Source organism: Peromyscus maniculatus, chromosome X, assembly GCF_049852395.1.
Source record: "Peromyscus maniculatus bairdii isolate BWxNUB_F1_BW_parent chromosome X, HU_Pman_BW_mat_3.1, whole genome shotgun sequence".
Taxonomy (NCBI): domain Eukaryota; kingdom Metazoa; phylum Chordata; class Mammalia; order Rodentia; family Cricetidae; genus Peromyscus; species Peromyscus maniculatus.
The window spans coordinates 28,048,926-28,121,014 of NC_134875.1; positions in this window are offsets into that span (position 1 = coordinate 28,048,926).

Genomic DNA, 72,089 nt, shown 5'->3' on the forward strand with positions numbered 1-72,089 from the left:
ATCATTATTTTTTAATCTTTCCTCAGCCTTCTCCTTCCTCCGATAACCAGGATCTCCGTGTAATAGTGTTGGAGTATTGGGCCCGGTGGTTCCAACCTAACCTTGAACTCACCTCACTTTTTGTCAGTTTCATGTGGTTTTTCCTGTTGGCACTAGTTTCTCACATCATAGCCTATGCATGTCTCTGTCTTGAACAGAAGCTTGCCCCTAGTTTTATAGAACCGGTGTCCAGAATTTCCCATTGTAGCCTCATAAACACTGTTCATATGGTTGTTTCTTCCTTTTACTAGTGGTGAGTAAGTCATCTAGTTTTTATCAGACTTATAGTGATCCTGCCTGTGAATAATGTAATATGAGAAATGAAAATAGACAAGCAACACAACAGTTGGGCCACTGGTATGACCTGAAGGAGAGAGCATAAAACAGACACTACTTTATATACTTGTACATTCTATGCATGCATACCCAAGTTTATTTATCGTTCTCATTCTAACTTCATTTTTTTTCATCCAACCACTAGTTGTAGTAGTGTCTGGACTCAGTTACAAAGCATTTTGGATTTAAGGCTCCCTGTTTTCTTTTCCAACTACTTTGATTGCCTTTCTCCACAAACATTTTAGTTCAGTATGTTTGCTTCAACTTTGGACTTCAGATCCCTGTCTTATCTTTATTTTCTGTCTTTTGTACCTACCTAGCTCATTTATTGTTATGAATTTTTTAAGGTAGTAGGTGTCATACTTACCTTTATATTGCTGTGAAGAGAATGCCATTACAAAGGCAACTTATAAAAGGGAGAGTTTGTTGGAACTTTCAGTTCCAGAGGGTGAGTTTATGACCATCATGATGGGGAACATGGCAGCAGATAAACAGGCATGGTGCTGGAGCAATAGCTGAGAACTTAGCTCTGTTCTACAACCACAAGGCAGAGGGGGGGGCAGGGAGGGCTGTGAGCTTTTGAAACCACAAATCCCACCTCCAATGTATACTCCTTCCAAGAAGGCCACACCTCTTAATCCTTCCCAAACAATTCCTCCAACTAGGGACCAGCATTCAAATATATGAGCTTATAGGGGTCCATTTTAATGAAAATCACCACAGTAGGTATTGAATACATACTTTTAAAATACTGACTATATTCTATAATTCTTATTTTATGGCTGTTAGTAGCCAACCTCTTGACACCTGACTGTGATCTTCGTTCTAATTTTAAGCTTCTCTAATGTCACTGGACTGGTAAACCCTTCTCTCTGCTTGGGATTCTTCAACCTGCTTTGATTTCTTGGGATTCTCATTCCTTATTTTGCACTGTGACTTACACGCGCTAATGCTGACAGACTGATGCAGATGACACAATCAGTATGCTCGTAGTAAGGGATCAAGTTAACAAAAATGAGATTCACCAATCCTGTTTACATTTTTATTTTGAAGGATCATTATGTCTTTGCTTAAGTAAGACCCTATGTATCGAATTGAGTGCAGATGTCAGAGCAAGAAAGTGTTGACTAAGACTGGGTTCCTGCTGTGAAGTGCAAGATGCGTGAAATTCTAGCATATGTGCAGAAATCCAAACCCATCATTTACTGACAGGCAATAATTACTTTAATGAAGTCAGGAGACTATTTCAAACAAGCTATTAGACTTAACAATAAAATGGTAAACAGAATCCTAATTAATGAATTTTCAAACTGTACTTTCTACCTTCATGGAATAATATTAGTTGAGTCCTTATGCTGTCAGTAGTCCTGTCCAACTATTTTATATATTGTCTTCATTTAGTTTCTAAAACTCTGAGGGAAGGTACTATTATCAGTCCCATTTTCCAGATAAGAACACTGAGGTGCACAGGTCAAGATATTTTCCAAAGTCACACAGGTTAGTAAATGGCAGATCTGTATTTCAAACACAGTCTAGTTGGACTCTAGAACCCCATGTCTTAACCAGGATACAATAACACCCTATGGCTTGTATAGGACATACATAAAATAAAAGCACTTCAAATGAACATTTGCTAGAATGTACCAATAAGAAATATGGTAGCCTCAGATTAGAAGAATTTAATTTGGGCCTACTCATAAGGAAATTACAGAGATATGAGTCAGTATAAGGGAACCACAAGGAACCACATTGTAATACCAAAGGAAAATATCATTTCCAAGCTGAAGGTACAAGACAAAGGAGCATTTTCTGGGATTCAGGAAGGAGTCACATAGAAGAATCAGAATGGCTTAGGGAAGAAACTTGATGAATAACTACCTGACTTTATTTTCTCCTTCTGATCTTCTACTAAGATTCCCACTGGTCAAATCCACCCAGAAGTCAGTGAGAAAGAACTGTCAAGCTTGAATGGCAGTCACTACTAGTAAGGTCAACCTCGGTTGGTTGTACAAAGCATAGTGCAAGAGGAAGGCTGCTGTCTCTAGAGAGACAAATGGAGGCTATCTGTCAGATCATGTATCAACAGCATGTTTTCATCTGCCACTGGACTCTGGAAAGTCAAGGTAATTTCCACAATTTTCAGATGAGCAGAAAAGATATACCCTTCATCAAATGGGGCATTTTTGCCTTTTTCAGTGATTTTAAGTGATTATAGCAACATTATCCTCTAACATCTCATGAGCACCTGATAATGCAGTCATTATATTTTATGCTGATGAATTTAAGTCAGAATTACCTTAAAATTTAAATTTCTAGAAGTATAGGTTTTCTGAAATTGATAGTTCTGTTATTTATGTTTCTAACATTTTTCCAAACTTCATTTCATTTACCACACAACACATTCCCATTTCTGTCAACAATATTCCTAATTGGAAAACAGGACTCATCTTTGTAATACTCATCTTGGCCTTGTCATCTGAAAGCCAACCTAGTCACTAATTAATGCTATTTCATTCTCTGATTTATGTTTTTCTTGTATCACTCCATTTCAAAGTTATCATGTAGTGACAGAATCCATTCAAGAACTCAGAAATGAGCTTAACAAAACTTTGTTGATCACCGACTTTGTGCCAAGTACTGTGCTGAGTGTGTGCATGGTGGACACTTGTGTATGACCAACACAATGTCTTTGTTTTCATGCTGTTCACTTTTTAATGGGGGAAGAGATAAATAAGATCATAAGCAAACTGAAACCTACAGTGACACTTGCTATAAAGTGCGATAAAAGAGGCTAAGGAAAAGAAGAGATTGGCAACTTAAGTGTTTTGGAGCTAAAGCTAAGTCCTATATCACAACGAAACAATCAAAGAAATATCTAAGGAAAGGAAAGATACTTGAAAACACCCCTGAGCTGGAAAAGAGTGCACTGTTTCAGCATAAGTGTAGAAATGTCAAGGAGAGCCAATATAGCAAGATGGTACATAGGTGCGGCAGTTGTAGGGTTCAAGATCACAGTCCTGTACAGTATAATAAGGCAGTTTGTATTCTAGCTTTGTGTCCCTGTTTGTGCTTTAAAATTATCTTTTGGTTTACTGGGTGGGATATTATTCTGTACAGGAAAAGTAGGATGTATCAAAATAATTTTAAATAAAATTCAGAAGATGCCAAAAGAGATTATCTAGCTTTCTCTTGTTATATTACTGGCCTTGACTTTCTGTTGTTCAGTCTATTTTACAGCTTTGTTGATGAAGGTTAATTTGTAGGTTGGAGATTACACACACACACACATACACACACACACACACGTATATATATATATATATTATATATATACATATATGTTATAATCATTGGAGAATATATATATATATATTCTCCAATGATTATAATTGTGGCCTTCTTAGATATTAACCCTGAGATTTACATTTAATTTAAAACTCATATTCTAAAATTACTTATACATAATTAGTCTCTCAAAGGTTAAAAATCTTCCCTGATTCTTCTCTAATTAGTGAATGACTAAGATCCTTAACATATGTCCATTTATATTTGTTTATGAGAGTCATGAGTATCCCTATTTGAATATTCAACTTTAACAGGAGGTAGAACAATTAGACTGTGATTGCAATAGCCAGGTGAGCTGTGCCAATATTTTAGACTAGCATAGTATTATTAGATGTTAATGGAAAAGGTTGATTCCTTAGAATTTGGAGGCTAAATGGATTCTTCCTGTTAGTTCTGATTGATAGGAGATTAGGGGAGGAATAAGCAAAAAACATTTTTAGGTTGTTGGCCCAAGTTACTAGTAGTGAGTGCCATTCAAACTCGAAGGTTCAATGGGAAAGCTGTAGAGTGAAAGAGTTTGCCAGAACAGGGAGAGAGTAGGGAATTCAAAGTCCAGTTTTAGATATGTTAAACCAAAAGTATCAGTTAGTCATGTATGTAGAAATGTTAAATAGGGTGTGGGATATCTGAGACTGAAAATCCAGTGGAAATTATTAATTATAGATAAAGATTTAAATGTCAATAAAATTTAGTAGGCATTCATTTTTGATGGGGATATAAGTTAGTGTAGTCATAATGGAAGTCATTATGAAAACAGAACTGCCATAGGATCCAGTTATCCCACTCATGACTCTAATGATTCTAAATCAACAAAGCACAAAGACAACTTATACCTGTCCATCAATATTGATTATAGCACTGTCTTCAACAGCCACAGTACAGATTCATTTTGGGTGTTAACTGATGAATGAACAAAAAAAAGTGGTACAGATACACAATGGCTTTTTATTTTATTAAAAAAAAATGCAATAATGTCATATTCAGCAAAATTGGTGGAACTAGAAATCATTATATTAAGTGAAATAAGCCAGATTCAGAAAGACAAATATCACATATTTTCTCTTACATGAATAATCTAGAAAAAAATCAGGACATGGAAGTAGAAGAGAGTCTACTCCTTTTAGGGAGGTAGACCAGGGAAAGAGGAGATGGAGATACAATATGGGATTAAGAAGGCTGGATGTGGTCTAAGTCATTCAAAACATTTGTGACAAGATCATGAGAAAGCCCACTATTTTGCACAGATAATGCACACTGATAATAAACAATACTATGTGGGGGAAGCATTTAAATGGTGTATTTAAATCAGAGTCCTAGAGTCTTTAAGGGAATTTAGATAAATGGAGATTATTATTATTATATGCATTCAGTGGATTTGCCTAGTAAATTGACTTTTCTACCACAGGATTTACATGATGATTTTGATACAAAAAAATAGTGACTTAGATGAAGGGTTGGAAAACTTTTGTTTCATAAAGTACCAGATAGTAAATATTTTAGGCTTTCTGGGCCATGTAGTCTCTCTCAGCGTTGTTGCTATAGAAGAAAAGCAGCCACAGACAGAAATGGCTGAGTATGGCTGTGCTCCAATAACATTTTATTTATAGACCTGAAATTTGAATTTCATGTAATTATCACATGTCAAAAATATTTTTCTTGTGACTGTTTCCCAAAGATTTTAAAATGTGAAGATCATTTTTAACTCATAGGCTGTACAAAACAGGCTGTGGGACAGATTTGGCCCATGGGGTATAGTTTGCTTACATGTGCCCTCTATCTGTAGTCTTTCAAGAGATGTATAGGAATATTATATGAAAGATTTTCTTAATTTAAAATTTTTCTTTATTCATACAATCTTATCCCATTAAAATGCTCAACTTTTGTAACTTCTGAAATATATTCTCATGATGACACAAGTATAGGACTTACCATGTGCCAGGCACAGTTATGTGGCCTCTGTACATGTTGCAAAATTCATTATACTAATATTAGTTTAATAATGCTCTAGTGTCACTGTGTTATAGATGGTAGAACTGAGATATGGAAAAGTTCAGTAACTCACACAGTTGGTAATTAATTAAAACAAAATCAGTCAGTGTGATGTCAAAATCTGTCTCTTCTGCTTTCACATAGACTAGACTGGTTTTCCCCATGCACCTCCCATCACACACACACACACACACACACACACACACACACACGGACATACAAATACACATGAAACCACACAAACGCACATACACACGTAAAAACACACAAACACACACAGACACCTCAGACACCCCCCTGCAACATACACACATATGAACACATACAGACACACAAACATACACACACTAAACCACAAACATACATATTCACACAAAGCACAATTGCACATAAAAAATACACACATATATATAAACACACACATAAGCACACACACAGTTGGCTCATATGATTGTGGAGGCTAAGAAGTGCAAAGATCCTCAGTTGGAATGCTGGAGACCCAGAGAACTGGTTGTATAAGATAAGTCTGAAAGTGGAAGCCTGAGATCTCGTGTTTCAATTTATAATCTACTAGATCTAGAGATGCCCATATAGATATACCCACAATAACATTTAACCAAATATCTGGGTATGGCCCAAAACAGCTTGACCATACAGCTGCCATAACAGACTTAGAGGCCCAGACACAGCTTCTGGCAGGCAACACCTTAACCCAGGAAAAGCCATAAGCTGACCCCACCCAGGGAGGGCCTATATCTAAGAGGAAGTACCTGACATTCCAAACATTCCCTATACTAGACAAATGTCAGCCAATCAGGATCCTGAACCCTGGAAATCCCCTCACCCCAACCTCTGCTATGATAAAATCCCCACTATGCCTGGGCTCAGGGCTCTCTGTTCTCCCTGTTGTATCAGACAGAGAGTCCAAGCTTTTGCATATGGGATTTGGTCTCTGTGGTGGTCTTTTTTGGGGGTCCCTGTGATCAGGATATAACACAAGCTAAGAAAAAATCATCATCATGAGCACCATATTTTATCAAGTAAACCTCTTATTTATTCTCTGTGCTATTGGGAAATATTACTGCTTTGAAACTGAAGTGTAGTTAAGGCATTGAGATGGTGGTAGACTTCTAATTGTTGAAACTTTCTATGTCTTTTGAATCTTTAGCTTTAGAAATTTATTATTTATTTGTTCTAACTAAAAAAATTCTTTTCATACAATGTATTCTGATCACATTTCCCCTCTCCCAGCCCCTCCCAGCTCTTCACCACCTCCATACCCACCCAAATGCATGCCTTTCTTTCTCCTTCTCGCTTTCAAAAACAAAAACACAAAACAAAACAAAAGGCCAAACCAAGAAACACCTTCCCAACACACACAAACACAAAAATGGATACCAAAATCTACAAACAAAAGACCAATAAGACAAAAAATGTTCAAAAAGTCCCATTAAGTTTGTTTAGTGTTGGCCAGCGATTCCTGGGCATGGGGCCTATCCTGATGTGTGGTTAATAAACCCAGCAAAACTCCTTTGGAGTAAACTTATTTTTCCTTTGCAAGTAGGTAGTAGGTATCAATTGCTGTTGGCTTTTTGGTTAAGGGTAGGAGACTGCATATTATTTTATACCAATCAACTCTGCTAGTTAAACTCATCCTGGTCTTAGGAAACAGGAGCATGGTTGACAAATATAAACATGTTGAACCAGTTTTGCAACAGAGCCAACTGGATTTAAGGAAAAAGTATTTTAGAAATCTGTATTTCCTCATTATTTTGCCTAAGGGGAGACATACCTTAAGCCGCTTGCTTGTTTGCCTTGATCAGTCAGGATTTCTGCTTGTTAAATAAGTGCAAATTCTAATTGTATTTATTTTCTTATGTGCTGTGTTATGAAAGCAGGGTGAATTGGGGAGTTAAACTATTTTGAGGTATATGTTTATTTAATTGTTTTCTATAAATCCTTTTATTGTTTCTGATTCTAATCTGTTGTGTTGTCTAAAAGCTATGTTGGTAGGAGGGAAGAGAATGGTTAGTAGGCAAAGGTCAGTGTGGGAGGGTGGGGGCTGGGTTCCTGCTCAGCATTGCTCTACTCCTTTGCCACTGCCTTATGGCAGATGGGGAGAGGTGCTTTGTTGCCAGGGTGTAGTCAGAACCCCAGAACTGTAAAGTCAGCAGGAGGAGGCAGGACCAATACTAGAGAAGATAATTAGTCTCAGCCTGAGATCTTACAGCTTTACAAGCCTGATCTCTCCGTGTACTGGATACTGGTGTGTATGAATGGCTGAGGATACAGGCAGAGGTGCCTCTCCAATGCAGTGTGTTTGACATAGGCTGGACTGAAAGAGACGTGAGTGGAGGTTTCACTAAAGAAGGAGAAGGGCCAAAGATGATGTTTGCAGAATGGCAAGCAGTGGAACCCTGTCAGGGAACCTGACATCAGAAGAAAGTGACACATCCTCAACTCTGAAATGCTGTTTGCATTGCATTTGACACACAAATACACACACTGTCCTTTGCAAGGGCGTGTGCCTACCCCTTGTTCCTATATCCCAAAGGCATCTGGGTTATAAAGCACTCACTGAAGGCCTTGACACTAGAGGAGCTGAGGATAAAGCTCAAAGGTCTGCACCACAGATCCCACAGAGTGTTGTTTGAATAACAACAAGAGAACCAGGAAACAATAGAAGCCCAACAATAGGGAATGGGGCAGAAAGGAAGCACCTGGCACTCCGGAAGGGAAATGCAGGAACTGCCATATAAGCAGCTGTGGTTTCTCTAAAAGGGAGCTATTGCTTTAGTTTTTATCTCTCATAAGGTGTCAGCTTAAGAAAACCTCACAGCTCCTGTGGGCTGCTTGTTCTCAAAGGGAAATGAATTATTTAAGAATGTGATGAATAGTTCATCAAACCTCCCTCCAACAGAGTTGCTGCTTAGGCCCAGAGTAATTGGCCAGGAGCAGAAGAGGGGGATGGCCCTAGCCTCAGTGATTCTTTCTTCTCTCTCCGGAGGGGGCCGTGAGTAGGAGGGTGAGGATGACAGCCTTGGGTGAATCTTTTATCTCCAGTGGGAAGGACAGCAGCAGAAAGAAAAACAGGGGCCATTTCCAGGACAGACCGGCAGGAGGAGCCAGCGTCCTTCAGTGGAGGAATCAGTGTTACAAAGGGAGGGCTCTTCTCTGGGAATGCTCCAAGGAGACTGAGAATCCCAATCTCCTGTCCTGTAGAGAAGGCAGCAGGTGCTCCCAGGCCATTTCAGCCTCCGCTTTCCTTATTGCAGGCCCTGGGGGCTTTGGTGTCTGTACAATAAAAGGTTATCTAACAGAAGAGACATTTGGTGCAGCATCCAGCCACATAGCTGTGCTTCCAAGCCTGAACTCTCTAAAGTCTTAACATTGTTGCTCTACACCCCACCTTCTCCTTCTCCAACTCAACCTCTTATAGCTGCCCATTCCTGCACACTTAATGGAAATGGTCAAAGGGATAGGCCTATATTTTATTTGTGCTGAAATGTGATTTTATTTGTGTGTTAATAAATAAAGTTCCCTGGGGATCAGAGCTGAAAGCAAGCCATTTAGCAGAAGTCTGGCAGTGGTGGCACATGCCCTTAATCTGATCACATAGCAGGCAGAGTCTCTGCATAGTCAAGGACACAGCCAAGCAGTGACCCTAACCTTTAATCCCAGTATGAACCATAGAGACCTGGAGGTCTGTATAGACAGACAGTGACAAGGAAATCATGTGGTTGGGTTTAGAGCCAATGAGAAGGTAGAACAGAAAGGCAATAAAAAGACAGGTCACACAGGAGAAGGTCTCGCTCTCTCAGGGGAAGGATGGCAGTGACTGGTAAGCTAAAGGCTAGTGCTCTGACCTTTTGGGCTTTTAACTCTGTATTTGGCTTTGTGTTTCATATTTAATAAGACCGTTTAGAATTTCGTCTACATAGGCCCAAACTTACGAAGTCAGATTTCCATATGAAAAGGCTACAGTTTTTTATTTTTTGTTTTTGATATGCATTTAATTCTTTTTTATTTTGTTTTATTTAATTAACATTTTTTTTCATTTATTTTACATAGTGACCACAGTTTCCCCTCCCTCCTCTCCTTCAAGTCCCCCCTATTTCCCATCTACCTCCCTCCCCATCCTCTCCTCCTCCTTCTCCATTCAGAAAGGGACAGGCCTCCCTTGGGCTTGAACAAACCATATCACATCAAGTTGAGGCAGGACCAAGTTCTTCCCCTTGAGTCAAGGCTGAGCAAGGTAATCCAGCATGGGGAATAGGTTCCCAAAAGCCAGCTAAGCACCAAGTCCAGGTCCTGATTTTACTGCTAGGAGGCTTACAAACAGATCAAGCTGTATAACTGTCACACACATGCAGAGGACCTAGGTCAATCCCATGCAGGCTCCCTAAGTGTTGGTCCAGAGTCTATGTGCACGAGCTCAGGTCAGCTGTCTCTGTGGGTTCCTCTGTGATGACCTTGAACCCCTGGCTCCTATAGTCCTTCCTCCCTTTCTTCAACTGGACTCCAGGAGCTTGGCCTAGTGTTTGGCTGTTGATCTCTGAATCTGCTTCCATCAGTTAATGGATAAAGGCTCTCTGATGACAATTAGGGTAGTCACCAATCTGATTATAGTAGCTGGCCAGTTCAGGCACCCTTTCCACTATTACTAGGAGTCTTAGCTGAGGTCATCCTTGGGTAGCTGTTCCAGCTTTGATCTGGAAGTATTACCCCGATTGAGGCTTTGGTAACTCTCACACCTACAAGGTGGAGCCGAGAAAGGACCCCTGAAGACCTGAGATCCAGATGGGCCATCTCTCTTGGTTCCTGGATCCTGGGCGCTGGAAGTAGACAGAGCAGAGTTCTCCAGAGAACACCGCTGGACTGCGCCAGGCCTTTCCCAGACCCTGTTACTTATCCTTTCACTTGTAAGTTACCCCACAAAATAAACCTCCCTTTTAACTATGTGGAGTGGCCTTAATATTTAAACCAATACATCCTTGTGGATTTTTGGGAGTTTCCCTGGTATCAGGCTTATCTCTTACCCCCAAATGCTGCCCCCTATCAAGATGTCTCTTTCATAACTCTCCCTCTCCATCCAGCCCACAACCACGTCCCTCACCCAGCCCACCCAGCCTACTCCCTCAAATTCCCATCCCCCACCCCTGCTCCCAGTTTACCTAGGAGATCTTCTATTTCACCTTCCAAAGGAAATCCATGCATCCCTCTTTGGGCCCTCTTTGTTATCTAGCCTCTCTGGGGATGTGAATTGTAGGCTGGTTATCCTGTACTTTACTCCTAATATCCGCTTATGAGTAAGTACTTGACATGTTTGTCTTTCTGGGTCTGTGTTACCTCACTCAGGATGATTTTTTTCTAGTTCCATCCATTTGCTTGCAAATTTCATGATGTCATTGCTTTTTAAAGCTAAGTAATACTCCATTGTCTATATGTGCCATATTTTCTTTATCCATTCTTCGGTTGAGTGGTATCTAGGTTGTTTCCAGGTTCTGGCTATTATGAATAATGCTGCTATGAACATAATTGAGTAAGTGTCCTTGTGGTATGATTGAGCATCCTTTGGATATATACCCAAGAGTGTTATAGCTGGATCATGAGGTAGTTTGATTGCTATTTTTCTGAGACACCACCAAATTGATTTCCAAAGTGGCTGTACAAGTTTGCATTCCTATCAGCAGTGGAAGAGTGTTCCCTTTGCTCCACATCTTCTCCAACATAAGCTGCCATTCTGACAGGTATAAGATGACATCTGAGAGTCATGTTGATTAAGGCTGCATCTTTTCAAAGGAAAAAAATCCTTAGCTATGATCACAGTTTAGAGCTCATAAAAATATTGTCACAATTGGCAGAAGGTGGACAAGAACTACTCTTAACCTTAATCTAATCAGTTTTGATGAGATGGGTGGCAATATAATGAAATGTTTCTTAAATATAAGTTCAATTCAGGGTTCTGATTCTAAGCTGTTTGATGACAACTTCTTTGTATAACCTCCAGAGCCTCAGTTTCCTTAACTGTAGATTGGAAATGATAGTATATAGTAATAGATTTTCTGCTACCTCCCCCCATAATAGGTTTTTCCACCAACACAGTAAGCCAGATCAAGCCAAATTGAAAAAGCATAACAGGTTTATTTGAGCAAATCAACTCCCAGGTGGGTTTTCCAGGCTCAGAGATTGAGACTGAAAAAGCCGTGCCCACAAATGAAAGCAGGGAGACTTTATAGGTTGTAGGTGAGGCATGATGACGTGTCTGTGACAAGCTGGGTTTGTGCCCAAGCATGATGAAAGCTGAGCACTTTAGGTGGGGACTTGGGCTGCTGGGGGGTTGTGGGGGGAAGCTGCCTTAGCCTCCAAGAATGCGGAACTGGGCTTTTTGGTGCCTTCCCTTTGGAGATTCTCTGAGTGGGTGGGATTTGGAGAGACAGGAATGGAACATCTCAGACAATGCAGGAGTGAGCTGAAGGTTCCAACTGAACATATATCATAAAGATATTGTGAAAATTAAATATGCTACTTCAGTAAGGTATTTGGTTAATAGTAAACACTAAAGGAATGCTAGCTTTTACTGCTATTATTAGTATGATTATACACCTGTCATAGATTACACAAGGAAATGAGAAAAAAAATGGCTATGGGGATTCAAGAGAAATATCCACATGTCCATGTCAAACATCCAAGTTTTCTTCTAGCAATGGGCAGCTTTTCCCTAAAAGTGCTGTTGCTAATGCTAGTGGCCACAACTCTCTTCTTTCTTCTGTTGATTCTGATTCTGTTCTCACTCTCTTGTTCTTGGTCCATCATGTTCCTTCTGCTTCATTCTCTGCCTCTTGACCATTCTTCCTCCCCCTTCCCTTTTTGCTTCCCTCTACCTCTTCTAGGAGATTGTTTTTGAAGTATGAACTATCAGCTTGCTAACAATATGTTCTGCTTTTGACAGAGTTGCACGATATAATCAAACCCCCTTGACTGCAACTTCATTAACTCCCATGCATACTGAACCTGACTTCATACAAAGAAGAGTAATTTAGCTATACATATGCTCAAATAGCAGTAACTGGCCAGGTTGACTTCTGTCCTTCCAAAAGATTTAGAAAATCATTTAGGAAATTATTTCTAATATGCTGCTCACCAGCTCTGTGCAAAACAGCTTCAGTTATTTCACTCAGAGTAATAGATGAAGATGAGAAGTCTGACAAGCCTTGGTACAAAGTTAGTACTGAATTAACTTGGTCCCTTCTGTGATTTGACATTGCCTTTTGTGTAGGAAATGTTCTGAGCTGGAACACGTTCTGCTTCCAAATAAGTAACCCAAGTTGCAATTTGGGGGCCACCATGAATCAGAAGCTCAGAAGCTCAGGGAAATTCTTTTGACAGGCATGGTTGATTGTTTTCTTCTCAATGCCACAGTGTGTTCAGTGGCTGAGGAGCAACAGGCTTGCTGTTAGCTAAAGAGTTCAGCAGAAGTGCAAGATGCTGCATGGGAGAAAAGAAGCAAGGTATCTGTGGCCAGGAGGCTTTCAAATGCCCACTAACAGGTTATAGTAGTATGATCAACCACTCATTTGCTTGATGTTTATACCTCACATCCATGTAACTAGGCAATGAAACTACAGGAAGAATTAAACCATGCTCTCTGCTCCCAGGGAGCTTACTGTGTAGTTGGGAAATAGGCATATGAAATGATTCTAAATTAAGAGGCAAATACTGGATATGTCTGGCAAAGTGCTGTAGTGGGTCCTCTATGCCATCTGTCTTTAATTATCTGACCAACTTCATGTGGAAAAATGATTTGATTTGCTTACTTTAGTTGTTCTAAGAACTAAGAATAAAAATAATTATGCTTTGAATGCTGGACTCATGCCTGACACTTTATACATAATGTCTTGTTTAATCCTTACAGTACCTATATTAGTCTCTGGAGGCTGGTTCAAGATTAAATGCAGCAGGAAATTCAGTTTCTAGTGAGAGATCTCTTCCCAGCTTGCAGAAGATTGCCTTATAGCTGTGTGTCCACAAGGCCTTTCCTAAACACCTATTGTAGGGGAGGGAGAGAAATGGAGCTACCTTCCCATAGTTTTGTAGGTTGGGTCCCACCCTTATGAGCTGACCTAATTTTATTTTCTCCCTAAAGATTGTCTCCAGGTATTACTCAGCTATAAAAAACAAACAAACAAACAAAAACAAAAAAACAAAACAAAACAAAACAAAAAACGATATCAGGATTTGCAGGCAAATGGATGGAACTAGAAAAAATCATCCTGAGTGAGGTAACCCAGACATAGAAAGACAACCATGGTATGTACTCACTCATAAGTGGATATTAGATGTAAAGCAAAGGATAACCAGGCTATAATCCACAATCCCAGAAAAGGTAGGTAGCAAGGAGGACCCTGAGAAAGGCATGCATGGATGCCCCTAGGAAGGGGAAATAGATAAGATCTCCTGAGTAAACTGGGAGCATGGGTTGGGGGAGATAAGAGGAGGTGGCAAGAAAACATGAGGGAATAGGATGGTTGAGTTGGGGGAGGGGGACAGAGTGGGAGAGCAAAAAAAGAGATATCGTGATAGAGGGAGACATCATAGGGATAGGGAAAACCTGAGTGCTAGTAAAATTCCCAGGAACCCACAAGGATGATCCCAGATAAGATTCCAAGCAATAGTGGAGGAGGTCACTGAGCTGGCCTTCACCTGGAATCAGATCGATGACTACCCGAATTGTCATCATAGAAACCTTCATCAAATAACTGATGGAAGCAGATACAGAGATGAGATCCACAGCTAACCACTGGGTGGAGCTCTGGGAGTCCAGTCCAAGAGGGAGGAGGGATTATACGAACAAAGAGATCAAGATTGTGATGGGGAAACCCACAGAGACAGCTGACCCGAGCTAGTTGGAGCGCACTGACTCTGGATTGACAGCTGGGGAACCTGCATGGGACCGAACTAGGCCCTCTGAATGTGGGCTACAGTTGTGTGGCTTGGGCAATATGTGGGGCCACTGGCAAAGGGACCAGGATTTATCCCTAGTGTATGTACTGCCTTTTGGAGCCCGTTCCCTATGGAGGGATACCTTGCTCAGCCTCAATTCGGGGGGCTGGATGGGGGGCTTGATATGCCAGACTTTGTTGACTCCCCATGGGAGAACTTACTCTCTATGAGAAGTGGATGGGGGTTGGGATGAGGGGAAGGTAGGGGGTGAGCAGGAGGAGTGGAAGGAGGGGGAACTGTGGTTGGTATATAAAAAAAAAACCTTTTAAATAAAATAATAAAAAGAAAAGACTATCTCCAGGTGTAGATGCATTATGGTATAGTGCTCCAGTATATGCAGTTCTGTTCTGGGCAAGAATCCTGTTATGGTTTAATCTTCGGTGTACTCTATCTTTTTGACTCAATTCTGTAGCACCTCCCACTCTCCTGGGTGGTAAATTTTGAATCAGTATAAGAGAAAGCTTTGATGCCTGGAATAGAGTTAGTATCATTTAAAATTTCACTTTGTCTCTCTGTGTTTGTATGAATGTGATACATGTGTGTATAAGGGCTTATACCCATGTACCAGAGAAGGATGATAAATGTCTAACTCTAACACTGTCCACCTTATTCGCCTGAGACAGTCTCTCACTTAACCTTGAGCTTGTGTTTTGTTTGGGCTAGTAGCCAGTAAGCCCCCACAGTCTTCCTGTGTCTGTTCATTCCAGTGCTGAGGTGCAGGCACACATGATCATACCTGGCTTTTTAGATAGGTGTTGGAGCTCCAAACTGAGAACCTCATGTTTGAGCAGCAAACACTCTTTCCAGGAACTGAACTATCACTGAGGCCTGACATCTTAAAGTAGCAAAGTTTTAAGATAATGCAGTTCCCCTCAATAACTGTGGTAAGTGATGATCAGATTCTACAGAGTTATATATATTCTTGGACAAGGTGGAAAGTTGAACTGGAGCAATGATTTCCAAAGTATGCCACATAAGGGGAGTGGGCGTTAGGATACCAATAGCCATGACTTCTTTTAACAACAGCCACTCATAGCTCATCTACTGTAACATAAGAGAACATTTATTGAATATTTATCTAGTAATTTTAGAAACTTCCTATGAAGCATATTTTTTCAACTATCACAGGAGCAGCATGAGGCAGGTACTGCTATTACCACCATTTTACAGTTGGCAAAGAAACAGAGGCATGGAGAAGTAATAAAATTTGTCCAAACTTATATACCTGCAGGGTAAGTAGAGGAGCTGGTATTTTAACTCAGTTGCTTGGTGTGACAATCTATTTCCAACAAGCAATATGCTTACTGCCTTCTCAATTTTATTAGAAATACAGAGTTTATTGTTGTGAAACAGTTTCCTCCCAGACTGAAACATTCAATCCTTCGAGGAAGCTCCTTAAGCCAGAAGGTGAACAACTCAAAATAGCTTCAGGAAGTCCATGAAACTGACAAGATTCACTAGGCTCCCCACCTCTCAGAGTAAGCAATAAAGAAAGTTTAGAGTCAATCTCAGAGGAGCCAAGCTGCTAAGAAGACTCAGACCAGGCTAGAAGCAGAAACTAGCAGAGAGCTGCTTGGAAGAGATTTAGATTGACTGAGTCGCTTGGAAGGGGCACTCTTCAGCCTGTTGAACTGCCTAAAGGCTGTGCAGTATGCTTCAGGTTCCCAGCTTTTGTAAGTTGTCACCCATTATCAGTTGGATTTTGGTGACACAGTTGTCTGAGTCATTTCTATTCCTGTAACTAACCCCTTACATAAGTACCTCCAACAAAACTAATAGGTTCACCAAATTGAACTTTGGGGGTATTCATATGTTGTCCAGTCATGGGCACCCTATCTGGTGTGAGTAGCTGTGTGTGTGCGCGCATGTATGTGTGCATGTGCATGTGCATGTGTGTGTGTGAGTGTGTGTGTGTGTGTGTGTTAGGTCTCTCCAGAAAAAGTCTTGTCATGCAATGTTAATGAATGAGAGCAATACAGATAAAAATTTTGACAAATTATTATTTGTTCTGGAGTTTTTGCTGATTCAATAATTGGTCTCTAGTTTGAGTTGGTCAGTGTGGCAGGGTCCTCTGCTGTTGTTCTCTTTGGGGGAGGGGGCCAAGTAGGCACAGAGTCAATGCCACAGACTCTGGGAGAAGGTCAAAACAACAAGCTCTGTTTAATCAGGAAGAGGTAAGCCTTATATACCCTCTACCCTGTCCCAGGGGAAGGTCTGATGAATATGCATCTGCTGGTGTGACACAGCTGTCTCTCATTGGTCCAGATCATCTCCAGATCATGTCTCAGCTGCTGTTGTTAAGGCCCTTAGGTAGATCCAGGTTGGCTCTCAGAAAGTATCTTATTACTGGTTTGGGCTGGCTGGCCCCACAGGTCAGGAATGCCTTGTGATAATTTCTATTCAGCTAAGATACAACAAGCACTTTATGAATAATTTGTTTGACCCAGGTGATTCATATATCAGATCAAACTTAGTCTTAATGACAAATGTGTATGGGACATTTGTCAGTCTATTTTCTGTCTTTTTAAAGAATATAGATGGCATCTATATACTTATACAAGGTCACATAACTAAGAGGTGGCAAAGGTAGGATCTCAGGCCTATTTGGATATAGGATACTGCTTCTGGTGTAACATCTTATTGCATTATACATTAATGGCGCTTCTAACTTCAATTGGTCAATTAGTTTGTGTGTTTGGTATTTGGGATCCTTAGAACTACCTAGTAACTCTTAAGAATGATTATCTTGTTGTTGAACATGGTAAATGGAAGTCATACTCATATTTTATATGAATAGTGTAGAGGGTAGAGAAGATTCTTGGGCTGGATGGACTTGTATGGAAACATTTTCTATTTCTTAATGATTTTAAATATAATATAAATACATCATTTTACCAATTTCATTCCCATTCTCCATGCCTCTACTCATTACCTCATTACTTTCTTTCAAATTTGTGGTCTTTGTTCTTTGATTTTTATTGTTGCATATATAAATACCTAAATATATAAATACAACCTGATGAGTCTGTTTAGTGTTGCTTGTATGTACATGATTTCACTACAGACCACTCCAATCACTAATTTTAAAAATTTGTTCTGAAAAATCGTAAGAATCCAGTGAATGTCCTTGGAAATGGTCATACCACAAATTGATAAGCATCTCATAAATACTAGACAATTTTGGAAGTTTTAGTGCTGCTATTTCATTTAATCTTTATAGCACCACATTGAAGCACTACTGTTGCTTTCTTCCTCTTACAGATGACAAGAAGAAAAACTGCAATAAAACACCAGACGCTGAGAGCAATGAAAAACTTCGTACATTGTCACATAGGTGAGTAGAAGGTTGAACTAGAAAATTCGAATTCAGTTTCATTGTTCTTTTTGTTTTGGGCATGAGAGTCTGTACTCCTTGAGAACGGCCAACAAGCCTGTCTCCATTTCAGTGTAAGCAATGAGGTTACCTTTTTTAGATGAATTCATATGAATATATTTTATTTATATGTTTTGGGCTAGTAGTCATTGTATAAAATGATAACTTCATATGACATCACCAAGTATATATTATGTTCTTTGATCTTATTCAGATTCTTTAACTCTTTTTATGTCTCTTCTTTCACTTTTCATTGGTTTCCTTCTATTTTCTAAATAGACACCTCTCTGGTTCAATTCTGTAAAACACTGTACTTGTTTTCACCATCTATGTGAGTGTTTTGCCTGCATGTTTGTCGTGCACCACATGAATGCAGTTCCTGCAGAGGCAGATGAGTGCATCAGACCCCTTAAGAACTGGAGTTACTGATGATTGGGAGCCAACATGTGAGTGCTGAGAACCAAACCAGGGTCCTCTGGAGGTGCTGTTAACTACCGATCCATCTCTCCAGCCCCAGGTCTAAGGTTTTTTAAGCCTGGATTCCCACATATGAGAGAATGCATGTGAAATTTTCTTTCTGAATCTGGTCTTCTGGTTCTGAGTTTTGTCCTGTAGCTCATAATGCTTAGCTGGAGTTCACAACACTTGTACATACTAAGTGTATGTGATTCATTGGTCCCACTTAGCTTGGATATAACTGGAATTAAGGTTAATTTAACACAGTTGGTAAAATGGTTGACTATATAAACCTGAGGAAGGAGCAGCTACGGAAAGGCTCTTCCCTAAACAAAGAGGAAGCAAGAGTAATGTGGCCTGACCTTGTAAGAAAGCCTCAGTATCAGAGTGGAGGTGATAATCACCATGCAGTGCATTTGACTATGTGTCAGATTTGTCTTCTGGCCAAGCCTACTATGGACATAGAGACAAAAAGGTATGAACATTAAGACAACTAAGAACACTGGCTCTTATCTAATTCTGTAAGGCACTAGAGCACCAACAGTGCTGCTTATGTATGTCTCTGACAGCCAATACCGAATGACAAAGTCACTTAGTTAATAATATGGATTGAACACCCAAAGCATTCAGAGGCCAGGAGTTGGTTTCCTGCTGAGTAAGGAACATGAATTTTTATCAGAAAGGGGATAAAGAATAAGGCAAGAACATGTGCTTTATCAAGAAATGTCAAAAAAGGAAGGGGATGTGAAAAATATTAAATAGAGGTACTCATATCCAGAAAACACTGAAGTGTGTATTGACCTCATATAACTTTGTTATAATCAATTCAGTTTCCTTATCTTCCAAACAGGACCAATAGCACTTACCATGCAGCAATGTGGGGTAGATTATATACGAAAAGGTATATAAATGGATATAAAATGCTTAGTTCAATCCCTATCTGTGTTGATTTAAATGAGAATGGCCTCCATCCTCCATAGGCTTATATATATATGAATGTTTGATCCTAAGTTGGTAGACTATTCAGGAAGGATTAGGAGATATGGCCTTGTAGGAGGAGGTTCTCCCCCTCTCTATCTCTCTCTGTCTCTGTCTCTGTCTCTCTCTCTCTCTCTGCCTCCATCTTGCTAATAAGATGTACTCTCTTAACTACTGCTTCAGTGCCATGCCTATTACCATGCTTCTCACCTTGATGATCCTAGACTAATTCTCTAAAACTGTAAGCAAGCCCCCAATTAAATTGTTTCTTTTGTTAGTTGCCTTGGTTGTGGTGTCTCTATAGCAACAGAATAGTAACTAATAGTAGCACTGTCACTCCAGGGAATTGGTAAACAGAAGATTCTCTTGGTTGTTAGTGGCTGTAGTAGTGGACATATAATATCACATAGTAATATAATCATTACTATCAGCAACTATAAATACATTATTTTGCAGAGCATGGTGGTACACACCTTTAATCTCAGCAGTTAGGAGGCAGAAACTGGTGGATTTCTGTGAGTTCATGACCAACCTAGTTTACAGAGAGAGTTTTAGCACAGCCAGGATGGTTACAGAGAGAAACTCTGTCACTAAATAAATAAATAGTAAGTAAATAATATTATTTCATGTAGTAGTGCATATGACTAGGCACAGTCTGTTTGTGGTTATGTTTTGTTTGCCAATACCAGTTTCAGGAACTTATTTGATAGGGAGTTCTTTAGAGAAGGGATTTCTATCTCATCAAATTAGATATCTGATATAGAAGAGAATTACAGCTGGCTAGTTTGACCAGAGAGCCTACCGGCCATCAGAAAGCCTGGTGCAAGTCTCCATCTCTGGACTTCAGTTTTTCTGTCTGTGGTCTGGAACACAGAAGGGAGTCATTTGTAAACAGTATTCCTGAGTGCAATAAGATCATTGTTTTTCTTCCTAAAGATAGTTAGTGGCTTAGTGCTATAGTTTGCTTAAGTTGACGTCAAAAGATAGTGGAGGCACTAGAGTAGAGAAGGGTCCGGAAGCACAATTATAGTTGACATTGTGGAGATCCTGTGGAAAGTAAAAACATAATTTTTCTCCAATACTTTGCAGTAAGCAAATAGTCCCAGACTCCACACTAAAGATGTTTTCCTTCATTTTTTAAAAGTCTGGGCACATTTCAGGACCTATTGAATCTATGTGCTTCCAATTGATTTACATTTAACACATCAAAATGTTGTTTTGCAAAAGAGATTTGATATACAGGCGCCCACTGAGCTGCTTTTATTAATGTTTTAAAGCATTTTTCTTTGAAAGGATTGAAACGTGGGTAGTGCATTATGGTGTTTGCTGCCTCAGAAGGCCATAGGGTGCCAGAATAGCCAGAGGTGGCCTGAGTTGGCCTGGCTCATGGAGAGTGACTGGTAATCTGGGGGAAGGCCAGAGACTGAAGAGAATTGTAGATGGAATGTGGCTAGAACACTTTCTTTGTGCAGGATGTCCAGGAAGACATGTGACATCCCCAATAACTGCCTATTAAAACACAATTCGAGTTATAACATTCAAAATTAATCTTTCTCCTGCCTTCAGACTTTATATTTCTCAGGCTCTTAACTTTTATTGTCGCAAAGCAGTTTTGGTCACAGAGAAGTTGCTTGACTGAAATGTTATTGTGGCCAGGGGATGTAGAGTAGCAGGTGCCTGTTGAAAGAATAACAGTGTGAAAACCATAAAGAGCAACTAGGGTTGAATGAGTATTAGTCACAAGAAGCACATAACTCAGCAATCCTAAGAACAAATGTCTATGTGTGAAGTTGGGGAGTGGAAGGCACTGGGGAGTGGTAAGTACTTTGAGGAAATAGAGCATATAATTTTCATCTAAAATCAGTTAAAAGAGAAACTTTAAATACTGTGTCATTTAAAGAAAGTCTACCAGTAGGACCAGTTCTCTACATACATCTCCTATTTGCTGAACTTTGCCCAAATTCAACACTGTCAGTGAGGGCTGAGAACTACAAAATGACCTGTCAAAATGCACTGAGCCAGTAAATGGCAGAAAGAGACTTGAACTTCAGCTTTCTGACTGGAAAGACTTTAACTCCAGTGCTTTTTGTTGTTGTCATCACACTATGCTGCTTCCTTGTGTTGAATCATATAAATCAGGAAAAATGAGAGGCGGACATGGGAAACTAGTGAAGGAAACACAGAAGAGCACTAAATTGACAGAGGAGAAAGTATGACAGAGTGGCCTGGGTGTTAGAACGGAGGAAATGCACTCTTGGGGCAAGCTCATCAGCCATTGGAGATGGTTAAGAGAAGGTGGGCTGTAGAATCGTTTTTGGACTGGAGAACTAAAGAGTGCATATAGGAAGATATGAAGACATCCATTACTCTGAAGAGTTAAGTGAAGAAGTCCAAAATTAGCAGTTCTTCTTAACTCATCTGCACTTGCCATTTGAGTTAGCATTTTAAAACTGTATCTAGAACTATCTAAGCTAAGTGGAGAGAATATCCGTATTCATCTGGAGGCTTCAGTTTTAAGCAATGCCGTGCATACACATGTGCGCATGTGTTTGTGTGCATGTTCCAGTGTGTGTAGAGCTGCAAATGAAATACTACCCAGTGTCTAAGATCAGATGTTTGACAAACAGGAAAATAAATTGCACTGCACAAAAATCTGTTGTCACATATAAAACTATATATATATAAATATATATAAATTTGACAGGCAGCTTCTCCTGGGGAAAATTGTGCCATCCACAGGAATCACAATCCTTATTTAATTGCTTTCTAATTTTTCCCATAGCTAGAAGTTGATATTATGCGCACCTGTAAGGTGCAATTTCAGGCCTCTGCTTTCCTAGCTATATGTGTGATACTATTTTGGGGCATAGATACTATTTAATAATATCCCCAAAGAAGGAACTTTCATCTCAGTCTAAGGAATAATAATGTTGATCATTTCAAGGGTATTATCTTCTTCTATGTATTGGGGTATTGGGGTGATGGGTTCAAATCTCATTCATTAATTGAGGTTTTCATATGTTAACTTTTATTTGAGTCCCTAATGCCCTAGTAAGTTTTTTTTTCCTGCTGTTGTGTGGATTTTTTTCATAAGGCCATCTTTTAGGCCAGTTGTATCTTTGACATCCTTCTGGATGTCACTGGCCACTTCAGTTCTAATGACTTAGTATAATTTGGAAAATCATTCTGCTTCTTCTTAATCATTACCAGACAGAAGTTTCTTTTCTTCTCCATTCCTTAACCTTTTGATCAGGAGACAGATCTCAGGCATCGTCTTCCTGGGTTCTTATCACCTTTATGTGCTCAGATTTGCTTTCTCTTTTTTTTCACCTCACAATGATAGAAACAGTCTGAGGAAACAGTAAATATTTCATTCTTCGATAAACATGTGTTCAACCCCTCTATTAGCTACTATTTGCAGAATGTAAACTTCTCACAGGCAAACTCACTGACTTCATTTTCTTCTTGTAGTCAGTCATATCCCTCTCTAGGAAATGAACACAGAAATGTTTCACCGATAGAACTGAATGGAAAGTACTGGACTTTGTCATATAGACAACATTATCCTGCTCTAAACTCGGTGTGGGTCTAGAAAGATGGCATCGCAGATAAAAGGACCCGAGTTCAATCCTTGGAACCCATGTGATAGAGTGAGAGCAATAATTCCTGAGAGTTGTCCTCTGACCTCCATGTGTGTGACATGGGAAATAGATAAATAAAATCTTTGTGATTTAAAATTGTCACTACTCATCATTGTTGTCATCACTTGTATGTTCTTTGGGCTCTCAAAGATTAAGAGTAAGTTTCTCTTGAGTTAATCATATCACCCTTGTTTCTAGAATCTGCTAGAATTCTGGCATGTGACAATAGTAGCAGTTGCTTAAGAACCAGGCAAAGCAACCTACAGGGTGGTAGTCGGACAAAAACAAGTCTTCCTCTGTATCCCTTCCCCCATTAGTGTCTAGTTCTGATTGCTATGCATAAATATGTCATTTAATGAATTCCTTTTTAAAGAGATGCCGGGGTTGAAATATTTATCCTTTCGAAAATTCTCGTTGAAATCTAATTACCATCGTGACAATGTTGGGAACTACCTAGATCATAAAAGTTCCACGAATGACTGGCCTGATAGTTGTCATGAGAGTTGGCAAATCTCTTCTGCACTCTTTCTGTCCTATCTCTTCTCTCTTCCATCTCTCTTCTTTCTTTCTTCTCTTCCTCCCTTCCTCTGCCTGGGTCATTTTGTACCATATACTTGCTCCTACTATGTTATAACAGAAAGAAAACTTTTGGAGGATGCTAGCACCTTGATCTTGGATATCTCAGCCTCCAAAACAGGGAATTATTGCATAAATATTCATTATAAATTACACATCCTGTGGCATTCTGTTGTAGCCACATAAAATGAATAAAGGAATAAAATAATCCCTTACCACTCTGAAGATTCACTATGTTTATTTTCTGGCCTGCTTGACATTTCTTGTTGGGCATCCAGATATCATTGCAAGTATTTTCAAATCTGATTACCAATTGTGTGTGCACATATAAATGTATTTACATAAGGAGGTAAGGTCCAGAAGGGATACAGACCACCAACAGAGAGAAAGAAAAATAATCACTTAGGGCAGCCTAGTGTGTAGGGCAATAAAATACATTCAGTTTCAGAGAAAAAATAAGCGCCCAAATTATGCATATAAGAAACAGGAGAAAAATGGATTCCTAGAGGGATGAAATAGAAAGCTTGGCTTTATTTTCAATAAGAGAAAGGCTTTCAGGAGAAAAGAAACTGCAAATGTTAATTTGCTCTTATTGCCCCTCTCTTGCTTTCTTCCCAACCCACCTCCTCATCCCACGGTGAGAAATAATGACCATGTTCTGCACTTGGAAGATTGGGTAATGAGAGTCATGGTGAGAGGAAATGACTTCCTCAGCTAATTGTCAGCAGAGGTTGAAGGACCCACAAGTAGTGGCTCCCAGGGTGCTCTCTTATACTCTTCCAAAGCAGACTCTGGCAGGTTAACTCAGCTGGCCAGAGCCCTGTGGTAAGAAGAGAAAGGCAGCAGTTCTAATTTGGGCCAGATAGATTTACTTTGTTTCTGTATTACAGACTAAAAGCAGGACATACAGTTCTATCTCAGCCCCAGCTCTACCCTGAGTCCCATAAAATCTCAAATCCTAGACACAGGGTTCTATATGTAGGTTCCTAACATTGCCTATAGGCTAAGGCCCTAATCTTGATCATAGGCTGAGTCTCTGTCATGCATAGAGCCCTTAAATCTTAGTTATTGATTAAAGTCCTGACCATAGGCTACACGGTTACTGACCCCCATAAATGTGTTATGTGTCATCAAAGAAACCAGGAAAGAAGGGAAAATGTTGTAGTGTATCTCCATTCCTTCTAAGAAAAGAAACATGTCCTGTCTTCATGTGACAACAAAAGATTCAATCATGTGCTTATACTAAATGCACAGGGAGAATCTTTTTGGAGCGAGAGTATGAGAACTGTTGCCCCAAGCTTTCAGGCTAGAGGCTAAAATAGAAGTGGCAAGATCTCTTCGGAACTGTGTCTACCATTCTTCTCGTTTGTTAGGCTGACAGCACTGGTATTTGTCTCGCTCCTGCTCTTTCTTGTTTAAGATAACAAGGCTAATGGCCGTAAGAGGCCTTTTTGAAAAGGGCGCACAGCACTGAAACCTCTTTATCTTCTGAATCCTGTGCCCCACTTTTACCAAAGCATCCAAAACTTCCAACATTACACATATCCCTGTCATTTTTGACACCTTCAATTCTGGTTTAATTGCAGATCTTACTTGTGAAATGTCACATATGTAGATGCTGAGAATGAAACTACGTTTAGGAAAGAAGTCTCCAATGAGTAACCAACATAAGCTTTCTAGAATTCACAAGTGTCCTTAAGTTGTCTGAATCCATGTGTATATGAGATTTTTAAACTACAAAGTAGACCAGTGCAACCTGCACTGAAGCAGATTTCACTTTATTGCTCAAAATAATGAATGAAAGCATATCACTCAACATTTGTATATATGCAGGGAATAAGTTGGGAGCTAACACCACATGCCCAAAAGGCAATCCCATCAAAATCATGGGAAGAAAGGATGCTTCCCTCCATTAGGCAGTGGTCAGGTCCCAGGTAATTAAATTGAAGTTTGCAGGAAGGCTGGTTATTTCACATAACTCTGGCTAGAGACACACATATAGCCTGCTCAAGATTTCTGGTTGGAAGCTTTTTTGTCTTTACAAATATTTTTAAAACCTACACTTCTCACTTTAAGGGGACTCCTATCAATAGGAAAGCATTAAACTTAGATTTCTGGAAAGGTTGAAGGAGATTATAGACAGGTGCCTTCTACTGTTTGACCTCTTACCTCACTGGGTGTTACTCAATCTCAAGTTAGTTGCCCACTTAACATAAAAGAAAACTAAAATTTACTTTTAGTTCCATATTCTCTTCGGCATTGCCCAACTGCCACGGAATAGGTTGAGCTCACCACCTCTTCTTTCTCATCTGTATTACTATAGTTTGTACATAGTTTGTCTCCCAAGGGTTCATGTGTTAAAGCTTGTTTGCCAGTGTTAAATATGTTTGGATCCTTCAAGAGTGGGTCCTCCTGTGGAAGGTCCACAGTAATCTCTGGGAGTTCTGGTCCCTGTAGAGATGAAAATAGTTCTTGTGGTACTCTGGTTGCCCCTTTGAGAAGTACATAGTTATAAATGAACAAGACTGGTCATTCCTTGATCTATCTGTCTTCTTGTAGTACTATGAATCTCTCTATCTGGCATAAGCTTCTGCCATTACATTATCTGCCGTGAAGACCCTGAGCCTTTGAAATTGGGAACTAGATAAACTTTTCTCTTTTTGTGCGTGGTGTTTCCTGTCTTAATTAATATTTTTTATATATAATGTATTCTTGTTACTCCTATTCTGCCTTTGCATTACTCTAGCACCAATAGCTTTCCTTTATCCACATTTTTTTTGTTCTGTTCCTTGTTTTTTTTTTTTGTTTTGTTCTGTTCTTTGTTCAGTTCAATCAGGGTTCAACCAGGGTCATCTGTGTGACCACGGAATTAGAACTGTCCATTAGAGCCTGGTGGACTCACTAGTGGGTATACACCAGTGTACCCTATCTCCCTCTCTCTAGGAATAATTTAGTTCCCAATAGGTCAAGAATAAGGAGTAAGGCCCTCTAAGTTCCTTTGCCTTACAGAGCTGACTGCTACATAGGCTTGACTTACATAGGTCTAGTAATAGTAGACCAACTGCTCTGGGTTCATGACTGCCACGGCTGTGTTGCACTAACAAGGTGACATTTTACAGCCCTTCTTATCTTCTAGTTCCCATAATCTTTCCAGACCTTCTTTTGGAAAATTCCTTGAGCCTTAAGTAGTTGGTAAAATGTCTTTCGGGGGCTTGAATCTTCTCCTAGCCCTTGTTCTCAGCATCTTGTATAGCCATGGGTCTCTGCATTTGCTTTCGTTTACTGCAAAGAGGGTTCTCTGATTAAAAGTTGGAGTAACCTTTGTCTGTGGGTTACATAAACATTTAGAAAGCAGTTTGATACTGTTTCTCTTTAGCTAAGCAGCTATAGTAGGTTACCCTAAGGCCTAAGACCTCCTCAATCACAGTTGTTTTTTTTTAATTTTTTTATTTTACTAGACTTTCTATAATAGGCATGGTTTCTTATTATGTAGTAGACCTCAAATCTCATTAGGGAGTGGTTGGTGCCCCCATTACAGTTGTTGTACTGTTATGCCAATGACCATATTTTGCCTGGTAAGTTGGTATTTGATTTCATAGAGCTCACAGCTGGGTAAAAACACTGATGCTCTCTCACACCCACCTCCAAGCAGTCTGCATCCATCATATTCTCTGTCACTATGAATGCTAGCTATTAGAAAGGATGCTTCCAGCTCTATTCCAGCGTCATTTCTGTTTCCTACATAGGAGGTATGTAATGTTTTCTACAATAAAGTCTTACAAAAACATTCTGGTGGACAGCCAAGAGGAATCGCAAGAGTCTGCAATTCTTGAAGGGCTTCCATAGCCTCCCTGAACACTCCTATGTAAATTTGTTATACTTGACATTGGAGTGTTTTTGTTTTTGACCCATTACTACTAGGGCCTTGTCTAGCATCGCAGGCAATCTGCCTTCAAACTCTCTTTTATGAGTCTCAATTGAGTTACCAAATAGTAGCTGTTCATGTGGCTTTTTCATGTTCTCTTTGTTTTGATTAATCTTTTCCTGTTGTCTGCTAGTCACCCCTATCTCACCTCTTCCCATTTGAATACTAGGGGGAAAAGGCTCAGAGTTTCTTTTCCTTTTATAAGTTATGCAGTCTCAGATATTGAAGTCAGACTAATATATATTTAATTTAAGTTTTATAAATGTTTGGATTATAGACTATACAGCACACATTTTTAAAGTATATGTTAATGACTTTCAACATATGTATACACCTGTGTAACCACCATTAAATTTTGGTATAGAACATATCCACTACCCAAAAGTTAATTGTTTCTTCCTAGTTGAGCCTCTATTTTTCAGCCCCAGGCAACCAGTTAACTGCTTTTTTGTTATGATGGATTAGTCCCCCCCCTCCTCCGGCATTTCATATTAATAGAAGTAATTGAGTATAATATGTCCTTTAATTATTTTATTTCTACATAATTTGTCCCCTCTTTTATTGAAGTATAATTGACAAATAAAAGTTGCATAAATTTAACTTGAACAGTGTGATGACTTGATGTATGTATACATTGTGAAATGATTGTCATAATCAAGCTAATTGGCACCTCTATCAACTTGCCTAATTACTGTTTTTTAAAATGTGTGGTAAGAGTACTTAAGATTTATTTTCTTAGAATATTTATAATAGAACAGGATTAACTATAGATACCTTACTTTGTATTAGATCCCCCAAGCTTAGTCATTTTATGAATAAAAGTTGGTACCCTTTGGCCAATATCTTTGCATACTCCCTGTTCTTTGTTTTCCCCTATACCTAGCCTCTAAAACCCATTCTATTTTCTGAGTTCAATTTTTTTGTCATAAAATGTTCCATTTAATTGTGTAAATGTGTATTTACATATGTGTGTCTGTCTGTCTGTCATGTGAGTCTGTGTGCCTTTGTGTATGCTTGTTTACATGTTCAAAAGCCAGAAGAGAGTATTATGTGTCCAGTTTTATTCTCCACTTATTCCTTTTAGGCAGAGTCTCTCCCTGAATCTGTATTTTTTTTGTTTGTGTTTTTGTTTTCTGCTAGGCTGGGAGCCAGTGAAGCCCGGACCCTAGAGATCCCCCTGACTCACCATCTTGAAAGCTGAGGTTTCAGGCATATACTAGATGCCTAGCTTGTTATATGGATGAAAGGATCCAAACTCTGATCCTCATAATTGCATAGCAATTATTCTTAACCACTGAGCTGTCTCTCTAGTCCTATGTCCAACTTTTATTTAACATTGCATTTGTGTTATCATAAAATACTTGTCTTTCTGTATTTTGCCCATTTCACTGAGAATGTCCTCCAGGTTCATCTAAAATATTGCAAGCAAAATGCCACATTTTACAAACTCACCACATTTTTTCTTTATTCTTTTTTCACCACTCAGTTTCTACATCTTAGCTGCTGGATGTAATGTTGCAGTGAACATGAAAATATAGATACCCCAAGGTATAATTTGAATGTACATAGTACTGGAATTACTAAATCATGATAATTCTATTTTTAATTTTCTGATGCCACCTGTACACCCTTTTCCAAGTGACTATGCTAATTTGTTTCTACCAACAATATACAGGGGAACACTTTTCTTTGCACTGTTCTCAACTGTCAAGCTAGTTATATCTTATCTGTTTGATACTGTCTAATAGGTGTGGCATGCTATTGCATTATGCTTTTGATTCACATTTCCTTGATAATTATATTATTATACAGTAATTACATATATGCATTATCTACTAAGCTGTATCTACATATGCACTTTTATATATCTGACTTTCAAGCATGGAACTTATGCAATTCATTCATGGTCTATGTGTCAGATTGTCAGCTGTAGGGTTTTCATTGATGCCCTTCATCATGTTGAAGAAGTCTCCCTATATGACAACCTTGCTAAGAATTACTTTTAAAAATCAGGAATAGATGTTAGATTTTTTTTCCAAACAACAACAATTTGTATTTTATTTTTTGAATCTCCTAGTATGGTGCATTATTTTGATTGATTTTCAAATATTAGCTCAACCTTGGAATAATGAGATAAATAACCCTTGTTCGTGTTGTAGTAGTCTTTTTATTTATTGTTGGATTTGTCTTAAATAAGAATGTGTCTGTTTATGAGAAATATTGATCTACAGTTTTCTTATAATTCGTTGTGTTTTTATAATGGCCTTGCTGACTTCACAGAATGAGTTGAGCATGTTTCTTCTTCAGCATTCTGAAAGAGTGTATATTGAATCATTTTTTTAACTGTTTGGTGGAATTTCCCAGTGACACTATATGGGCCTGGAGTTTTTTGTTTGGAAAGGATTTTAATTATAAAATTCCAATTTCTTTAATTGATACAGAGCTGGCTCTGGCTATCTGTTTCTAAGCATTAATAGTTTCTATTTGAACTACTTTGGTAGTTTCTGTGTTGCAAAGATTTTTTTTCAATTTTTCCTTGGTTATCACATTTATTAGCCAGAGATATTCATAATATTCTCTTAATATCCTTTAATATTTGTAGAATCTATAGTGATATCTCATTCTTATTCCAGATTATGCTAACTTATTTCAAATATTTTTTTCTGTTAATCCAAGCTACAGGGATTATTGATTTTATTTATCTCCTTAAAGAACCTGTTTTGATTTCACTGGTTTTCTCTACTGTTTTCTGCTTTCTGTGTCACAGATTCCTACAATGATATTTATTATTTATTGGTTAAAGTATTAAGGCAACTCCACGTAGTTAAAAGGGAGGTTTATTTTGTGGGGTAACTTACAAGTAAGGGATAGGTTACAGGGTCTGGGAGAGGTGAAGTGCAGTCCAGCGGTGTTCTCTGGCGAACTCTGCTTGGTCTACCTCCAGCGTTCAGGATCCGGGAACCAAGAGAGCTGATACATCCGGATTTCAGGTCTTAACGGCTCCTGTCTGGGCCCTGTCTCATAAGCTTGACAGTTACCAGTTACTGGAAGCCTCAATGGGGGTAGTACCTCCAGGTCAAAGCTGGAACAGCTACCCACTGCAATTATTTTCTTTCTATTGCCTATTATTTTGAGTGATATTTACTTTTCTTTTTTTTTATAGGTAGATTTATTATCTTTTCGAACAGATACATCTAATGCATGAAACCCCTCCTAATTGCTGTACTAGTTTTATCTTGAATGCTATGCTGTCTTGGAATTTCTTTTACCAGCCAAATTAGTCCATTACTTTTGAATTTAGCCTGTCTCAAATTCCTAGGACATGGCTAAAATTGAACATGAATGGCCTCTAGCCTGGTTCCTGATTGGTTTCTTGTTCCCCTCTGAAACCTCATAAACCATCTTCACTGTCTGTCTTTCTATAAGCACTCTGATCTTCTTAATGTGTCAGAATGGACCATTAATCTCTGCTTAAGGCATCCTCGAATTTCTTTCTAACCCATAGCCACAAACTCTTCCAAATTCTTCTTGCAAAAAAGTTGGTACAATAACCCGTGGACCACTTGGTCAGCTTCATCACAACAATGGCCACATTTCTCAGTACCAATTTCTTGTATTTTATGGATTTTGTTGCTGTGATAGAACATTTGAGAGAAAGAAATATGGTTGGAAGATGGAATGATTTGGGGGAAGACATGGCAGCGCTTCATGGAGGTGGTTACATTATACTGGCAGTCAGAAAACGGTGAACTAGAGTGAGAATTGGTGTCAGGCCACCATGGCAATGTAATTCCTACATTTTGCACACTTGCAAAAGGAGTACAAAAGTTTGCTACCAGACTGAGATGTAGGCTGGCCCCCTTGAACCAGAGCTACAGAAAATCTTTGTGCTTTCATAGATAAACCTGTAATGAAAAAAAAAAAAAAAACCACTTCCATGGGCTTCCCCGCTACAGCAGGATGCCCTGCAGGCTCTAAGTTCCCAGGCATTCTCTTTTCAGACTGATCATTTCAAATACATTTGCATTTTTATGCATTGCAACCCTTGATGGGTAGACTATTGCCCTCAAGGCACCGTTCCTTTTGTTCCAGTGCAGAGTGCGGGATTTCTCTTTAATTGTACTCATCTCTTTTACTGTTGCCTCAGCTCTGTCCATAGCAGCTTCTCCATAGCTTTAAATGTACCCACACTTTTTTCCCGGCCAAACTATACAATTTTCACATTTTTGTGGCTTAACAATAAAGCGTTAGAGTTACATTTATTCTTAGATATTCACCTTCAAGTATAGACACTGCCTGGTATCACACGCAGTTTTCACTTGTGTAAGTGGAATCAAAGGTAGTCACACACATGTATGCTTGTTTAGTTGTTACTTTTTTACACAATCTAGGAGCAGGTGTTCTGGTCCTCTGGTTTTCTTACTATTTCTGGGCCTGCTTCCTTGGTGTTCCTTGGTCCTGAGGGGTAGGTATGGTGATATTTTATTTGTGCTGAAATGTGATTTTATTTGTATGATTTGTATGTTAATAAAGTTGTCTAGGGATCAGAGCTAAGAGCAAGCCATTAAGCAAAAGTCTGGTAGTGGTAGCACACGCCCTTAATCGGATCACATGGCAGGCAGAATCTCTCTGTGTTCAAGGACACAGCCAACATGGTGACACACACCTTTAATCTCAGTACCAACCATAGAGACCTGGAGGTCTGTATAGACAGTGACGAGGAAGTCATGTAGTTGGGTTTACAGCCAATGAAAAGGCAAAACAAAAAGACAATTAAAAAAAAACAGGACACACAAAAAAAGGTCTCTCTCAGGGAAAAAACAGCAGCAAGTGGTAAGATTGGATGATCTGAGCTGTTGACTACTGCTCGATCTCTGGGCTTTTAACTCTTTATTTGGCTCTGTGTTTCTTATTTAATAAGACCATTTAAAATTACATCTACAAGTAGGGATTCTGTTGTAGATGCATCAATTATGGATGATAAAATAGCCTTCAAAAAAACTGACCAGAAAACAGAAAAGATACTTCATTCTAATCAAAGGAATAATTAACTAAGAAGACCATACAGTCCCCAACATATATACACCAAAGTCTGGTGCATCCAATTTCATCAAAAGCATACTTACTGGAATTAAAGACATTAATTAACCTCAACTCATAAATAGTAAATGATGTCTACATTGTCCAATAAACAGGTAATCTGAACAAAAACTGACCAGTTTTCACATTTTTTTTTGTGCTCATTTTCTGCCTTCTTACTGTAAATGTAAAAGCAGTGGTCAATACTAAGGTAACACAGTGAATGCTACATTGTCTTTAAAATTGAACACTCCTGCTTAGAATTGTTCATGATTTCATTTTATCCTTGTCTGTTCTTTAGAAAGGTATTGTTATTGTGTATGTGGTGGGGGTCACACACAAAGCATATCACATGTGTAGAAGGCAGAGGACCGCTTTGTAGAGGTAGTTCTCTACCATGTTTACATGTGTTTCAAAGGCTGAACAATTCTTCAGGCTTGCGTGGCAAATGCTTTACTTGCTGAGCATCTTCAGTGGTTCCACTTGTTAGCATGTGAAGATCTTGTAAAATATTAAAACTGTTAACCAGATATTTCCTGAACATCTGATGTAGGCGTAAGTGATAAAGGGACTGCAAATGAGAACACTGCTCAAACAAAGCCCGTCTTCCCTCAACTTCACCCCTTGACCTCATAGTTTGCTTACTTTATTTTGTTGCTTCTTTTCTCAAAATCAATGCTATTCACTGTTTGCAATTAGAAACTAGGGTTAGACCTTCACTTTCCCCTCACGTTACTATAGGCAATCAGAACTATCCCTGATAGTAGGGAGTAATATCAATAAAATAATATTAGAACCATGGAATATGAATAGGGGCTTAACTGGCTACAGATAAAACTTGTATGTACAGGAGTTTTACCTGTTTGCCATCGATAAAGAGGAATAAATAATGCTTTTCACTGAGACTTTTGGTAGTACCGTTACAATCCAATCAGTTCTTTTATTTTGCAAGTTTTACCTGTCATGTTCTTAAAACTGTACAGTCTCTATTAATTATATCTATAGAAACCTCCTTAGTTTAGTACAAATTGCCTGAATTATCACTCTAAATCAAGCTACCGTTCTTTCTTCAACTGTTTGTTTTAATCTACATTTTAATTATAATGGTATATGCAGGACATATTTTGAAGAAAATGAGGTTTATTTTGGCTCATAGTTCCGAATGTTCAGTCTAGGTGCTTTATCTTACGCTGATTTTATTGTTAGCAGAGTCTCAGAGCATTGTGAAGAGGTCTGAAGCATTACCCGAGAAGACCCTGGAAGCTCACTTCTGCTCTGGTAAGTCTCCTTGTAAAACTACCACTGATGAGTTACATGGTTCCACCCTGACAAATGAATCTAATTATCTTTTCTCAAAGGCCCCACCTCTGAACACCATAGTCAGATTTAGTTTCCACCCTTTTAACATCTCACATTGTGAATCAAAATCAACACATGAAAGCTTAAGGGACACTCAAATCATCCAAATCATATCATTGCTATGAGAGGTTTCCTAGGGATGCCCCTGATGACACTCATTTACCATCTTTTCCCAATCCATTCTCAATTCAGCACCCAAAATTATCTGTGAAAAATGTAAATCAAATCATACCTGCTTTAGGGTCCTCTTCTGCCACTTTACATTTGCAATACAATCAACACTCACTCTATGCCAGAGTCCTTGATGCCATGCATGATTTGGGAATGACTCCTCTTTCTACTTTTGTCTTTTGCCATTCCCCTATATTCATGACTTTGTTTAGATAAATTTTATTTATACTTAAGATTTCAAGGCAGGTGTCAGTTATTCCATGAAGTTAATCTTTCTAAAACTGGCTTTAATGACACTCTACTTTAGACTTACCATTGTTATACTTATCATAATTTACTTATAATTACCTTCCAAGGGTTTTACTTCTCTAGTGTGATCATAAAATATTTGAAAGCAGAATCCTTTATAGTTCATCATTATGTTTTTAGTGATGAGTGTAGCATAATTCAGGGATAGAAAAATTAAATAGATAAAATTAAGTGGCATAAAAGAGAATATAGTACTTTAGGTGTTTCCCACAATGGCGTCTATGTTGTTTTCAAATTCTTTTCTCTTCCCAGGGGATGCACATGGGAAGGAGAAAGTATTTCCCCATGGAATATGCAGAAGGAGGGGGATACATAGCAGTAGGATTTGAACTAGATCTCAGGAAAATAGGGTTTTGAACAAGTGATCATGTGTTAAGACTTCTTGATAACTTGGAAGTATTAAACTGTCTTGAAGACACAATATGTTTGGTTTTTTTGTTTGTTTGTCTTGGAATATGTCCAGGCTGATTTTTTTTTAATGTCAGTTTGATAGGACACAAGCTAAAGTCATCTGAGAGGAGGGAACTTCAATTGAGAAAATGTCTCCATAAGATAGGGCTGTCTATATAAGGTAGAGCTGTAGGTGGGCAAGCCTGTAGGACATTTTCTTAATTAGTGACTGATGGGGAAGAGCCCAGCCCATTGTGGGTTGGAACCCCCTGGGCTGGTGGTCATGGCTTCTGTAAGAAAGTGGGCTGAGCAATCCATGAGGATCAAGCGAGTAAGCAGCACCCCTCCATGGCAGTTAAATAAGCTCCTGTCTCCAGGTTCCTGACCTATTTAAGTTCCTGCACTGACTTTTTTTGATGATGAACTGTGATATGGAGTATAAGCCAAATAAATCATTTCCTCCCCAACTTGCTTTGGTCATAGTGTTTCATCATATCAACAGAAACCCTAACTAAGATAGAATATATCTTAGAAATTATACAATAATTAAAGGAGGAAAAAGTTCAACTTTAGAAGCCTCTATTTTGCATAGAACTTTTTAGGAGTATGGAATTTCCTGTAAGTGATCTGAATTTGCATATTTATTAACAAATGTATGTTTCATATTTCACCTATGTATATCATTATATTTTCATTATATTCCCAAATATACTTTCCCTCACCTGATTTCCATGGTCCCCTTTCTCTTACCTACTACTATACCTTGTATTTTCATTGCTTTTTAAGGTCAGATTCACATATGAGATAAAAACGTGACCTTTGTTTGTTTAAGATTCATTTACAAGAGGAAAAGCAAGTGATTTTAAAATATTCATTGTTTTGAAGTATCCTTGTCATGGTTCCCTTGCTAGCAAATGTACAGAGTAAATACACAAGCATTGAATCTGCTACACCAATCTTAACCATGCCAAACACCTACAATTATAGTTGTAATTCTTAGAGTCAGATGCAATAATGGACTACTCTGATTGTTAGTTGTGGCAGGAGAAAGCATTGTAGATTAAGGGTATAGTGTTGGGAGAAAAGAATCCCTGAAAGGATCATACATAAGAACTGGCTGCTAGCCTTTCCATCACTCTGGCTATGTGATTTTAGAGGACACAACTTCACTTTTCTGTACTTTCGTGTCTCCAACTGTAAAATACACTTTTTTGTCAATATAGTTCAATCAAAACATCTGTATGTGTTGAGAGAGTGTACTGTTTAGCACAGCAATTTGTGTCCAGTGAGTTTTTCCCATGATCATTTGCTCAACTTATTTGCTTTGGATTAGTAGAAACAAAACCCAAAATAAAATCAATTTGATGGTTCTATTGAAGATGTGAGTCAGTTTCTAAGATAACTGTTCCTCATTTGGAACCTTTATCTGACTCACCTCATCAAATTTCCTCAGTTACTCACTCAGCAGGAGATCTAACCTACTGTGGATCAAACCTTTTCCAATGTGTATATTTTAGTTTTGACTTCTCTCCTAAAATTGGGATTTGAATTTCCAACTACTTATAGGTTATTTTCATGTAGATACTGTGCAGGCATCTCAAACTCAAAGTGTCTTATAAGATAACTTTTTCCTATCAAACAATAACAACAATGACAAAAATAACCAAAACCCCAAAGCAAATCTCTTACTGTTCCCTAAATCACTGAATGGTGCAGGACATGTAACAGTAGCAGGGCTTCTTTTGAAGCTTTAAACCTAGTCAATTACAGATGCTTTAACATCTCTCATCTGTTTCTTCTTTTCCCTTCTCGTGTCACTACCCTTAGACCTTAGTTTTCTATACTTTAGTCATTGCAGATACTTAAATGGCTCTCCTCTTTCCACTTCTATCTAAACTCTATGTTCCCATCAGAGTTATCTTCTAGAGCACAGCTGTCATCATTTCACACTCCTCCTCATAAACTGCTCCTGTCTCTATTCTCATTGCTGACAGAATAAAATCTAAACGTCTCTACTTGATATCTGAAATCCTCCACAATATGGCCCCACTGTATCCCTCCAGACTTATCTCCCTCTTGCATCCTAAGCTTGGCATATCCTATTAATTCTTTCCTCTGTGCTTTTGCTGATGTATTACCTTCTTCCTCCACTGTATTTTATTTTCTGTCACTACTGATGAAAATCCTTGTCCTTCATTATAACTGTTGCTCCTCAAATATTTGTGATTCTCAATTCTGAATTTATCTTTGTAGACAAAATCTCTTGCTTCATCTGTTTATACCTCCACTTATGCTATTCACCATGAAATGCCTGTATTGTTTTCCATCCGAGTAGAAATTGTGTAGTGATTCCTACACTGTGTTGTTTGGGAGAATATTTTCACAGTTTGCAATCAGGACCCAACCACTCCTCTTTCCTTTTGGAAGTTACCAGCCTGCAAGGAGACTATTATGCATTTGTCTGAAGCTAGGCATCCCCATTGCTGTTGCTTGGCTCACGGTAAGGAAAGGACAAGGGGATACACAGAGCTTGACTGCTGTAATCACTTCACTGACCTTTTAAGTAACCATGTTGTTTTCCCCTGTGTCAAGTTCCTTCCCAGGTTTGCTGGCTTTCAAATGTGGAGTTTTCTTTTTGTTGTTCTTACCTTATGTGAAGACAGCTTATGGTACTTAATTTGTACACATCCTAGGCTGCGATTGCCCACTTAGTTTGATTTGTTGACTTTCAGGTTTTCAGAAATTCCATCAGAATCCAGTCTCCTCATGATGCATCTTCTGGTTTTGAGCATAGATATGTATTTACTTTATACTCATTGAGACACTCACATACATCTTTGCTTTGAAGGAGAACGGGGACAGACAGAATGGATTTAGCAAGTAGGGAAACTACCACGACTGTTTACCATTTTGAACCTCAGTGGTATTCCTTCTTTTCTCCTTGTCTTTCCAGCCATCTTCCAGGGTCTTAAAATCCCTCCATTCCCTGCTTTTCTGTATGGATGCTTTGGGAATACCTGAAAGAATACAGCTATTAGTGCTGTACTGGTTGTAGCAGCAAAGAGAACAGAGCTTAGATCATAGCACTCTTTGGGGTGAACATTGGGAAGGTCGGTCGTGATGGTAGGGGACAAGGGAAGGTTGATGAGGAGGTCCTACTACACGAGCAATAGGATATTGTGGATGCTAAGGAACCAGAATTGGGTAGAATGGAGAAAAACACTGGTACCACAAAACAGGCTCCATTCACAAATGAGTTGAAGAAATGTCCGTATAATTTTGGCTTGTATATGCGAATTTGTTACCAAAAACTGGAGCTTTTATTTTCTTTTTTTGTCTTTTGTGGGGAAGGAAAAATTTTACCTTTTATCAAATGACACTATGAGATTTATAATTAGATAACAGTGGCTGTCTCCAGAAGGGACTGTCAGTTTGCAAATGATTCTCTCCAGATTATGGTGGGATCAATAGGAGCTGAATAATTAAAATTCGATACTACTATGTCTCTCTCAATAACACTGTGGAGAATGATGTATGACAGATTTAATTGAATTTGTCAGACACCATGGCTACATACATAGATCACGGGGGATATTTTTAGAGTTATGTATTTGATTTTCTGATGAGACTTGCAATAGGCCTTTTAACATTCGAGGTTTCTCCTGTGCCCTGGGCTGCTGTACTCTGTAAGTGCTGACAAGGCCAGGGGGCACTGACCTGACTTGGTGCTGCATGTCAAAGAGTCGAAATGTGAAATGGCATTGTGGAAGTGGCTTCTAACCAAATGCATGGAGAAAGTGGATTTGAGGGAGGAAAGGTCATCAAAGAAAAAAAATCATCTACCAATGAACAGTTACCTTCCTTATAGCGTGTGGTTACCACTGAAGATACAATTGGAGAATAATACTGGCAGTCCGAATTCTAGTCTTGATGGGGTATTGTCATCCCAATGCCACTTCCTCTGCACAATTTTTATCAGGAACAAATTAGATAGAAAGTTTTAAAGTAGTTTGTAAACTCTGATGCAGCATGGCATACTGTGAACATGTAACGTGTTATGTTCTGTGTTTGTTAACATTTCGGCCAATCCTTCTTTGTTCATTCATTCTTTAATCCATTTATTTATATATCTAACCACTTACCTACCTATCTCTTAATTCAGTGTATCATTAATAAGAATGAATTATCTGAATGTCACTGTTTTTAGGTGGTACCATATGTATTGGGGCCAACAAATACATATACAAGAAAGTACTGTAGTTATTGTAGTAAAAACGTGCCCTAGCTGAAGGGACACAAATTTGGTAATGATAATAATGTCAGGGCAGGCTACCAAGAAAAGGCAAGCATGATCAGATGGTGAGTACTGGGGTGCATTAGGAAGATGGTAAGTCATAAAAGAACATTTTGGGTAGAGGAAGCTGCATGAACAAGGACAAGTCCATATCCAAATGTGACCTAAGACCTCCAAGAAATTTGGTGTGCAGAGAGATGAAGTGCTTGGATATTATATGAGGGTGCCAGGTTTTTATGCTTATGCAGTGAGGAGTTACTGAAGGATTTGCAGTAAGGAATTCTGTGGAGAGATTTGTGTTTGGGCTGCAATTCTCTGGCAACAGGATAGAGGATAGATTAGGAGGCAGAAAGACAAAATAGGTTATTATATTAGTTCTGAGAAGTAATTATGTAGTCATGAATTGTAGATATAAATGCTAGATGAGTGATGCCTGATAAGTCATTTCAATAGATATGCCCAAGATTGGGATAGAGTTTCAGATTTTTCTATAATAGTCTACAAATTTTCCTTCATCTTTGGCTTTATATCCTATATTCATTATTGTGGGAACTAATTCTGTAATTTTTCATCGTAAGAGCCAGAAACCTTCCCTTTTGTAACTTTTGGAATCCAATCGTGTTAATATCACCAGTGTCTCCATCCTGGCACCACAATTAAATTTCAGCCTCATGATGCTACCCTGTCACATTAGTCCAATCTGAATTTCATAGTATGGCTTCAAAGGCAAAAGAGTATAAAAGTAAGAAGGGAATACATGTTTATACTGTAGGAAACAAAGTAAACAAAATTAGAGATGTGTAACACTTTTGATTCTGACGATGGAAAAAGTTAGCACTCATTTTTGGTTCATTTAGCTGCTTGAAGATAGACCTCTTTCTTCTTCTATTGAAGGAGGAAGGGAGCAGTGACAGAATCTGGGCATCCACATAGATTTCCCCCTTCTTTTCATGGAAAGGAGGAGAATTTGCCTACTTATTTTTTTAAATTTAACCAAAATGGTTCCCTTTAATGATCACTCTGCTCTGTCTGTCTGTCTTTATTTCTCTGTGTATATGGTGTGTGTGTGTGTGTGTGTGTGTGTGTGTGTGTGTGTGTGTGTAGAGAGAGAGAGAGAGAGGTTGATATTATTTCTTTCTCCATTTACCTTATTTTTTGAGATAAGGTCTCCCACTAAAGCTTTTGATTTCAGCTACACTGGCTGGCCAGTAGCCCCCTGGCATTCATCTCTCTCTCTCTCTCTCTCTCTCTCTCTCTCTCTCTCTCTCTCTCTCTCTCTCTCTCTCTCTCTCTTCTATCACTGGTACTGGAGATACTGATGCATATCATGGCAATGCCTGGCTTTTATATGGGTTCTATGGGTTCTAGGAACCCATGCTCATGTCTTTGTGGGTATACAGCAAGTACTTTACCCACTGAGCCATCCTCTCAGCTCCCACATCTTACTTTCATGATATTCTAAAGAACAATTATATTGCTTTCCTTGTGTTTCCTTACAGTTAAACCTAGGCACTAAATATACATTGCCCAATATCCCTCATTTATAATACCCGACTTTCTTCTTATCACAAATGTTTATGAAGCTGACACCTTAAATATGTGGAGTAGACAGCTGTGTACCTGGTAGGATTTCATAGACTCATAAGTTATTAACACCAGAAGGAGCCTTAGGGGTTATCTGTGCCAAGGCCCTGGAAGCAATGTAGTCACCATACACTGACCTGGATGAAAATTCTTCTACCACTCACAAGCCTTGAGGATTTGAGCTATCCATATAACCTCACTGAACCTAATATTTCTTATCTCTAGAGTCAGCATTGTAATAACTGCTTGAGAAGATTAAAGGAATAATTGATATAAATAGCTTTGAGCACAGGGTCTAGTACATGCGAAGAGCTGTATAAACTCTAGTTCCCTTGATCTTCTTTACTTTCATTTTATTAAAATGATAAATTCAGGACACCAAGCATCAGGATATTGAGACTAAGATAAAAGTGGCGTCCCCAAGGTGACATAGCTAGATATAGTTCAGGTTGGAGCACAGCTTCCTGTTTCCTTATTCACATTTGTAATGATGGCTTAGGATCCCTTCTACTGTGGTGGAAGAACAGGCAGAAATGAGAATATGGGAGACCTCACACTGCTGCCTTAGGAGATGGGGCCGAGAGAAGGCTAGTAAGGCTAGTAAAGACAGCCTTTACCTTCCTTCCTTTTAGTGTGCCTAATGGCAACAATTGCTGATCACAGTCCTCAACATGATGCAGTCGCATTATCATGGATGAGTTCTGCTTATCATGAATTTACATACTGTCAGCAATAGCTGAACGCAGGGACACACATCATCCCTGGAACAGTTTTTCCCAGAGCATGTGGGGTGATAGGAGAAGTCTCTTGGGAGACATGATCAACATCAGAGGGATCATTGACAAATGGCTGGATTCAGAGGTTGCTATAAAAAAAACAGAACCGGCATGAATCTTCAATTAATTGTAAGCAGAACGTAGTTGTTTGAAAATGAGCTGCCTTGAGGTCATTCAAGCATTCTATTTTGCACTTCAAATATGCTACCATTAGGAGAGTGAAATTTATCTTAAGAACTGTTATTTACAACTCAGAGCTATGACAAATGGCAATGGTGTTAGTTGTTTCACATTTGGGTGCTCCTAAGGTTATTGCTCTCAGACATTTATTGTCTGTTCTGCTTATAAATATTTACTTTTGTGAATATTCTGACACCGAGGTTCAGTTCTTCTTTCTCCAATATGAGCAGAGTCAGGGTTATGTCAACAAATATAGTAGAAAGTACATCTTGATATGGTTGGCAGTGAGGCTCACATTTTAGGTGAAAGAGGCTCTGCTAACAAGAGATGAACAATTTATTTATTCATCTGCAGAGACACTTTTGCTGCCCATTTCTGTGTCCACCCTCGTCTTTTATTGGTGGATTATAAATTACTTTCGGCAACATAATATCCTTTTTATAGCAAGGTAGCACTACTAATTTATATTCAAGTAGATAAGATGTGGCCAGTGAACCTTGCCTCTGTGGGTAGACCATTGGATTTTTTTTGAATCTTTCCCTTCTTCTTTACCTGTTTTCCTATTCTTTTTGACCCCCTTTCTGAGACAGGATCTTACTATGTAGCCCTGGGTGGCTTAGAACTTAGACCAGGCTGCCTTAAACTTACAGCTCCCTAATTTTCCTTCCCACACTTTCTTCCTTCTTCCCTCTCTCATTTCCTTTTTTCTTCCTTCCTTCTTTTCTTATTCCCTTTCTCCTTCCTCCTCTTCTTTCCTATCTTCCTCCTTCTCCTTCTTTTTTTTTGGGGGGGGGTCATTTTAGTTTTTAACCCCAAAGAGGTATCACATCAGTGGGAAGGGATGGGAATCAATGTGTGGTTAGTATTTGGGGCTTAGTTTGGGACCATTGTCAGGTAGGTGTTAGATAACACAGGGAACAGTTAGGACAGATTGGCCCCCTATTGACTGAACTTTACTTGAAACACAAAAGGACATTTACTTATATGTTCCAGCACTTACCACATTGTGCTCAGAGAAAGCATGGCCATGAGAGAAGCTAAGAACAACCTGGAAAGTGAGATTCAGTCCAGGCTAAGGCAACAAATGTAGAAGCTTCCTCTGTGAAAAGGCTAAGGGCATTATGTACTGAAAGATTGACAATGCTGGAAGAAAGCATAGACACCTAAGGCTTGAGAGACAAAGCTCACGCATCTCATAATGTTGTATTTGCAACCCCCATAGAATGCAGCATGGTTTTTGGAACAGATTTAAAAGGACACATTTTGGAATACAAGTTGTGGAATTACAGATGTGGTGTTCATTATCTCCCTTCTTGAAAACAGGGTCTGTGTTTTGAAGTCTTAACCACCTTGAACAGTCTCATGGCCACATCAATAGTCAGGACCTCTGCATGTGGGGACTTCAAGTCTGGTCACGTCTGATGTTTAACCTGAAGGTCTGAACCTTCTGCCAGACCTCTCGCTTGGGAGAGGACCAGGCTTTCACTGGCTGCAGAATGTGCTGCTGGATGTGATAATCAGAGGCAGTAGAAAAGAGTCTCAGAGGAAAACCTTTTAAAGGCATCCAAATTTCATGTCACCAGAGATGCCTAGTCTAGCTTTGTAAAGAGGACAGGAAATGCCCTTGGTGTCTTCCAGGGATCATGTGTTAGACAGCAGCTGCAGCGGCAGCCAAGTTAACAAGAGACGTGGAAAATCGGGCAGTCCAAGAGGACAGTGGCAGAGGACTGCTTGAAGGCAGCGATTCTCAAAATATTGGCTAGCCCATGTCCCCTAAACATGCAGAGTAAGGGCCAGAAGATTTGGGCAGTTAACAAGTGTTTCAGCTTTTTTTTTTTTTTAATATCGTTGCTACATAAAAGTACTGAACTTTCAAGTTATTGTAATTGTTTTGAATTCAGTGTTGTGTTCACTGAAATGTGAATCAAACTGAAAATTTTGTTACAGTTTGTGAAAACAAACAGGGTTGCTTTAATAGTAGAATACCATAAACAAGTTCAAAACAGACAGAATGATTTACCTACATAGGCTACCTTGATTTTGTAAGGATCATGTTTGCAAACTCAGGCTAACCACTAGTTCTGGGTATTAAAATTAATGGTGTATACATGTCTTTGCAGTTTCTTTCTCTCTTTGTGATAACTTGTATAAGGTCTTATATACAATGTTCATGTCTCCAAATTTATGATAATGTTGAATAAATGAATAGAAATTCATTTTTGGCACAGAGACATGAGTTCATAATTCAAATTGCCTTCCCCCAATTTGTCCAGATGAGTAATGAGCTATAGTCGAATTAGGTTGCATGAGGTAATGAATGCAATGGAATAGAATTATAAAGATGGACTTGAAATTAAGGAGTTGTGTTTTTCTTATATTTTTGGTTGTGAGCTTACCTGTTAATGGATGAGCCATCTCTCCAGCCTGTATTTTTCATGATATTACTACTGTTTTTTTCCCAAGAAAAATATTTTATTTTCATTGAGTCCAAAACATTAGAAGCCAAAAAAGAGAGAGGAAGAGAGAAAGAATAGGAAGGAAGAAAGGAAGGGAAGGAGGGAAGGAGGAGAGGAGGAAGAGAGAGGTGTTTAAGGAATTTGCAGAGTCTGAACCCAACTTTGAGTTTTTGGATTTCTTCTATTCAGTGATAATCATACAGAATGTGTCAACTTTTCCCCATTGTGATTACCTTAGGTGTCTAGACATAAGGTGACATATATAGGAAGAGCTGGAATTAACAACAGCTAGCATACAGCCTAACCCCAGAACATCCTGTGCAACCCATATTCCTTAAGCATATCACATCTATCCCTCTACTACCAGAAGTGCTATCCAAAAATAACTGTCCTTTTAGGTATAGCAGATTAACCTTGCCTGGTGACAGTTTCCCTGTCTCACAGCCCAAGACTTGTAGACACAACAAGCTACTTCTTCAGAGGAGGACTATCAGTGTAGATGATTATACTTACCATTAGCTGATAGCAAAATTCATGAGGAAAACTTGTGATCCTTGAGTAAGGAAGCCTAACTAAATCATACCCAGGAACTGTGTCCTCATAGGACATACAAATGATGGGAGGGAGATGTTGTATGTGTATGTGGTTGGTGGGGTACAAAGTTTCCTAATTGCTGTCTACCTCCACAAACTCAAAGGAATTTGTAGCAGAAGACCAGAAGTACTATGGATTTGGGTAAAGGTAAAGGTGGGTTAGTTGTCATAATTTCAGAAACTGTAGGTATCTTTTATTGGGAGAACATAGAGAGTTTATGAGAGAGTCCCTCCATCTGTAATACAATTAGAAAGGGTTATGGTATCCTTCTGTGGCATGGGCTGGACAATGAGAGAAAGCCTTAAGAAAGAAGTGGTTCTTGAGTGGGACATTGAATGATATGGAGAGGTTTGGTAGACAGAGAAGTAAGGACATGCTGTGGTTCAGGGGTAGGAGAGATACTCTACAATGAACTGAAGACAGAGACAGCATGGTATGTGCCCAGAACAAGAAAAACCTGATGTCTGTAGGACAAAAAGTTCATCTGAGAAGCTGGGGAAGATAAGTTTTGCATAGGTAGGATAGATACATTGCACGGGTGACCTTGAAGGCAAGCCTGAGGAGTTTGGGCATTACTCTATTAAGAGTTTGTGCAGAACAATTCCCCATGGAAATCTGTTCCTTCAGATTAATTAATGTTATATAATGTTACAGTCTTACATAGGAAAGAGCAGATGGAAGAGAACTTTTTTTGGTGTTCTTTAGAGACAGAGTTTCTCTGTGTAGCCATGACAGTCCTGGAACTCACTCTGTAGAACAGGCTTGCCTTGAACTTAGAAAACTGCCTGTCTCTGCCTCCTGTGTCCTGGTATTAAAGGCATTAGCTACCATCACTCAGTGCAAGGGGACTTTAATGGGACACAAATATCAATTTCAGTAACTCCAGTGTGGAAGATGAAGCCCTGGATCAGGCTGGAAATAGAGGGTTTGAGAAGAAGTCACCACAGTAAGAAAAAACACAGCTCTGACCAGTTGAAGGGCCTTTTCTTCTCAATTAACTCATGTGGAAAGGCTAAAAGGATGTGCAGCTGAGGGTTATCTCACTCGTCTATTTTTGAAGCTCTTGTTAAAATCCTAAAATCAGAACAAGAAGTGAGATGGCTACTATGACCTTGTGGGTGGACCAACCTTTTTGAATACTGCCAGAGAGGTGAAAGGGGAGTTCTAAATGGTATATAAAACTGTGAAGAGATGGGCCAAATGGACACCAATAAGCCTTGTGAGACAGTAACTACTGTTGAAACACAAGGTCATAGACAGACCTTGTACAAATTCTAAGTGAAGTCAGCAATTTCGGCTGGATTTTGTTTACAAGAGACATGTCACTGGAGACCACACTGACAAAAGTTCAGCTATAAACATAGATTTAATCTAGAAGCTCTTCTAGGACGTCTGGTATGTTGTGGGAATGAAGAGTTAAGAGTTAGCAACTGTGGGCTTTGTCCTTTTAGGACTTTGGAGGCCAAAGCCTTATAGGCCAGATTTTCTTTGCCCTTTCAAATACCTACAACATAGATCTACAGCATGAAAATCATCCCTGGTGTTCATTCCACTCCTGAAAAATGTAAGTGACAGATGCCCTATTCTTGGGCTATGGATTAAACATGGCACCAAAAAGCCCCTTCTTCCCCTTGTACTTTTTCTAATCATTAGTCTGCCATGGAACCTCACATGTGTACTGTGCAAAGTATGTTCCTGAGGCACAGGGCCCTCAGAAAAGGCAAGGAAGTTACACTGGAAGAGAGAATTTTCACTACCTCCTCAGCAGAGCAGAAACCCTCTAGGGAACAGGGAGGTAGTGATAGCAGAAACACAGAAGTGCTGGCTGATGAACTAGCGCCGAGAGAAGGTTCCTCAAATGGGTGGCTCTAGTCGAGAGGCACTTCTGGGTTTGGAAATGTGAGAGCTTTGTGCCAATTTCCTGAGCACTCCTGAGTCAGCCTGCAGCAACCCTGTACTTGAGCAGAAATCTTCAGAGAGTCTTTAGATTTGAAGGTCTGATGAGTGACAGTTTTCTATTTAAGGGATATTGGTAGCAAGTAATGCGCAAGAAGCATCTTGCCAGATTTTAGGCTTATGGGAAAAGAGTGTTGATTCACAAGACACCTGTTTCTGCTGGGATGAAAAATTAACCTGTTGGGTTTTAATGGAAACAGTTTCAGAACCCAGGATTAATATATGCAGACCATCACATTGACTTTAGATTCTGCTTTAACTCCACTCATTGTTACTGAAGGTGAATTCTAAACTGAACTTGAGAGCTCCTACTGCCTGCCACAAAGTCAGTACTCAATCTGTGTTTGTTGAATATAAAAAATAAATGATTGAATGTATAAAATATGAATATTTTGAAAGAAGGTACTTGATTTAAAGTTATAAGACTTGAGTTCAAATTTTTGGATTGTCAGTTATAAACTTTTGGCTCTTTGGGAAATTTTGTTCCTTTCTTGGCCTTATTATTTTAACATATCATAAAATAGAAATGAGAATACCTATCCTGCTGTGCAAACAGTATGATATAAAGTGGCAAAGAATATATAAAAGAAATAACCTTTGGGAAACCCTCTTGGATAAAAATCCACAGAGATGTCCTAGACTGAACAAGGATGGCTGCTTTTGTGGATGCTATACTGAAAGTATCCCAGGAGGTAATAATGAAAGGTCATTTTTGCTGGCTCTGGTCCCAGATGCACCTCCCTACATTAGAAACTTCTGTGTTGCCTGTGATTCAATCTGAGATTCCTCTGCAAGCTAGTAATGAAGCAGGTTTCTCTTCCACATGGCTGGTCCTCCCTCCTCAGTGAATTGGAAGCATCATGTGCTTTGTATGTAGTGTCTTTGGGAGTCATCATTTGCATGCCTGAACTTTTTCTTTCCCTGCTTATAGCTGTACCCCTGGAGAAGAGAAATATCCCATGAGCCTCCTTTCTATCTTTGACTATCTCGATGATAGCATTGTCCCAAGTGGGGAGGGTTGAAGGTATGGTACCAAAGATAACCAGTCTCTTCCTGTCCCTCTGCTCTCCCTCTATTCTTCTTATGATTTATAAGAAGCAGTTGATCTGACTTTTAGTTTGTGCCTTCCTTTTGACTCTTTCCTCTGAGGGCTCACTCCTCACCTTGGGCTCTGCTCAGTTGATCTCAAAGAAAGCTCATTCACATTCCCTTTTTGGGACACATTGTGCCAAGTCCTTATTTAAATGGATGCTTTGTTCTGGGGGTTAGGGGAGAGAAGGTAGGGTGATTTAAAAATCCTGCCAGGAGTCCTTGAGGAAGCAAACTGGAGTAGTGTTTGCAGAAGTCAATAGGCTTGTTGTAAGGAGGCATTGTGTGTTCTAGCACATGCTGCTGAAACAAATCAATTTCAATTTACTTGTCCAGCAAAAGGAGCCATTATTTAGAACTGAATAGCCAGAGCTCCCATAATATATTGTGAAAACTTATTGTAGTTTTTACTGAGAACTAGCTTATGATGAAATTATTTGTTTAGACGCAAAGTGTGGATGTTTACAGAATATAAATTCTGGAAGTATTGATTAGAGGCAGTTGAAGAATGAGCCACATTTCGTTTCTAAATGTGGTAGTCAAGTGATATCCATATGACATTGATACCAGAGTACATTGCTAGCTAAGATGCTGGCAGGATTCTTATTTTGACAACAAACAAAATTAGCATCAGTGGAGGGTGTTTGCTAGTTAAGGAGATACTATAGTCAAGGCTGAAGTTCATTCACCTTTAAAGAGCAACTTGGCTCATAAATTTGGCTCCCTTACGAGAATGTCTGTCACTAGATCTATATTTTATTCTAGCTATACGGCTTGGTATATTCCCAGTAAATTGTTGAAACTCCCTGTAGGAGTAACATTTAAGGCTTGATTCACTGAAGTTTTACGTTTCCCTTTTTGCACAGTTTACATTTACGAAGAAAAAACAACCAAGACATTTGTGCTTAGACATGATTTATATCTCTCCCCCAAATTGGCTGATAATATATTTTTCTATTTATCAAGCCTGTCTGTGTATCTTGTATAGCTTCCTATTACTGCTCTTTTGGAAAATGGCTTTTTTCCCCGTTGAAGTACTTCTCTTCGTGCAATTTCTGATGCATTCCACAAAGATCAGGTATGTTTACCTATAGGAAACCATATCAACACCATCATTATTCCCTCGGTTAATGCATGACATTTTCTTTTCCTGTATGAGTACCTACTGAAGTGCCATGTACTAAGCCAGATCCTCTACTTCAGCCCTCACTGTAGTTTAGCAAATCTTTTGCTCTATTTGCTTCACTTAGTTGGATTGAACATTAGTTTGTAAAGTGATAACTGATGACACCTTCTTCCTTGATCACCATCGCTTCCTACTTATCAAACATCTTTTCCTACTGTTAATGGTACTTGTTGTCAGAGTAAGGATCCTGTTAGGTTTTCAATGAACAGTCCATTCTGATATCAGCATTATACAGAAATGATCCTAGCATTTATTTAAATGTCTACTTCTGGGAGTTTGGAGGCTATGTTTTTGCCTTTGTAGTTTTCTTCAGCTCATATTCTCCATATCACAGCTACCTCCATTCTCCATCTTGAGGACTATATCAATGGTACCTTACATAGTACATGGATTTTAAGTGTAGCTATTAATATTTCTTTATAGAAAAATAGAAGGATGCCACAGAGTAAAGAGTTACATGATATGTTATAATAAAGCAAACTAATGTAAGAATGGGTGACCATAATTTGTATGCTTCTTTGTTTAGATGGTGAGAACTTAGACAGAAAAGCTGTCCCCATGATAGGCCATACATGACAACTAGTTCATCTCCTATATGTAAACTGAATGTGTGATTTGTACTTTTCTGTTTTCAAATCATTCCCTTCTTGATAGTGAATCTATTTCTAGAAGAAGAAATGAATGTTGGATCAAATACAGGGTTTAGTCAGTATTGGGTAATACTTTCAGTCTCAGAAGCCAGGTACTAGTGAGTAGAGGTAGGTGGCCACTTTAATCCAGGGCTGATAAATAATCCATAAAAATACATGATTGACTTGAGTCATATCATGTTGTATTTCCAGACAGTAAAAAGAGAGTATTCCAACACCACTGCTTTAATAGAGTAAACATAAGTGAGTTATTAGAGCAACTTACTGAGCAGACAGGGGTGGCGCCTAGCTAAACTGTCATGCAGAAGAAAACACACACTTGATAAATCTTTATTTCATTTGTCTATAGTGTTGTCACATAAGCATAGCATATCTTCTTATAGGGCTCGGCAATAATCAGCATAATGCGAAAACTCAGGACTCCTCTCATGAAGTTATCCTTTGAAAGTCACTAGTTGAAATAAACCAGATGAGCCCTAATACTTTACCATTCACTTGTTACTTAGATGCATTATGATCACCATTATATTCCTTTTTTTGTGGTTACTTACTATTGTTTTGGTAGAATTTATTTCCTTTAATTTTAGTAAATGTTTCCTGGGGGTTGTTGTATTAAGTACCTTGTTGTTCTCCAACAAGCTCAAAGAAAGGTTAAATTAATGATGCTGTGAATTGCAAAATCATTATAGTATTTTGCATTCTTATTCTAGGAATTAAAGGTGACTTAAAATAAAATGGATTCCACATGCACCTAATAATATATAATGGGTACAAAATAAGTTTATTATGTATCATTCTAAAATCTTTGAATGTATTATCTCATTTAATCCTTACAGTGATTCTATTGACCATCACTTTGTAAAGAAACTCTGACTCCTAGATGATATATTTACAATGTCTGTCTCCAAGAGTCTAAAACTGGCACATGAGTCTGCGTCATTGCATAAGAGAATATTGGTGGTTATAAAAAATGGATACCCTTTAAAGGTTTCTGAAAGCACTATGACCAAACTTTAATTCAAAATCAAATGTGTGATGAATATGAGATATTTCTCACAGCATCATGTAACCATGTTGCATTGAACAACTTCACTATAACCTTCTTTCTTAATATACAACATAAACACTGCATTGTGCATTTCCTCATACCATGCAATGAAAGTGATCGAACACTGAAAATATCTCAGCTTAGATTTGAGACTGTTACACATTATGAATTGCACTGTTTTTACTGTACATAGTTTCTGCTCTTATAGAAGTATAGAGGTTAATTATGGAAAACAAAAAAAATAAGTCTTACCATCATTTCTACATGTGTAACTCTCAGATTCTATATCTTTCGATTTTATCAGGCTATCATATTTAGTTTTAAAAACTGCACTTGTGGTTTTTAAATTTTAAAAATTGAATTGGTGGCATGTGTTTCATGAAAATGAAGCCAAAAGCAAGTTCAGTGAACTTTGACTTGGGATTAGAACAAAATTTTCAGCAACTTTTGAAATATCTCTAAACATACTTCTGTAACTTGTACTATGTATGTATACACGATGGCATTCTCATTGACCACTATTAAATAAAAATATTGGTGAACTCTGTTTTGATTTGTGGACCTATTTTACAGACCTATGTATGTGTACTGTATACCCATGACCTTGAGATTAAGAGTCTCATGCTCTATCGACTAAGCTAGCCGGGCTATGTTGAAGTTAAAACCTTCCTTTTGAATAGAAAGAAAAGGGGGTGAGTTGGGAGGAGGAGGCTGGGGGGGGGCTAGAGGAGGGAAGAGGGGCATCTTTGGTGTGCAAAATGAGTGAAAAAAATATTTAATAACAAAAAAGATAAGTATACAAAAAAGGAGTTGTTATCCAGTCTATGGATGCTGGGGAGCAAACCCAGCTCTTCTGAAAGAGGAACAAGTATTCTTAGCCACTGAGCCATCTCTCCCGTCCCTGATGAGTATGTTTTAGTGTGAGCACACGCATACACAAATACACACAATCCTTGTTTCATGTGTCAATACATTGTATACACACATGCGTATATACACATATACACCTATGTATCTGGAGAGGGTTATAAGTCTCTTATTATTTAGTTTCCAACTTCCATGCATATTCTTTTTATGTTCTTTATGAAGAAACAGCTCCTTGGCTGAAAAATGTCCATTTCACCTTATGGAACACTTATTAAACCAAAGGAAAATAGCTTGACATGAGATTGTGAGACTCAGTGCAGGGAGATCCCCAGATTCCTCAGTCAGGAGTGGGCAGACTATACAGGGAAAAGAAGGGACATGGAGTTAAAAAAGTTTAAGACTAATGAAGCTGGATATTGAACCTTGACATGTGTCCACAGATTCTGCTGCTGAGAAATGGGAATTTTGCAGACCACAGATATTAACAGCAATAAACTCTGTATGTTCTAAATGAAAACCACTTTCTGTGATAACAAGACACAGCAGGCACTAACTTTGGAGACCTTCTGTGGGTCCCTTGTGTTGTAAATTTCAGTAGCAATCTGAGTTTATTTTTCTCATATATGGTATTCTAGTGAGATAAACAAAGGAAGAAAGAGAAAAGAGAGTGAATGAGATCTTGAAAACTATACAATCATACAGAACTGGATTTAAACCAATTTTCTACATGATACCTGTCACTGAATATGTTGCTTGGCAGAATTAAGATAATGATATAAGTGTGATGTGTACTCAATATTTGGTTCATATACATGATCAGGACAAAATTTACCTCAATCTGTTATAATTTCTGTTGGCATAGTCTTTTATCATGTATTAAATGGTCAGCTGTGCAAGTCTGAGGGCCTTTGCTCACCTCGCTAACATATACATTGTGGGATGAACACAAGTGGATGCTACAGGCCTAGCAGAAACAGGTGAACCTCCAGTTCAGTGAGACTGTCTTAAAGGAACAGGTGGGAAGCAATAGAGAAAGACATTTGATATTGTCCTCTAGTCTTCAAATTTGTGCTCTTGGATGCATATTGATATTCATTCTCCACAACACACACACACACACACACACACACATGCACACGCACACGCAAACGCACACGTACACATAGAGAGAGAGGGAGAGAGAAAGAGAGGGGGAGGTTAGAAATTACTATTGCTGAAGGAAATAAGAAATTTAGGGCTATGTTCAGCTGAAGTGCAGTATATGTACTATATGAACGAGAATTTTAGGGTTGGGGATTTAGCTCAGTGGTAGAGTGCTTGCCTAACAAGCACAAGGACCTGGGTTTGGTCCTCAGCTCTGGAAAATTAAAAAAAAAACTCTATCCAAAAAAAGGTAGATAGAAAGAGAATTTTCAAAAGATTAAGCATGTGTGTTTGTGAAATACTGGGAGAGGGGGCAGTTGAAAAAGGAGTTTGCATTTTTCTTTCTTCACCAAATCCCACCACATAAGCTTATACACTCATTTTAAGCTATAGGTTACATTGTCCCCAAGCTGAGAATTTTTCCTCAAGTCTGAAGTCCCTTATTTCTAATTATGACTTTTTGACACCCTATAAAGCTTCCCAGAACATAATGAAATCTAAAACTAGTGACCTTTTCATTGGAGCTCATGAATGAACTCACATGAGAGTTGGGAGTGAAACAGGGAATAACAATGATGAAACAGACGATTGAGGGAACCGTTGACCCAGGATAGTATGCCATCAATTGAATTAGTTCAATGAGCTTATAGCATAGTGTACTTCAGTATATGCTTTAGGCTAGATTGACAGGGAGTAGCGTCCACTTCCAGTCTATTCTCCACACAGTTGCCAGGGTAATCTAAAGCATAATCTTAATACAATGCCCAATATCCAACCAGTCTTCCTAACATGATGTTTAAATCATTTTGTGGATTTAACCGTACATACCCACCTCCAATGCCTTTAAAAACATGTGCTATATTCCTTTTATATTGTTTGTAGATCCTCACATAGATCATTCTGTTTCATGAGTTTATGTCTTTGTTTATGAGGCCTCTTCTGCTTGAAATGCCTTCCCTGACAGTTAACTCTCTTTTTAAAGATTTAGTCTGTGTTTTGTTTGTCACCCTCAGATATTCCCCATCAATAGTATTCTCTGAAACTTCATATTCTGTGCTCTGATAGATGCGTAAATGTATGTTTGCCTTAGGCATTTGTGTAATATTGAAATAATCTGGTTATGTGTTTGTCTCCTTACCTAAATTTTCCTTTCCTAAATTTTCACACACTTGGTGAAAACCCTATGAACTACCCTGGGTCAGAGTTCACACCTTAGAAATTTGAATTGAGATTTTGAGAAAGATCTAACTTTTAAATCAGTGGGGTATATACAGGAATCATCAGTAAATGTGTTTTCTACCATGATAGCGTTCAAGGTAGAGGCATTGGCTTACAAGGTGAGATATAAGAATTAAAATATTCCATTCTTCAAGCACAGATGTATTTCTCTCATAGAGTCTCATGTGACATCTCCATATCATTTTAATTAAGTCACCTTTTATACTTAAGTTTCTCAAATGGATTCTGTGGTTTAGCATTAAAACAGTCCTAAAACAGAATACGATTGAACCTGTCATCCTTACGCCAGATGATGCTTTTTGAACTGGGCTTGAATGGAAGCCTTGCCCTAAGGGAGCTTCCTACCACATTTGTTTGGTAAGCAAAACTGAATTATATTGAATTATTGGATAACAAGACAAATCACTGTGTCATCAAAATTCCAGTCTTTGGGTGCAGACTGTTAGCACCACAGAAGTACAGAGAAAATGGTGGTCAGGTAGTAAGGAGGCTAACAAGGAAAATCTTCATGAAGTTGTATAAGTTATCTTGGCCTTCTTCATGGTTTGAATATTTCTACTTCTCACAAATTCATATGTAAAAAGTCTAAAGCTGTCAAGCTGGGCCCTTGGGAGATGGTTAGCTTATTGGGTTAGAGACACCATGAAGGGGATTTGTGCCTACATAAAAGACAGCTAAGAGAGTAAAGATACCACTCTTTGTCCCATCTCAAGACACAGCAGGAAGGCTTTATCTTTGAGCCGGAAAGTAAAACCTCATCAGACAATGTCAGTATTGATCTTGAACTTCCAAGCCTCTAGAACTGTGAAAATAAATCCCTTTGTTTCTGAACGACTTAGTTTATCGTACTTTGACACACTATATTCTAGTTGCCAAACAGAATTAAAACAGTCTTGAAAGATGTTAGGGTTTTTGCTGTTGATGTTAAGAGAACATTTTTTCTGATGATATCAGAAATTTTATGCACAAAGCCTAGGTTATTATGGTCTTGGCAATGATATGAGTAACACCAAAGTCACTAGGGGTAAAGATAGGTCCCCTAAATGATTACAAATGGACTACACCATGCTGCAAGGGTCTTTTAACATAAGTTAACTGAGCTTAATAGTCACAAATGACTTGATATACCTTGGAGAGAGGTCCTAGGTTCCAGAAGTCTCGAGTTATTTGATTAACCACTCTCTACTGTGAACCTTAAGGATAACTCTTAATCTAAGTGCTGAGGTCTATGTGACAGTGGCTAGCTAGGCTTCACTAATTTAGAATCAGTATCTGTGAATTTGCAAGTCTCTGTTGTTAAATATGCTAGGCCTACTTCTTGCAAGTGACCTGAGACGATGGCATAGAATGCTTGTGTGAGTACTAAATGGCTGATTTTTTTTCACTGCTGTTAAATTGCATGGTCTATAAAGACCATTTATTTGCTTTGCCTTCCTTGCCACGTAGATTTGTAACCTTAGATCTGAGAAAAGAAGTCTGTTAGCCTTAGCTTTGGCTGTGGCCCAGGGAGGCAGATTTTATGTAGCCTTTCATCCAGCAGCATGAAGTTTTATTAGATGTAAAAAAAATGCATTTGCTATTCTTTCAGGGCAGTTAATTGAGCTACTACATATAAAATTTTGATAATATTTTTTCTATTGCTCAGAAAAATTATACATAAGAATGCAGGTTACAATAGATACACCATCAATAATTTATATTCACATGCAATCCTTGTTCAGTTTACTTTAGATACTAGCATTTACTGTCTTATAGTAATGAATTAAGTATTTGTGAAACATGATACTAAATACAAAGCCCATTTCAGGAATTATATAAAATATGTTAAATGTAGCAAAAAGAGACAAGGATAAAATTTACAAGATAAAGTTTGAACACAGTGGAATCATGGGTGATTGTATATAGGAGGACAGGGAAGACTCCTATAAAGAGGTCACATCTGATTGTAATTTATGACTGTTGGAGAATTTACCATATATACCTAACAGACAAGGTAGGAGGCATAATAATATGCATACCATGAACAGCCTATGCAGAACAATATTGATAATAAGGTTTGTTCTAGGAAACTTGGTGATTCAGAATTGGTAGGGCATGAAAGGCAAAGGCTTGGGTTGGGGGAGATGAAGCTGGACATGCAAACAGAAGTGTAATCAAGTAATTCTTATATTTTTTTTCACATGGTAATAAATGAGTGGTGGGATTTAAGCAAGAGAGATATATAGGCCAATTTGCTGTCAGCCAGTCAACTAGAATATATTGAGGTGCTGCTATGTGCCAAACTTTTGGCCAAACATTATTGGTAGGGTCTTTTTCTTCATGGAGTTTAAGACCAAGTGTGTGAAATACAGATATTAGAAAACCAAATCAAAATGTGATGAGTGTTTTCAAGGAGATGGGAAGAGTATAAGTAAGCTGACATCATCTGGAGGGTTTAGGATTATGGAAAAAGTAATAAAATATAAGTAGATGGTAAGCAAATAGAAAAGTGGAGGACAAAAATGACAGAGAAGGATATACATAACTTTTCAAGTAGGGCTACAAAGGACAATCTGTCTCAAAGGACAACCTGTCTCAGAGTAAATGAGAGAACACCAAAGTGACTGAACTGTGCCATGAGGTAGGGAGTGGCTTATGAGACTGAAAGCTGGGAGTGGGAAGAAAGGAGTATTGCTGTCATCTAAGTGAGATGAGATAAGGTCCTGATTTAGGGTTATGACACTTGGTAGGGCAAAGGATGAGGTGACTAGAAAGCTGTTTAGATGGTATGATTCATAGGACCTAATAACTGAGTAGATCTGAAAGCTAATAAGGGTGGTGGTAGAAGATGATTGGGTTCTCTGGGAAAATGGAGCAGACAACAAGGATAAGAAATAGAATACACTATTTCAATTGCACTATGGCCTCCAGTTGTTTACAAGGAATTTGAATTTCTTGAAGTCATTCTCTTGGTTATCTCTTGTTCCTTATATGAAAAAGCAACCTGAAATATTTTACTAAATTAAAAATAGCACACAAATGTAGTAAAATAATTCAGACATAAATATGTAACAGGAGCTAAATACTCTCTTCCTGATAACCCTTAGTTAATTTCCCCCAAATAACTCCTGAATGTACCTATCAGTGAACATGTAGAGATAAGTGTGCATGTGTGTGTGTGTGTGTGTGTGTGTGTGTGTGTGTGTGTGTGTGTATGAAAATGTACACGGCTGGAATAGAATTGTGTTTAAGACAGAGTCTCATATATCTCAGGCAGGACTCAGACTTGCTATGTAGACAAAGCTGGCCTGGTACTTCTGATCATCCTTTCTATAATTCCTGAATGCTAAAATTACAGCTGTATACATACCACCATGCATGACTTACAAATATAACCTTAAAGACAGTTTTATATCTTGGTTTTTATTATGAAAAATACAACAATTCTGTATTAGGATATGCTTTATTTCTTTAGACAGAGTCTCATCATTTAGCCTGGGCTGGTCTCAAATTCTTGGTCCACCTTCTCCAGCCTCCTATAGGCTGGGAGCTTCATTTTTTCAAATGTTGGCCAATACAGTGCTCGATTACTGGACAAATCCTAATGTAATTAATGAGTCCATTACTGAGCAATATTAAGATAGTTTTAAACGATATAATCCATGCATCTGTGAATTAAATATAATGTAGAAGGCCATGCTTAATGAAATTATGTTAATGTGGAATTCCATCTATAACATTCATTTTGAAGGCACTTTGAGAATCTATAATAAAATATTTTTTAGCTAGTCAGGAAGTCCAGAAAAGAAACAGAAGCAAAACAACAACAACAACATCAAAACCTTAAATGCATTACTCTTTTTTTTTTTTTTTTTGAGACAGGGTTTCTGTGTAGCTTTGTCCCTTTCCTGGATCTCGCTCTGTAAACCAGGTGGGCCTTGAACTCACAAAGATCCACCTGTCTCTGCCTCCCAAGTGCTGGGATTAAAGGCATGTGCCACCACTGCCCGGCTTAAATGCATTACTCTTATTGTATGAATAATGATAACTTCTCATTATTCAAATATTCATGACATGAATCCTTAGAATTGTAGGATTTTATAAAACAAAACAAAACAAAACAAAAAACCCTGAAAGTCATCAGAAAACAGCCATATTCCTTAGTGGGCTTACCACTTAGGAAACAAAGATCCACATATAATTGCTACTTAATGCTAGAGGATATCCTTGCCCATCATATAAATATCTATGCCAGTCTTTACAGTGGAAAAAGAGTTCAGATGAAATTCAAAGGAAAATTTCAAATGGTATAAAAGGCATAGTACTTAATGAATTTGATAAAAGTGACAGAGGTTTGCCTAAATTCCTACTAAAGCCTTTGACAAGTTGGGGGCCTGGCAGAGGTAACGTTTGAGAACTAGAAAAGTTTCACACACAGTGACCAAATATGTTGCATTAACGAGAATAATTGGAATATCAGAAGTCAAGAGAGGTTCTTGGGAAAATTGATGGATAGCTTTAGTATTTTGTAAAACTTGCTCTTTAGAGTCCTGCTGTAACATAATGAGAAGGATGCCCATCATGCTATTTTTTTGTCAGAAAAATGACGTGCTGGAAAATCTGCGATCAATATTTAATCATTTGTTGTTCAAAGAATGTGTGGTTGCACTAAAAATTTATTTTTAAATAATATATAACAAAATCCATTTATATAGTTTTTATTTTAAATATGAGTTTCTAATTAAACAGTTGAAAGAAACAACTATGATATCCTGATTCCCATTTTGATGTAGAGTTCCTTTTAGTACCCCCTTTCCCAATAGTGATTATTCTTGGATACTTGGGCTGCCTCTATTGCTCAATTATCCTCCCCAGAGGTGGCAACAATTTGCATTTTCACCAGCAGTGTCAGAGAGTGCCTATTATTCCTCATCTTCGTGAGCTTTTGAATTATTGACAATCCAGTGGGTAAAAAAAGGCATCCTCATTGCTGTTTTTATTTGCATTTCATTAATCATGAATAAGCTTGTGCATCTTTTCATGTGCTTAATAGCCATTTGTATTGCTTTATCTGATAGCTGCCTAGTATTTTTATTTGGTTTGTTTTCTTTTGTTACCAATTTGTACAAATTTATTGTAAATGAAAGAGCGTAGTTGTTTGTCAGGTAGGCTGAAATTTTTTCAGTCAGTCTGTCTTTTGTCTTTGTTTCTAACATTCTCAGTTATTTGCAATGAACATGGTTTATAGTTATATGAAAGAAATTTTGGAGTTTTTCTTTAGTATCTAAGATTTGTATCTGGTTAGGAAGTACTCTCACTTCAAGTTTATTAATTATTCCTATTATGTTTTTATCCATCAATTTTGAACATTTTACTTGTTATTAAAACCTTTGATCTATTAGGGATTTAATTAATAAGGAAGGAACTCAGAATGCTTTTTTGTGAAATAGTTACATTTCCCATGTTTTTGATGCTCATATGAAATGTGAAATTCATCAAAGATTTCCTTTCCATATGTATAACAGTCTAATAGAGCCTGTAGTCTATTATGTTCTTTTGATCCAGCTATTTATTCTTAATCAAAATCTTTCAAAGTTGGCAGGATCATAATGGTTTTAATTCCATTTTCTTATGATCCTTTTCCCGAATTTCCCTAGATATCCTTGCTTATTTTTTTTAATCTACTTCATCTGTCGCAGATGAGAGAAATGTGAACTCAAATCTTGCTACTGTGTTTTAGGAGATTTTGCTTGTATTTGTGTAGTCTGTGGTGTATGTATTCTGATCTGTTATTTAGTATATGAATATTTATGGCAGCTATATCATCACTGTAGATACCTCCCCTTGAATTCAGTCTTTGCTCATGTTAATATCATGACCTCTGCCTTCTTCTTTCATCATTTTCATGCTATGTCATATGTTTTATAGTTCAACAATGCTGTTTTGCTTCTCTATTTGTTTTCTTACTTGGTCTTCTCCCTTTTCATCTTATTCACCACATCCCACTATTGTATCATTTTTCTTTGATACCATGTTTCAATAACTCTATATTCTTTTGAATTTTTTTCTTTCCTTTTCAAGGAATGTTTTCTTCAAAGTAGGATTCATTATCTGCATTCCTTTTTTCCCTCCCAGCTCTCTCTTTTACCCTTGCTCCATATTGATTCCTGTAATATGTTTATGGAGCTATCATTCCATATCTTTTCATTGCTTTCATACTTAGGTTAGAGAATTTTCTGAGAAATTGGAATACCAGCATGCATTCTTCACTCCCTTCTTTCATGACTTATGAAGAACATAAGTTGCAAGGCTAGACATTGGGGCTGCAGTCACATTTTCTTGTGGGGATAGTCACATTTAATAGAACTTTACTTGCTGTTTGTATTTTTTTAAAAGGCTTATAACAAGATTCATTTTAGTGATTATTGAACCTTGCTAGGCATCACAGTCATCTGGAGGAAAGAATCTTTTCAAAATCAAAGCTAAGTTTCAGCCTCATACCCAGAAATTCTGATTCTCATGCCCTGGCCTGAGGATCAAGAATGTTTCAGTACCTCTGTGAGTGGTTAATCTAAGACAAAAATCAGACTGGGAGCCAATGTTGCCAATAACAGCACATATTCCATGTAGAGTTCCTTCATCTTGGGGTTCAGGGTATCCCCCAACTCAAGTAAAGCTTCAGAATGCTTCTTTCTAGAAAATATAAACCACATCAAAAGTCAACAAGCCTCATTTGTCTTTCCACCTCAGGCAGTAGAGAAGACAGTACAGGACCTTTGGATCTTTGCCACAGTGCTATTATCCAATATTCCTGAAGGGGAAATTTATTCTGGCATGGGCAAGAGCATCTTGGTTTTTTTTTTTGTTTGTTTGTTTTGTTTTTTTGTTTTTCCTTTTTACTTGGCACACGGTCTTGCTTTGTGGTCTACATTGGTCTGGAACTTGTCATGTAGCACAGGTTCATGTCAAATTTGCAGTTCTCCTGACTCAGTTTTTCATGATGCAGAGATTAAAGGTACAAACCATCACACCTAGCTTACATCTGGCTTAATTGTCTCTTTCTGCGTCTTTTTCTCCTTCAAGTGATTTTGTATCATTTAATCGTTATCTTATTTATTTTTTTAGTTTTCTTTCTCTCACTGATTGATAGAAAATATTAGTTCTGAGTGATTATGATTGTTATGTCATCTCACATGATCTTCTTTCCTGACTTGCAAGAGTCAAAATGAATGGTCATTGATTTTTAAGTCTTTGGAAAATATACTGAGGTTAGTAAGTGATAGCATCTCTTCTTAAGAGATTTTTCCAGCGCTTGCTTTCTTTCAAGCTTCTTTCAGGACTTTAAAAAGTCCATTCACATTCTTTCTACTATAACAATTCATAGGAGCAAGAAACAGGTTGAGAGCTGTATCAATAAAAATTCTGATTCTGATTCCTTTTGGTCACAACTTTTCAGATAGTGGAATGAATATAAGTGATTATTTGGTCACTGCTTCTTTTCCCCATATTTTTTTATTGTTCCTTTCATTAAATTGTGGAGAAATGCTTTGTGTGAACAGTGTAAAGTGTATCACCATGCCCTTAGAGTTAATTTGACTGACTTATCTATCTGGCTCCATTTACATAGGAACTGCTATAATTCTTGGTCCTTTTTCTTCCCCATTGTAATAGTATAGGATGGCTTAAAACCTGTGTATTCTAATCTGTGATGTGGTTTAAGGTATTTATGCTAATACCAGTATGGCTTTGGTTTGGAGAAATTAGTCATGATAAATTAATAGTATAAGCAGTTCAGCCTGTTAATGTGTTACCAAATCAGGAAATATCCTATTTTCATATGTTCTAAATGATGTAGTATCAGAGTATTAGACACAGACATCCTCCAGAAACTTGTCAAGATAGAATAAATCTCAGGGTTTGACATTTCAGAACACTATAGTTCACATCTGCTTACAAGGTAATTAGAAAAGGCTACTTTGATCCTTTGAAAGATTTTTTTTCTGCTTTGAATGATATTTGATACTAATAGTCATTTGGGCATTTGGTCTCATAATACTTTTCAGTATCAGGTGACCCAAATGGTGTTATATTAGCTATTTAGGATGTTTATTACTTCAAAAAATATCTGCTGTATTCTAGTCACAATTCTATGTAGCAGAAATGACAGTCATGGTAGTAAAGAAACATAAATCCTGCTCTTCTGGACATATGTCCTAGTTAGGGAGGTAGAAAAAAAATAGACAAACAAAAAGACTGTATCTTAGTCAGGTTATAATAAATCCCATGGATCAAATATAGATTACTAGAAGCAAAGTGTTATAGAGTAAAATTGAAAAGTACATTAAATAAAATGGTCAAGATATTATTTTGGATTCTGTTGAAAGTAGACAAAATTTCTTGGGGCATTTGGTAGGATCTGAGTGGGTGGGCAATTATACACATTAGCTTCTATCTGCAAAGCAATGTCCAATTATATAAGTATTTGAGATTCTGTATGCTGCAGTTTCAACCTAGTTTTAATGTGAAAATTAAAATTAAAGGTTCTTAGAAAACCTTCAGGAAAGAATTCAGTGGATTTTCTTTTCTTTCTTTTTCTTTACTCATTTTTATTGTTTTTTTTTGAGAATTTCATTATTTGCAATTTGACTATATTCACCTCCCCAAACTCCTCCCAGATCTATCCTTCTTTACTACCTACCTGATTTTAAGTCCACTTTTGTTTTACATCCATCAAGTATAGTTAGTGCTGCCCAAATAACTTTGAATGTGTGGCCTTTCACTGGAGTGTGGTCAATCCACAGGAGCCATGTTCATAAAAACTGACTCTCCCTCTCCAGCAGGTATCAATTGCTGATAGCTCCTTAGTGAAGAGTGGGACTTCATGCCCACCTCACTTCTCCATGCTGGGATTTTTTCTGACTTGAGCTTGTATGTGTCGCCTGCATGCTGTTTCAACTGCTGTGAACTCATATGTTCAAAGTCCCTGCTGTGTCCAGAGAACACTCTTTTCTCATAGTCATCTACTGCTTCTGGCTCTTACAATCTCTCTGCCTTATCTTCCATAATGATTTCTGAGCCTTTGGAGGAGGGGGTATGATAGAAATGTTTAGATCTGAGCAATTTGCAATCTTGTATTCTGTCTACCTTGACAAGTTATGGATCTCTGTGGTAATCATCATGTATTTCAAGAAGATTCTCTGATGAGGGTTGAGATATGCACTAATCCATGGATATGACAATATGGTGTGAGGAGTTGACTAAACACTATGAGAATGATAGTATTGTGTTCTTCCTTAGGACCATAACCTATCTAGACATAGGGTCTTAGCCCTGATAATCAAGGCCAGGTTTGGGTTTCAACTAGAATAATAAGCAAGTGGAAGATATAAAAGATACATAAAGAGGGAAGAAAGATGTTAGAGTATCCTTATTGGCAGATGATAGGATTTTATACATAAAAGACCCTACAGGCTCTGCCAGAAATCTCTAACAGTTGATAAGCACATTCAGCAAAGTAGCAGGATACAAAATAGCACACAAATTATATAGCTTTCCTTTATACAAATGACAAATATACTCAGAAAGAAATCAGAGAAGCAGTCCCATTGACAATAGCCTTAAAGTTTTTTAATACCTTGAAATAAAAGACTTGAGCCGGGCGTTGGTGGCGCACGCCTTTAATCCCAGCACTTGGGAGGCAGAGCCAGGCGGATCTCTGTGAGTTCGAGGCCAGCCTGGGCTACCAAGTGAGCTCCAGGAAAGGCGCAAAGCTACACAGAGAAACCCTGTCTCAAAAACCAAAAAAAAAACAAAAAACAAAAAACAAAAAAGACTTGAATAATGAAAATTTTAAGACACTGAGGAAAAAATGAAGAAAACACCAGAAAATAGAAAAGGCTCTGTTGTGGAACAATCCTTTTCTATAATATGAATATGTATTACTCTCATTGGTTAATAAAATGTTGACAGACTGGTAGCTGGGCAGGAAGTTAGGCAGGAAAGCCAAACTGAGGATGATGGGAAGAAGGAGGCTGGAGTCAAGAATCACCATCCAGATGCAGAGGAAGCAAGATGAGAAAGCTGTACTGAGAAAAGATTCCAAGCCATGTGGCTAAACATAGATAAGAATTATGGATTAATTTAAGTATGAGAGCTAATTAGTAATAAGCCTGAGCTACTGGCTGAGTATGAGCAATATTAAACCTCTGAGTCAATTATTTGGGAAGCAGCTGCTAGGTATTTGGGAGTTGCTGGCAGGACAGAAACTTCTGATTATAAGGCTCTCATGCTCATGAATTGGTAGGATTAATACTGTGGAAATGGTCATCCTGCCCAAATCAATCTAAAAATTCAACACAATTCCCATCAAAATTCTAACTGAATTTTTTTACATACTGAAATGTGGCAGTGGCTTGTTCCTTTGTCTCTCTGATCTTTCAGCATTTACCCCAATATCTGGGCTGGATTTTTTATTAAAACACCAGCAAACATTTGAGCTACATCTGGCATCCAACTTGTAGGGCACAAATTCATGAAACAGCCACTTGCCTGAGGCTCAGGCTGGAGCTATACATGGCTAGAATCTTTACCCTATCTGGGCCAGACTCGATAACCTGCTAGCTAAGTTTTTGTTGCAGCCTGTCTGCAGCAAACTCCATAGGATTTGGGGATCCAAAAAAACACAGAAGTTAGCCACTTTTGCACACATCCCCCATACAAAACTGCTGGAACTTTCACTTCTTTTCTCTCCCAGTGGGTTTTGACTTTCTCTGGGCCCCCTCCTTGGGCTGCTGCCACACCATCATCTGAATCACTACTATCAGCATATTTGGTGACTCAATTAGGATTTCTTAAAGGGAGGAATAAGTTAAAAGAAAGGTTTTTTTTTTTTTACCCACATTAAAAAAAATGGGAAACATTTTTTACAATGGAGGCAATTTGGTCTCTGATAATTTGGTTGATGGTCTGAAAATGGAACAATTAAATTAAAATTAAATTAATTAGAGGATAATTAATGTTGATGGGATAGATGTAATGCCAATTATAAATTTTATTTGCTTGATAATTTCTGTTTTATCATTAAAAATTGGTTAATATGAGTGCCACGATACAAGTTTTATTAAAATCTTGTTAAATCATAGATATATTACGACTCAGACAGAAGAATTTAAATGAGAACCAATCTCAACATTGTATTATAAGGTTACAGAGAAACAGCCTAAGGCTTTCGAACAGCCAAACTTAATCTATCCAGTAACCTTATAGGAACTGCCAGATGATAGATATCCTCAAGGTTGTGTAAGAGCTGACTGGACTCCTGTGCAAATGTTAGATTTGAGGAGATTCAAGGAAGCAATAGTCTCATATGTCATCCACTCATCTTTTGTGAAGCAGATGTTAAACTCATGGTCAACTTGTAATAGAGTTATCCCTCAAGACTGGCGAGATTTAGATACAGTAATCTTAGAGGCTGGTCCCCAATTAAAATGGAGGACCTGGTAGAAAGATGGGGTTAAGACCATTGAACAATGGAGTAGGGCTAGAGGTATTGAAATTCGCCAAGATCAACTTCTTTGAGAAGGTGATTATGTTGATATATAAAGACAATATTTATATGATGACCACACCCTGGCTTTATGATGCATGGCAGTCTTAAATGTTTGGGATAGAATTGAAGAAGTAGGAAAGAAAATTGAGTCACTTACTAAAGTTATGCAGGGCCCAAAAGAAACCTTTACTGATTTCTTACAAAGTAAATAGAATGATACAAAATTCAGAAGCTAGACAGATAATAATTGAATCTCTGGATTTTGAAAATGCTAATGCACAATGCAAAAGGCTAATTAGGCCATTCAAGGCAAGACCAGCACCCTTGGAGGAATGGATCTGAGATACAATAATTATTGAATCTCATGACCATTATGATGCTTGGATAGGAGAGATGATTTCAAAAGATTTGAAGAAAAATAGTAATATCGAATGTTTCAATTGTGGCAAACAAAGTCACCTAAAAAGGGACTGTAAACAGGGTGTTCCTAGAAATAATGTTTTTTCAAGGAATAATCCCAACAGAATGCCCCTCCCTTCTGGATTATGAAGAAGGTATGGCAAAGGCAGACATTGGACTAATGAATGTAGATCAACAAGGGCCAGACAAGGTAATGTTTTGCCTTTGCTGTTGGGAAATACCTTGAGGAGCCTCTTGCAGGCCTGCATGTCAAATTCTGTTCAGTCATTTCCTGTCATCATGGAAGAAACTGCTTCTCAAAGCAATTAAATAACCTAATGCCTATTGTAAGAAACCATACAGCTCTGGATGATACAACAGCTTTAGAAGAGAGGAAAAAAATAAGGAAAAATTATAAATCAAAATTGATTAAGATTAGATTTGGAAATTCCCCAAAGTTAGGGTTAGGGAAGGGTTTTGTTTTTGTCTTTCAAGAGAATGGAAGCCTAAGGAATCTGAAGACCACTGGACAAATGAAACATCTGAAGGAAAAGGATGAATCATCCAGAAAACTTGTCCCAAGAAAAAGATTTTCTGCTGTGAACCATGACCATGCCTAATAGTGACATTTGAAGTCTCCAAAAAGATGATGGGACCCCTCAATGATGATGATAATGCCATTTAGCTGACAAATATCACCCTAGGATCGGCTTTGGAATACAGACTGCTCATGACAACGAGGTGGCTAGCTGAGATGATACAGCCTCACAGACTACTCCAATCAGGACTTGACCATAATCCTAAGTTTTCTTTGTGTCTCTATAAGACTACCAGTACCCCCAATCAGCAGGAAGTAGCCTAGAAAACATTGCCCACATTCCCAAAAAAATGGATTACGGATGTTTGTCTTTGTTTAGGGGTTGGTTAAAAAATTGTTATTAGTCATAGTCAATCTCTATAAAAGAAGAAAGGGTGACATGGCATATAAATGTATTATATAAAAATAATAAGATAAAAGGTCGATTATTGACTCTACTTTGAGAAAAAGAGATATAGAAATAATAGGATAAAAGGGTAGATTATTGAATCTACTCTGAAAAGAAAAAGGGAGGCTATAGATATGATAAGATCAAAGGTAGTTTATTGAATCTACTTTTAAAAAGCAACTACTAGTTTTAAATATTTTACATTGGATTAGATTTCTGTATATTGCATACAAATTTTGTATATTGATAAAAATTTAAGATTATTTTTGTTAGAACATAGTGTGCATACATTTCTCATCTTATTCAAGGTATTGTACCTATATAACTAATTCAACAACATAATACAATTTTATAGTCCTTGAAAGTTATTACCAACTAATTAAGATATAAAGAAATTCAAGTTAGTATTTAGCCACCTATTACATTCAAACTTGTAGTCACATTAGGTATGTTCTCAAGGTCAAACATGTATATTTTAGATATACAGGTCATCTTCAAGCACTTCAGAGATCTACAGAATATGCCATTTCGGACATTTTAATGACATAGATTATATTTTATGAGTATGAGACATGTCTGCTCCCAGCAGTACCAATCTACTTCAGAGAAGATGATGGGCATCAAAGAAACTCCATATGGAGTTTACATTCTTTGTGGCAAAAGTCAGCCACTGGGCACACTGCTGACAGTATGTTGTCCAAATGGACAAGCAAGACACAAAAGAAAGGACTGCTGATCTTTGCCAAGATGTGGTAGGAAAGCTCTTTAGAAAATCCTGCTTCACAGATGAATCTGTTAGGTATGCTAGGTCTGTAGGCCGAAGATAGATACCCCAATATTGCGGAGGAATCTTGGGTGACTGCCGAGGCAGCCAGCTGCATCTGTTATTTTTCACATTTTTTGGGAAGTTGCTTATTTGAAGTTGCTGCTTACTTAGGTAATATTATTTTTTCTTGGGTTTGAGGGAGTTGAAGACTAGATAATTAAAGTTTTCCTTGTTAACAAATTCATAAAGAACTCACTAAAGAGGTGTTAAGTGTATAAGTTTGAAAGACATCAAAAGATAATATTCGATTGTTAATACAAGTTAGGATAGAAAGTGAATTAGGTACAACATTTTGGACTCACCAAAGTAGGATAGATAATGGAGTATTTTCTCTGAATTTGTCAAATGTTTTTGGACCGGACATTGTTAATGTAATTCTTGACTGTATATATTTATATCCTTATTGTATATAGTTTTTCTTATAGTAGTTATAGCCTTCTTTTTTATTCTAGACAAAAGGGGAAATGTAGTGATATATTGTATACCCTAATTAAATTTACCTAAAGATCATAGGACAGAATAAGCTACTAGATTAAACATAGAGACCAGACAGTGGTGGCACACACCTTTAATTTTAGAACTTGTGAGGCAGAGATCCGTCTGGATCTCTGTGAGTTCAAAGCCACCCTGGACTACATGAGATTGACTCAGTCTAGGAGAGAAACAGAGCCAGGCAGTGGTGGCACACACCTTTAATCCCAGTACTGGGAAGCACATAGGCCTTTAATCCCAGGAAGTGATGGCTGGGTGGAGAAAGGTATATAAGGCATGAGGAGACAGGAACTAAAGACTTTCAGCAGAAACATCCCTTTCAATTAGAGGCTTTTTCAGCTGGAGCCTTCTAGGTGAGTACTCAGAGGATTTTAGTCAGAGGATTTGTGAAATTAGTGAGTTGAGAAGTGGTGGTGGCTTGTTCCTTTGCCTCTCTGGTCTTTCAGCATTTACCTAAATATCTGGTACCAGATATTTTTAAAAAATATTTTTATTTTATAATTAATTTAATTTTACATATCAGCCATGGATTCCCCTGTTCTCCCTCCTCCCACCCCCAGCCTCCCCCCGAACCCACCCCCCCATTTCCCACCTCCTCCAAGACAAGATCTCCCCTGGGAAATCAGCCCATCCTGATAGATTCAGTTGAGGCTGGTCCAGCATAAGCTCTAGGTTCCAAAAAGCCAGCTCATGCACTGAGGACAGGTCCCAGTTTCATTGCCTGGTGGCCTCCTAAAGAGTTCAAGCTAATCAACTGTCTCACTTATCCAGAGGGCCTGGTCCAGTTCCATGGGGGCTCCTCAGCTATTGGTTCATAGTTCATGTGTTTCCATTAGTTTGGCTATTTGTCCCTGTGCTTTTTTTTTTTTTTTCCAAATCATGGTCTTGATATCTCTTGTTCATATAATTCCTTCTCTCTTTCACCAATTGGACTCCTGGAGCTCCACCTGGGGCTTGGCTGTGGATCTCTGCATCTGCTTTCATCAGTCACTGGATGAGAGTTCCATCACGACAGTAAGGGTGTTTGGCCATAAAGATACCTCCACTGTAGACTACTGGCAATGATCGAGAGAGATTTTTTTTTATTATAAGACCATTTAACATTTAAGCTACAATATACATTACAAAATTACCCAAAATTTATATGTCAGCATGAAAGACCCAGGATAGCCCAAACAATAAGAACATTGCTGTAGAAATCACCATGTCTGATTTTAAGTAATATTATAGAGCTACAGTAGTAAAAACAGCATGGAACTGGCCTAAAAATAGATACATTCATCAATGAAATAGAATTGAGGATCCACATATAATTCCACTCTCTTACAGCTACATGAGATTTTGACAAAGAGACCAACAGTATACATTGAAGGAAAGACAGTACCTTCAGTAAGTGGTGCTTATCAAACTGCATATCTACATGTGTTAGAATGAAACTAGACCCTTGTTTTTCAATCTGCATAAAACTCAATTCCAAATGAATCAAGGACTTCAACCTAAGACCGGGTCCTCTAAGAAGTAAGGATATACTTGGAACTCATTTGCACAGAAAAGGACATTCTGAACAGGACCCCAACAGAGCAGACACTAAAACCAACAATCAGTGAATGATACCTCATGAAACTTTTGTGTTTTAGATAAGTTCTTGTTATATAGGCTGTCGTAAAACTTACTATATAGCCTGGCTTCAAACCTTTGGTAATTCTTTTGTATGAATCTCCAGAATTCAGAGATTATAGACATGAGTCACCATATCTGGCCCAGTTAAATTTTTAAAAAATATTTTATTAGTAAATATAGTTATACATAATAAATTCCATTATGACATTTTCATACTTGAATATATCTTGATCATATTTCTCTCCAGTTTCTATCTCTTGACCTCTTCCTGTGCCAACGTATACCCTTTCTTTTCCCAACTAGCCCTTTGTACTTTTTTCCCCTCATGACAAGATGCTGGTGTGCTCAATCTTGTGATGATCAGAGCTGTTGTGAATTCAGGAATGTCCTAGCCATGTCATGTCTGGAAGACAGCATTCCACAGCTCTCCACCCTGTCCTCTAGCTCATAATTTTTTCCTTCTTCTATTCTAGGGTGTTCTTGAGCTTTGCAGAATGTAATAAAATGGTCCTGTTTGTGTCTGGGTATCAAACTATCACATTCTGTCTTTATTTTGACCACTGATTCTCTGCAATTACTGTTGCTCACTGCAAAAAGAAGCCTCTACTAGAGCAGAGAGCAACATTAATCTGTGGAGATAAACCTAATTATTTAGCAAGCTCTTCTATGTGACCCAGTTATCTTTTTATAATCAGTATTTTTCAAGCTTATTTGATAACATCAGAATGTAGTTCATAATGTAGGGAAGGAGTTTTCTTGGGAAACATGGGAAATATGGCAGAGTAGGTACATGAAATAACAAATAAAGAATAACCCTATTCCTTTCTCTTCCTACTGTTCAACCCCCAATCTTCTCTAAGGAGAAAAGAGGCAAATGGTAATAGCATAGAATGAGGCAGAGAATATAAAGACTTTGCAAAATGCTTGAATATTAATAAAACCAATGATTTTGTTTTCAACGAACTCACAGGACTAGAATATATCTAGCCCACTCTGCTATCATTGCTGTAGGTACAGCCTAATGCTGTACATGTGGGAAAGCATTAAGCCAAGCAGAATTATGGGTGCTCAAAGAGGAATTCAGATGGGTTTACAAGTCTAGAGTTTTATAGATATAAAAAAAAGAAAGATACATTGAGAAGATTTTTCCACATTGGGATTTGCATATGAACTCTATTTCATCTCTTGCTAACTATAAATTATAAAAGACTTTAATCATCTATTTTATATTCTTTTTTTGTTTTCAAAGATGACCACGAATTGAATAGACAGGGTCAGACCATTTCATTCGGTAAGTCACAGTCCAGAGATCTTTCAGAAAAGGCACAGGCACCTGAAAATATATTAGGTAATATATAGTAACAATAGATTCTATTATTGAAGAGAAAACTTGGAGTGCTGAAGTTTCTTCCTCCAAACTGCTGTATATTTGTTCCAAAGTGTTTCTACAGTCTTGGGTGTTCTTTTCAGTGTTCCCTCTATGAATGAACAAAGTTCATTTTCAAATACAGTGATACTTTGGGGGAAAACCACATCAGTTCACTTTCAGAAGCGTTAATTTAGTAGTTCCCAAACTTGATTGTATGTAGTCATTACCTGGCATGATTGCTAAAAATGTGGTGTGTCTAAGATCTCTCCTCAGTAAAGATTATGGTTCACTACCTTTGCTCTGTGGCCTTTCTATCTGCTTTTGTGATAACTCCCAGGTGATTCTGATGCAGTACTCCAGCAACTCCAATAACATAAACCTTAACTTCATTCAGCACTCTCCCATTCCCATCACAGAGGATTCAGTTCTGGAGGGCTGCCATTAAAAGCCTGCAGGGGACTTGGCTGGGCCTTCTGCATTGGCAAGACAGTTGTGTAGCTTGGTCTGTTGAGGGCCCCTGACAGTATGGTGATATTTTATTTGTACTAAAATGTGATTTGTATGTTAATAAATAAAGTTGCCTGGAGGTCAGAGCTAAAAGCAAGCCTTAGCAGAAGCTGGGCGGTGGTAGTGCACACCTTTAATCCCAGCTCTTGGGAGGCAGAGCTAAGCAGATCTCTGCGTGTTCAAGGATACAGCCAGCATGGAGACACATGCCTTTAATCACAATACCAACCATAGAAGACCTGGAGGTCTATTCAGACAGGCAGTGACTAGGAGGTCATGTGGTTGGGTTTACATCCAATGAGAAGGCAGAACAGAAACACTATAAAAAGTCA